The 72089-nt window shown below is 46.9% G+C and overlaps 1 protein-coding gene across 1 annotated transcript; it reads left to right on the plus strand.

Annotated features, from left to right (window-relative positions):
- Positions 1–23929: 23929 nt before the first annotated feature.
- On the plus strand, positions 23930–54609 carry LOC134945558 (NADPH oxidase organizer 1-like). The gene is made up of 8 exons (XM_063934921.1): positions 23930–24023; positions 28066–28146; positions 28339–28414; positions 43469–43649; positions 45289–45479; positions 50138–50251; positions 51393–51510; positions 52350–54609. The coding sequence occupies exons 1-8, from the start codon at positions 23952–23954 to the stop codon at positions 52858–52860; spliced, it is 1344 nt and encodes a 447-aa protein (XP_063790991.1). The 5' UTR covers positions 23930–23951; the 3' UTR covers positions 52861–54609.
- The last annotated feature ends 17480 nt before the right edge of the window (positions 54610–72089 follow it).

Here is a 72089-nt window from a genome sequence, read left to right on the forward strand (position 1 = left end):
ACTTGTACTGTGGATATCTATTAACTGCTTGGATTTGGAGGGGTTCCCCTGCAAGGAAACTGACACAGCTAGCCCACGGGAACATCTTACTGGTACACTATTCTGACTCAGTAATTAAACACACAAATTATTACCAGTATTTACTCTGTCAACTACTACTGTGTACAATCAGTGACTACCCTGCCAAATAGTATTGTGTACAAAAAAAGCTATCAGATATATGGAGTGGACATACCCAACGTGTATATATTGTACATATGTGTTTTTCTACAAATAAGAGGTAGCCACACAATAGTCAAAATGTGGTATGCCCTATAGGATTTTCCCTATATGGAACCAACATATATGGACAATCTCTTCCTACCACAATTCCTCCATCTCTTTTTTTCATAAATTCTTAGCTAATAAATAGCTGAATATATTATCCAGAGTCAATAGACGACAAGGGCTTGCCCTGTACTAAAAAGTTTATACCTGCTGCTTCTGTACAAGAGACAGACATATTGACCTTTCTGATTTGGTCTGGTACTATATTCACAATTTTCGTCTTTTATCTAAATTTAATTTCTGGAGTCTCATTGGTGATTCCGTGAGACCAAACAGGTTCTCACTGTCTAACGCCAACAGCAGATCCACCTGCATTCCTCTTGTACTTCACACTTTCCTTTTTCTCCAAAATTCTGAACTCTCATCAACGATTCTGGTACTAGATACATGTTATCTACTATCAAACCACACTTCAATTGCCCAATCTCATCTGATCTTGGAAGCGATAAAGTGTTGGGCCGGACCAGTATCTGGTGGGGGACCCCCAAGAGAATATCCAGTGTAGTAGGTGTATGGGACTATCAACACGGTCTAACGTTGACAGCAGATTCAACTAAAACTAGCTTTTTCTTATCTTCTTCTATTACAACATTATTTATGCAGACATGGCAGGTTCACTAACGTACCAAGGAGGACTCTCCATTGTGGGACTCTAGTGACATTGTGGGGCGTACCGTGTGTCTATTAACAAGAAATTATTTTCCAGTATTGTTTGAAGATATTATATACGAAATTGGAGGGCGCTCTTGTTCTAGTTCTCAGTTAGAGAGTAATTATTGAATCCTGCTGCATATTTGGCAAGTTAGCCATAAAACCTTTTTAATTTTGGAGAATTTATTCTCGTACAATGTGTTTTGCCTTGCATTAGATGAGCATATGAGTTGATATGGATAGGTAGACTCACTAATTACATGTGACTTTTATATTGACCTAATTCTAAATAAAAGCTAAGTTTTATTCTGTACTTAATATATTTGGATTTTTTTTTTCTTTAATGAGTGCGCCAATAAAGGGTCTTTTTTTTTTCCTATGCTACATTCGAGGGTTTGCCTGGATGTGGATGATTGCTCAGCAGCGGTGGAGGGCGTGGTTGAAGGAAGCAGGGTCAGACTGGGACACAAAGGGCCCACCGGGGCAATGTAATGGTTGGGACCCATGTTTAGGGGTGTGGTAAGTCTCCACAGGGGGTGTGGCCAGCCACCACATTGGTTTGCTTAACCATTAAAGACTGCATGGTCTGGGCCTCTTGATAAATATATATACAGGTTGAGCATCCCTTATCCAAAATGCTTGGGACCAGAGGTATTTTGGATATCGGATTTTTCCGTATTTTGGAATAATTGCATACCATAATGAGATATCATGGTGATGGGACCTAAATCTAAGCACAGAATGCATTTATGTTACATATACACCTTATGCACACAGCCGGAAGGTAATTTTAGCCAATATTTTTTTATAACTTTGTGCATTAAACAAAGTGTGTGTACATTCACACATTTCATTTATGTTTCATATACACCTTATATACACAGCCTAAAGGTCATTTAATACTATATTTTTAATAACTTTGTGTATTAAATAAAGTTTGTGTACATTGAGCCATCAAAAAACAAAGGTTTCACTATCTCACGCTCACTCAAAAAAGTCCGTATTTCGGAATATTACGTATTTCGGAATATTTGGATATGGGATACTCAACCTGTAGTAAATACTGCTAGTGAATGCATGGTAATGTACCAGACTAATAATAGCAATGCACTGTAGAGAATACACCGTAGTCCTGGGCAGTATAATGTAACATATGTCAGAGGTTCCCAAACGTGGTCCACAAGGCACTCCAACGGTCCAGGATGTATTCATGCTTGGCCACAGGTGACTTAATTAGCACCTTAGTCAATTTGATTTAACCATCTGTGCTGAGCCATGGATATTCCTAACTCCTTGACTGTTGGGGTGCCTTGAGGACCGCATTTGGGAACCTCTGACATATGTACAATGTATAGTTCAAGTCTAAAGCCTAGAACCTGATTCCTAGAGAAGTATCCTTATTAACTCCCAGATTAATGGAAAATCAAGTCAAGGTTGAGGAAATGACCTGTGGGTAAAGTCATATAACTGTACACAAATGAATTCCAATAGCGGCCTAAATGGCTCAGAAAAGTACAGACAACTGATATACAGTAACCCTCGTTGCCGAATACTGTGTTCTGAGTATAACACCTGAATGATTAAACTGTTGTGGATGAGACATCCTCCTGACCATTAACACTATAAAGTTGGCCTATTTGGCAGGATTTACAGTTCTCTGGACTTTTTTTTTTTTTTTAATAAGGATAATTGTATAAGATTGTTTTTCCTTTTTATAATGAATTGATACATTTTTAGATACAACCTAGTAAGTGTGCAGTATTGTGATTACATATTTTGGCAGACAAATTTTATTAAACTTGTGTGTTTAACGATTTGTGGTTAGAATTCAGTTCGTACCCTTCCATTCCATCTATCCCCCCTCTGCATTTCATTCTTGTCTTCCTTCAAAGTGGTTCTGTGTGCCAACAGTATATTCATTGTGTATATTATCAAGAATGAGTCTTTCTGACCACGTCTTCCACTAGAAGAGGTACTAGTGTACACTGTGGCAGCATCCCATTTCAATCTACGAGTTTGCGCAGATAGTAAACATTCTATTCTATTGTCAGTGAACTCAGAGCCGTAACTACGTTTGTGCCAGGTGTGCCTGGCACACAGCGCAGTCGCACTGAGGGCGCAACAGCCAGCATTCCATGTCAGCGGCCTGTAATAAGTAAAATTGACTCATTACAAGCTGCCTGTGCTGTGTGCGCTGGAGGAGAAGAAGAGAGGAGCAGCTCCGGCGTCAGGGGAGGACCCGGAGGAGGAGAAGGGAGGGGGACTGGAGCCGCAGCAGTGCTATGAAATTGGTAGCGGCGCCGCTGCAGCTGTCCCTCTCCTTCCGTATTGGCTGGCCGGCGCTGCTGTGAATGCTGGGATGCGCTTCCCTCATCCCAGCATTCACAGCGGCGGCAGCCAGCCAATGTGGAAGGAGAGGGACTGCTGCAGTGGCGCCACCACCAATTACACTGCTCTGCTGCAGCTCCCTCCTCCCCCTCCCTCCTCCTTCTTCTCCCCTGCCCGGGATCTGCCTGACTGCATGTATTGAGGAGCCTGATTTCCTGAGCCAGCGGGGAGAGATGGTAAGTATCTATATGTCTATCTATCTATCTATCCATCTATCTATCTATCTATCTATCTATCTTTCTGTCTCTGTCTGTCTATCTATCTATTCTGTCTGCCGTTATGTGTAAAAAGGGGACGCTGTCTGCCGTAATGTGTAAAAAGGGGGACGCTGTCTGCCGTAATGTGTAAAAAGGGGATGCTGTCTGCCGTAATGTGTAAAAAGGGGGACACTGTCTGCTGTAATGTGTAAAAAGGGGACTCTGTCTGCCGTACTGTGTAAAAAGGGGACGCTGTCTGCTGTAATGTGTAAAAAGGTGGGCGTTGTCTGCCATAATGTGTAAAAAGGGGAACGCTGTCTGCCGTAATGTGTAAAAAGGGGGACACTGTCTGCCGTAATGTGTAAAAAGGGGATGCTGTCTGCCGTAATGTGTAAAAAGGGGACGCTGTCTGCCGTAATGTGTAAAAAGGGGGCGCTGTCTGTCGTAATGTGTAAAAAGGGGACGCTGTCTGCCTTAATGTGTAAAAAGGTGATGCTGTCTGCCGTACTGTGTAAAAAGGGGGACGCTATCTGCCGCAATGTATAAAAAGGGCAATACTGTCTGCCGTAATGTGTAAAAAGGGGACGCTGTCTGCCGTAATGTGTAAAAAGGGGATGCTGTCTGCCGTAATGTGTAAAAAGGGGACGCTGTCTGCCATACTGTGTAAAAAGGGGGCGCTGTCTGCCGTAATATGTAAGAAGGGGACGCTGTCTGCTGCAATGTGTAAAAAGGGGGATGCTATCTGCTGCAATGTGTAAAAATGGCGATACTGTCTGCCGTAATGTGTAAAAAGGGGATGCTGTCTGCCATAATGTGTAAAAAAGGGGACGCTGTCTGCCGTAATGTGTAAACGGTGAACTCTGTCTGCCGTAATGTGTAAAAAGGGGACGCTGTCTGCCGTAATGTGTAAAAAGAGGACGCTGTCTGCCGTAATGTGTAAAAAGGGGACGCTGTCTGCTGTAATGTGTAAAAAGGGGGACGCTGTCTGCTGTAATGTGTAAAAAGGGGACTCTGTCTGCCGTACTGTGAAAAAAGGGGACGCTGTCTGCTGTAATGTGTAAAAAGGTGGATATTGTCTGCCATAATGTGTAAAAAGGGGGACGCTGTCTTCCGTAATGTGTAAAAAGGGGGACACTGTCTGCCGTAATGTGTAAAAAGGGGACGCTGTCTGCCGTAATGTGTAAAAAGGGGACGCTGTCTGCCGTACTGAGTAAAAAGGGGACACTGTCTGCCGTAATGTGTAAAAAGGGGCGCTGTCTGTCGTAATGTGTAAAAAGGGGATGCTGTCTGCCTTAATGTGTAAAAAGGGGATGCTGTCTGCCGTAATGTGTAAAAAGGGGGACGCTATCTGCCGCAATGTATAAAAAGGGCAATACTGTCTGCCGTAATGTGTAAAAAGGGGACGCTGTCTGCCGTAATATGTAAAAAGGGGACGCTGTCTGCCGTAATGTGTAAAAAGGGGACGCTGTCTGCCGTACTGTGTAAAAAAGGGACGCTGTCTGCCGTAATGTGTAAAAAGGGGACGCTGTCTGCCGTAATGTGTAAAAAGGGGATGCTATCTGCCGCAATGTGTAAAAATGGCGATACTGTCTGCTGTAATGTGTAAAAAGGGGATGCTGTCTGCCATAATGTGTAAAAAAGGGGACGCTGTCTGCCGTAATGTGCAAAAGGTGAACTCTGTCTGCCGTAATGTGTAAAAAGGGAACACTGTCTGCCATAATGTGTAAAAAGGGGGACGCTATCTGTCGTAATGTGTAAAAAGGGCGATACTGTCTGCCGTAATGTGTAAAAAGGGGACTGTGTCTGCCGTTATGGGTAAAAAGGGGACGCTGTCTGCCGTAATGTGCAAAAGGTGAACTCTGTCTGCCGTAATGTGTAAAAAGGGGACGCTGTCTGCCGTAATGTGTAAAAAGGGACGCTGTCTGTCGTAATGTGTAAAAAGGGAACACTGTCTGCCGTAATGTGTAAAAAGGGGACCGTGTCTGCCGTTATGGGTAAAAAGGGGACGCTGTCTGCCGTAATGTGCAAAAGGTGAACTCTGTCTGTCGTAATGTGTAAAAAGGCCGATACTGTCTGCCGTAATGTGTAAAAAGGGGACGCTGTCTGCCGTAATGTGCAAAAGGTGAACTCTGTCTGCCGTAATGTGTAAAAAGAGGATGCTGTCTGCCGTAATGTGTAAAAAGGGGATGCTGTCTGCCGTAATGTGTAAAAAGGGACGCTGTCTGCCGTAATGTGTAAAAAGGGGGACTGTCTGCCATAATGTGTAAAAAGGGGGACTGTCTGCCGTAATGTGTAAAAGGGGCTCCACCTGGTGTAGTGGCGCTACTGTGCGGCGTAATTTGAATAATGGAGACTACTGTGCACCGTAGTATGAATTGGTATTATTTTGTGGCCACACCCCTTCCCCATGAAGCCACACCCCTATATATTTTTGTGCGTGCCTACGGCGCACTGCCCCTATTTTACATATGGGGGGCGCCAATCCCATTTCTTGCACACAGGGCTAAAATGCCTAGGTACGGCACTGAGTGAACTGGTGAACTTGAAATTATAAAAATAGGCTTGTGTGTATGTAGGTGGAGATAGGTACTTTTGGAAGGCAAAACTAGTTATGCCTTAGGTAATATTGGCCCACCTGTAGTAAGCCTTAACAAGAGATAAAGTGGAGACGGGTAAAGAGTGATAAATGACCAGCCAATCAGCTCCTAACTGTCATGTCACAGGCTGTGCTTGAAAAATGACAGGAGCTGGTTGGCTGGTGCTTTATCTCTCTCTTTATCCATCTCCACTTTATCTCTTGTTAAGGCTTAATACATTTGGGCCATTGTCCTTAGGTAGATGTGAGTAGCCTGCAATAGCCATTCCAATGGGCTCAAATATAAGTTTGGAGAGCGCAGCAAGCCCACAAGGGGCTCATTTGCGCTCGCCACGCTGTCGGTATGCCGGCGGTCGGGCTCCCGGTGCCGGTATGCTGGTCGCCGGGAGCCCGGCGGCTGGCATACCATACTACACCCGGAAATATGTGTGCTCCATCAGTGACTGTGTTATACCTTCACTGTAGTAGATTTTTTTTTCGATGTTCACCTTTCTTTCTTTCTTTCTTTCTTTCTTTCTTTCTTTCTTTCTTTCTTTCTTTCTTTCTTTCTTTCGTTACCTCTTTTTTCTCATCTTCCATATCTTCTTATCCATTTCTTGTGAAAACATTCAGAAATACCCTTTTGTTTAAATTTTAACACTACCATTTTTTAGATTGTCTTGTTTAAAATATTTTTTTCAAATATAAATATCAACAGAACTGAAGATTTTTTTCTATACCCACAGTTTTCTATGTGAATCTGCTAAAGAGATTAGTAAAATCTTTATTACCTCACATGGAAGTATTTCAACAGCTATCTCACCAGATCCACTACCATAATTATAATTTCTAAAAGATTAATGTACCGGCATCAAAGAGACTGCTGCCTTAATAGGCCGCCAATTATCCCACCAGAATGCTTGGAGTGGCTACCCCGACATTAAAGAGACTGTTCTCGAATCCTGGGTCAAGGTGTCGACTACAGAGTCAAATAATTTAGAAAAAATAAATCCTGCAATAAGAAAATTTAAGAGATTAATCTAGGTTTAGGGATTCAATTAGTCTCCGAGGCCGTCAATGTTTCCTCAGACAGTCTTCTGGACTCAAACAGCAGAGTTTGAGCCATGAGATCTTCAGAAGGTGTTAACATTTCGGGCTACCCCTGATGTCGAGTTGACTCTCCCGTGGAGTTGCTTGACCTGTCTGGCATTGCTCTCTTCGTGTGGATTCATCTGTGTCATGAGTGGCTCTTCTTATTCTAACAGGCATTTCTGTTTCTAAGAAAGAAAAGTTGAAACTATTAGGAAACAGAATTAAAAAATTATAAAATTCCAACATTGAAGGGAAGACCACAAATTGAATCAAGCGGGCGCTAGCACACAATATGATACAAAACAAAAATTAAATTACTTAGAGGCCTGCTTTGCTGGATTGTAACGGGCCTCACCACGGGCACATTTTCTGATGATCTAGGTTCTTCTGGTTGTCCTTGGGCTGATCCTCTGGGAGCTTGTGTTTCTAAATTGTGGGGTGAAAGCTTTCAAAGGGAGAAACTTTCTAAGGGTGTCATCTGTGACTTTTACTGGACTTCTACTGGACGGAAACTGAAAGGAAGCACCATCAATTGCACACAAAAAAACAACACAAACCCCCAAAACTTGGACTGCAGCTACAAATGTTTGTTTACTCCTAATATTCTCCAAACCTCACTTATTTGGAAAACTATACATTCACTTTCTGCACAAACACCTGCATTGCAACTTCTCCTCTGACCCTGCAAACACCTGGACAACAAATGGGTCACTGAGAAGCATATTTAATGAAGTAACACTGACTTGCAGTTTGCCAACACTGTGTAATTTTCCAACTAACATCAGCAAATATTTGATTTACTGTTACCTGTAGATAATAACGACAGTTTAACATTGAATTTATTTCTGCAAACTTCACTGCTCTCTTATTCAGCCACCACTCCTCCTCCTACTCTCATTTTGCTACCACTATTTACCCCATCCACACTATGGCCAGGCTGGCAACATCCCTCATTAATCCTCGTCTTCCTATTCCTTTTTTCTGTCCCCTGTTACCACCTCTATCCCTCTCTCCCAGTCTCCTACATCTCATGCTGTCTCCTCTCCTCTGTCTGCCTCCCTTCCCCTCCTCTTCTGTTTCCCCACTGCAATTCACTTCTGCCCCTTCACACCATTTATACCCCAGCACTCAACCCTGCTCTCTCCCTCCTCTGCCTGTCTCCTCACCTCTCCTCCACCAGTATCATACTGCACTCCCTCCCTGCCTCACTCCTGCAGTCTCCCTTTCTAGCCAAGGCCCCAGCACCATCAATTCACCCTCTTTATCCCTTCCTTCCCCATCAAGCTTACCTCAACGCCATAGCAATCCAGATAATCTCATTCACATCTCTCCAACAAACTCATACCCCCTATCCTGTGCACTCTGGAATGCCAGATCTGTTTGCAACAAATTGACCCCCACTCACGACCTCTTCATATCCAACTCCCTGCACCTCCTGGCCATTACTGAAACCTGGATTACACCCTATGACACCGCTTCTCCTGCTTCTCTCTCGGCTGGGGGCCTTACATTCTCACACACACCCCGACCTGGGGGTCGTCATGGGGGTGGTGTTGGGATCCTCTTACCCTCAAGCTACACCTACCAACTTATACCTCCAGAACCATCTCTTACATTCTCTACATTTGAGGTCCATGCAATTCGCCTCTACCAACCCACTAATCTTCGAGTTGCTGTCATTTACCGTCCACCTGGCATTTCCTCTAAATTCCTCGACAACTTTGCTTCCTGGCTACCTCACTTCCTCTCTTCTGACATTCCCACCATTATCCTAGGTGATTTCAACATCCCTATCGATAACCCCACAAAACCACCTGCCTCTAAACTCCTTAACCTCACATCTTCACTTGGTCTCTCCCAGTGGACCAACTCACCCTCCCATGTGAACAGGAGCTCACTGGATCTGGTTTTCACTCACCGCTGTGTTGTTTCTGATTTCTCAAATTCCCCTTTTCCCCTCTCTGACCACCACTTGCTCTCATTCAACTTATCTATCTCTGCTCCCCCATCTCTCCCTCCTAAGGCTACCATCACTAAGCGTAATATTGAGGCTATTGACACCTCATCCCTATCCTCCCTGTTTGACTCGCTTCTCTCTCCTCTTCTCTCTCTCACATGCCCTGAACAAGCCACATCTCTATACAATGCATCTCTTACTTCAGCCCTTGACTCTGTTGCTCCACCAACCACTATTCACCCTCGCAGATCAACACCTCAACCCTGGCACACCAAATGCACCAGATATCTACAAAAATGCTCACGTACTGCCGAGCGACACTGGAGGAAATCACGCTCTCAAGCAGACTTCCTCCATTTCAAATTCATGCTCTCATCCTACAGTGCTGCCCTTTCCCTTGCTAAACAATCATACTTCAAAATCCTCATCTCTACCCACTCTTCCAACCCCCGGCGCCTCTTTGCCACTGTTAACTCCCTCCTCTGCCCACCACCACCTCCTCTCCCTTCCTCATTGTCTGCTCTTGACTTTGCCACTTACTTCACATCCAAGATTGACTCCATACGTCAGGACATCACATCCCACCAGTCCAGCAACCAGCCACCACCCATCCTTTGCCACCCCTCCCCTACCCTCTTACCAACTCTGACATCTTTCTCCCTAGTATCTGGTGAGGAAGTCATGGCCCTCATACACTCCTCCCCCCCCACAACCTCCCCACTCGACCCTATCCCCTCCCACCTCCTTCGCTACCTCTCCCCTTCTGCCTGTTCCCATCTTGCCCACCTTCTCAATCTCTCCCTCTCATCAGGCACTGTCCCCTCTGCCTTCAAGCATGCTCTTGTCTCCCCTATTCTTAAAAAACCTACCCTTGATCCTAACACTCTCTCCAACTATCGACCGATCTCTCTCCTCCCCTTTGCCTCCAAACTTCTTGAGCGTATTGTCTATAATCGCCTTACTGCCTTTCTTTCCTCTCACTCACTGCTTGACCCATACCAGTCTGGTTTCCGCTCTCTCCACTCCACTGAAACTGCCCTCACAAAAGTCTGCAATGACCTCCATGCCGCCAAATCTAAGGGCCACTACTCTCTGCTTATTCTTCTTGACCTCTCTGCTGCTTTTGACACTGTGGACCACCCTCTTCTTCTGCAAATCCTTCACTCTCTTGGTCTACGTGATACTGCCCTCTCCTGGCTGTCCTCCTACCTCTCCGATCGTTCCTTCTCTGTCTCCTCTCATGATGCTACCTCGCCCCCACTTCCACTAACTGTTGGTGTCCCCCAAGGTTCTGTTCTTGGGCCTCTCCTTTTCTCTCTCTATACGTCCTCTTTAGGTGAACTCATTAGTTCTTTTAATTTCCAGTATCACCTCTATGCTGATGACACTCAAATCTACCTCTCCTCCCCTGATCTCTCCACGGCTCTCCTCACTCGTGCCTCTAACTGTCTTTCTGCTATCTCTTCCTGGATGTCCCAGCGCTTTCTTAAACTCAACATGTCTAAGACTGAGCTGATCATCTTCCCACCCTCCCGCACAACCTCACCTCCCACAATCTCATTATCCATTGATGGCACGACTATCTCCTCTAGCCCCCAAGTACGCTGTCTTGGTGTAATCCTTGACTCCTCCCTCTCCTTCAAACCACACATTCAGCACCTCTCACAAACCTGTCATTTTCATCTCAAAAACATTTCCAGGATCAGACCTTTTCTCACCCAGGATGCCACTAAGATCATTATTCACTCACTGATTATTTCCAGACTGGACTACTGTAATCTCCTCCTAACTGGCCTCCCTGACAATTACCTCTCTCCACTCCAGTCTATCCTCAATGCTGCTGCTCGGCTCATCTTCCTCACCAAACGCACTACATCCACCTCCCCTCTCCTACTAGCCCTTCACTGGCTTCCCTTCCCCTTCAGAATCCAATTCAAACTTCTCACTCTCACTTACAAAGCTCTCACCCAATCCTCTCCCATTTACATCTCTGACCTTATCTCCCTTTACTCTCCCACCCGTCCTCTTCGCTCTGCTAATGCACGCCGCCTCTCCTGTCTCCTGATTACTTCCTCCCACTCCTATCTCCAAGATTTTTCACGTGCTGCTCCCTTCCTTTGGAATTCTTTACCTCTCCCCCTCAGACTCTCCACCTCTCTACAAAACTTCAAACGGTCTCTCAAGACCCATTTCTTTACCAAACCCAGCCAAATCTCATCCTAACCCCCTGTTCCATGCTCTCTATGTACCCCATCTGTGTCACCCCTGTCTGTCTACCCCTACCCCTAGAATGTAAGCTCTCACGAGTAGGGCCCTCTTCCCTCACGTGCTCACCCTTTTCTTCTTTAATAATTCTCAACTGCCCAAATCACAGTTTTTGGGCCACCTGGAACTTATCTCTGTCATTTACTGGTGTTATGCATAGTTACCCTGTACTTGTCCAAAATTGATTTCAACTGTAAGTCACTGTTTTGATTATGTGCATATGTACTCTGTAATTGGGCGCTGCGGAACCCTTGTGGCGCCATATAAATAAATGATAATAATAATAATAATAATAATAAATTAAAAAAACAAAAATATTTAAACCATTTTATACTTTCAGAAGAACATTTGAGAGTTTAAAAAATATTTGGATTTTATTATCTCTTGTTCTTGTCGGTGGAGGTATCATGGCTGTCAGTTGTGCCCTACAATCCAACAACCATCGTACGATTCATTCTTTGCTTAATCTTCTCCTCCCAGGGAAGCCAGTTGATAACTACAGGTGATACTCCGCCAGTCCAATGCTGATGTTGGCTCTTCTTTGTGAATCAGAGGCAGTCATTGTACCGCTTCTTGCACATGTCAGCCTCATGGGTTCCTGAGATGGCTTTGATGTTTTTGGCGATCTCCTTCCAGATCTGAGTCTTGTCCTTTGGAGGAAGTCTTCACCGCTCTGACTCAAAAAAGATTTTCTTAATGTCGATGGACTCTGTCTATCATGACACTGTTTTCTGCATTGCCTCTCTGGTTGCCTTGGCACATTGCCTTTGAGCCGGATCCTCTTCTCCATCGGAAGCTTGATCAACTGTCCTTCCCTTAAGCACAAATAAAATACATTAATACAATAAAATTATTGCAAGTACCTGGGTGAGTGTGTGAGTGTACCTGGGTATGTGTGCAAGCACCTGGGTGAGTGTGTGAGTGTACCTGGGTATGTGTGCAAGTACCTGGGTATGTATGTGAGTGTACCTGGGTGTGTGTGAGTGTACCTGGGTATGTGTGCAAGTACCTGGGTGAGTGTGTGAGTGTACCTGGGTATGTGTGCAAGTACCTGGGTATGTATGTGAGTGTACCTGGGTGTGTGTGAGTGTACCTGGTTATGTGTGCGAGCACCTGGGTGTACCAGGGTTATGTGTGAGTGAGTTGAAAGGGAGGCTGTGGCCATGCCTGTGTAGTCCCATCCCTTGGGTGTTGCTGAGGTTCCACCACTGAGGTATGATCCCTCTGTTCTGGCTCTGGCCGCCACTCCTTTTCCATATTGAGGAAGTCTTCTGAGGAGTGGAGCAACCAGGGTGTGCGTGGTAATTTTTCCTGAGACTTTGTACCTGTATGAAAAACTTATAAAGAGAAAGGAAAAAAATAAGAAAAAATAGGTATTACACTGGAGTCTTCATATACTGGCTACAGCAGAGATAGGGGCCCCTAAGGGTACATGGGTGGCTATGCAGTCACATGGTAAGGTGCCTGAGGAGGAAAAGGGCCCCTAGGCATACATGTGGGACCATGCGGTCACCTGGTAAGGTTCCTGGGGGGATAGGGGACCTTAAGGGTACTTTGGGGGCCATGGGTGGCCATGTGGTCACCTGGTAAGGTGCCTGGCATGGGAAAGGGCCCATAGGAGTACATGGGAGGCCATGTAGTCCCCTAGTAAGGTGTCTGGAGGGGAGGGGACCATAGGGGTACATGGGTGGCCATGAGATCACCTGGTAAGGTGCCTGGAGGGGATAGGGGCCCCTAGGGGTACATGGGTGGCCATGTGGTCACCTGGTATGGTGTCTGGGGGGGAGCCACTAGGTGTACATGGGTGGTCATCTGGTAAGGTGCCTGGGGGTAAGTGGCCCCTAGGGGTACATGGGGGCCATGCAGTCAACTAATAAGATGTCTGGGGTGAAAGGGGATGCATGGGGGGCCTTGGGGTCACCTGGTAAGGTACATATGACTGGGGTAGCCATACTAAAGGAATGGGTGCAATGGTACTCAAAGGGGAAAGAAATGGCCCTCTGCTGCTGGTATCCCCCTGCTCCTGCTGCTTCAAAATCACTGTGTGAAGCCACAAACAACAAATCCAAATTGACCAATCCCTTGCACAACCACCTCTACACAAGTGCAGGTAGATCAAAATGGTGCCTGGACCACACCTGATCACCATTATATAGCACAATATAACGTCGAGAATGAGATAAGTCACTTCCCCCTACTTGCGGGATTGGTCACTTTTCGTGAGAAGATGCTGGAAGATCACTGCTAATTGGATAGCTGCAATAAACCGAAAGCAAAACTAGTAGTTTTCTCATGATGAGTGTGATACCCTGGGAGTCAGGACCTGCAATAATGCTGGCATTATCGCGGATAATAAGATAGCCCCCAAGTCTTCTACTGTCCCCTCTCCAAACAAAAAAATATTGTCAATATAGCGATGGCAGGTGGCCAGGTTTTCCCCGAAATTCATGGCCCGTCTACGCACGTAGATCTTCCCAGTGGTTTATGTATACATTTGCATAATTTGGTGACAAACCTGATTCCCAGCGCTGTCCCTATGCACTGAAAATCAAATTTATTCCTATAGTCAAAAAATTATATTTTAGGTATGACTGAGTATCTTTCACTAGAAGCTGTAAGTGCTGTGTGTCCCACCTGTGACATGGCCGTTAGGAGCTGATTGGCTGGCTCTTTTTCTCTCTTCACTTTATCACTCTGCAAGGATTAGTACGGTTGTCCCCAAGTAACTAAGTACATGAAATAACGCATTGGATATGTACATATTATGATAGCTCCAGTATATTTATTTATGATAGTGTAAACCAACATTGGCTGCCTAATTACACAGCCCAACAAAAACAAAAAAGTTGCTGAGTTAAAAATGAAAGTAGTTTTTCAAATTGGCTCTAGACTAGAGGATACCCTCAATTAATAGAGAACTTAGCCATCATGCTTTCATACAAGAATCTACTGGAACATTCCAGAAGGGGTGACATGCGAATATTCTACTGGAACATTCTAGAAGGTGAGCCATGCGAATATTCTACTGGAACATTCTAGAAGGTGAGACATGCAAATATTCTACTGGAACATTCTAGAAGGTGAGACATGCGAATATTCTACTGTAGGTGTTCACTCCGCATTCATTCTAGAATATCTCCTCTGTATATAAGTGATTGGCCACTGACAGTTGGCAGTTGAGATGTTTGTGTTGCCTTTTGTATTTTTCCTGTTTCTTGTCTGTGTATCTCAAACACTGTAGCAAAACCGATGTCATATTCGGAAACAGCATCATAAAGTAACCCCAAAATCATTCTAATATGATTGCCAATAAAGTGATTGTTGATCCATGTTATCAAATACATTTTCTGAGAAAAACTTTTCTCCGCAAAATCCACAAATTTATTTCTAGACTGTGCAACAATAACCAAATGTTGTTGATTGTGGCCTATTTGCCATTGATTTTGCTAATATCCTAGGTATGAGGCAAAAGGCGGGATGTACTAAGGCTAAAATGGGTACAACGCTCCTAAAAAATTAAATTTTGGGGGGTTTGGCTGCATTCCCCATATGCACCTAGCCCCGGAAAGTGATACTTTACAAAGCTTGTACCTGACAGGCAATGTTGTCCTTTGCGATTTTAATCGCATTTGTACATGCACACCGCCATTACTAATGCCGATATGCAAGCGATAAGTGGCGGGATGTATCGCATACAAAATGCGTTGTGTAGTACATCCTACCCAAAATCCATGTAAACAAGTATAAATACCCACCACCAAAAAATGCATCTCCATCTAAATCCCCAAGGCCCTTCAATATGCAAAGGAGTAACCACAACACATGGCCTCAATTCACATTACTTTAAAAGACGTGAACATTGCAGACCAAAGTAAAAACAAAGGCACAAAAATGGAACAAATAATTTATTTATTTTGTTTAAACTAGGCAACTCTGGGCTAATCGGCTAGTAATTGATAATAAAAGGAATAATTTGAAATTACGTCTATGGGGGGTATCCTATTATTCGTGTTAACCCATTTTAGTGCGAAAACTGGACTTTTACCACAAATCTAAAAAAAAAAAAAAAAACACCCGATTAGCTGTGAAAAGTTTTCACCCAATAATTTTACTGCAAATTTCACTTCACCTACTCTAATCAGGGGAAAGTTTGGGAAAATCCATAGTTTAAGATAAAAATACAGGTTGAGTATCCCATATCCAAATATTCCCAAATACGGAATATTCCGAAATACGGACTTTTTTGAGTGAGAGTGAGATAGTGAAACCTTTGTTTTTTGATGGCTCAATGTACACAAACTTTGTTTAATACACAAAGTTATTAAAAATATTGTATTAAATGACTTTCAGGCTGTGTGTATAAGGTGTATATGAAACATAAATGAATTGTGTGAATGTAGACACACTTTGTTTAATGCACAAAGTTATAAAAAATATTGGCTAAAATTACCTTCAGGCTGTGTGTATAAGGTGTATATGTAACATAAATGCATTCTGTGCTTAGATTTAGGTCCCATCACCATGATATCTCATTATGGTATGCAATTATTCCAAAATACGGAAAAATCCCATATCCAAAATACTTCTGGTCCCAAGCATTTTGGATAAGGGAGACTCAACCTGTATCAGAATTTGGTTCAGAACCCCTGGGACACTAACCCCTAATGACTAATTAGGCACTTAGAAGTTTTTAATTATTTTTAATTAGCAATGACATGTCAGTTTTGGGGTGAAAAAGTGCAAAGTGATGGAATTTGGGGTTCAAGGTATAGGATAGGTATATTTGGGTGCTTTATGAGTGGGACAAGTGTTTTCAGTCTTGCAGGTAGGAGTAGTCAGTCTGTTTACACTTTTTTTTGAAGTCCCATAAAATGACCCAAATAAATATTTATACCCATTTTTATGTACCCCAAATTCAATTTTAGCACTTATTTTGCTGAAGAAAATTGTTTAGATATTTTTCAATTAAAATGCATTTAACAGCCATTTGACCCAATTTAAGTACTCCAAATATATTTAATATGACCTATAATACACTTCTATACTGTTGTCCTATGTTAGTTTCGCATTTTTTGAGGTACAGGCTGATTTCTCAATTTTCACCCTGATTTTTTCACTTATGGTTTTTTATTTTTTCGCCCAAGTCCCGTTTTCTCACGTTTGGAATAGGATAGGGTGACAAATGGGAGCGTGCATATCTGCGAAAAGCCGATTTCAAGGCTAATTGGATAGCACCCTATGTGGTAATATGTGGGCAGTTCTCCTCACACATAGCAGTAGATTCTTATTAAGAAAGGAGCTTAAACTTTCAGCCCAAAATAATTAAATTCAGTCTTGAGAAAGGTCAGTTGCTGAGTGAAACGCGTTGACTGTCTAGAATTGAAACAATGCAGCAATGTCCCCTGCAGAGAGGGTTGCATTATAAACAGCAAGAAGAGCATAGCCAAATACCAGGAACAGTGTTCCCATAAGAAACAGGTACTTATATAGTGAGTTATCCACCTTATTCTGGTATGAGCAGGGCCGGATTAACAATGGGGCGGATGGAGCTGCAGCTCCAAGCCCCCATTGAAAATATGCCCAGAGAGTTCCCTGCAGTGTGGCCAGTGCTGACAGGAAAAAATATATTTCCTGTCATCACACGCAGCAGCTCACTCACCTCCAGCTGCCCATTTACCCCACCACGGCGCTAAACCTGCCTTTCCTATTCCTTGCCAGTATCAATGTGAGGCTCCGCCACTGGGTCCGCCCAAAGCTCTGCCCCCATTCGACCCGAGGCTCCGCCCCTTACCAATCCAAAATGCATGCTTATATTGTATAAGCTGTATAAGCAAGCATTTTGGATTGGTAGGGGGTGGAGCCTCGGGTCGAATGGGGGCAGGGCTTCGGAAGACCTGGGGGCAGAGCCTCACATCGATACTGGCAAGGAAAGGCAGGTTTAGTGCCGTGGTGGGGTGAATGGGCAGCCGGCTGCAGCAATGTGTCTAGCTGCTTCATGGTCCAGGAGCTGCGCTGCCGCCCCCGCCACCTCCCAGTGCTCACCAGCCCCGCATCGCCTGCACACTCCCTCCCCGCTGGTCTCCTCCTCTTGAGAGCCTCTTTCCAGCGTCTGGGCGGCTGACTTTCCACCCCCAATGTGTCAGTGTACTGTCCCCCCTCTCCCTCCAATGTGTCAGTGTACTGTCCCCGCACCTCTCCCTTCTATGTGTCAGTGTACTGCCCCCCCCCAATGTGTCAGTGTACTGTCCCCCCTCTCCCTCCAATGTGTCAGTGTACTGTCCCCCCACCTCTCCCTCCAATGTGTCAGTGTACTGCCCCCCCTCTCCCTCCAATGTGTCAGTGTACTGTCCCCTCCAATGTGTCAGTGTACTGTCCCCTCCAATGTGTCAGTGTACTGTCCCCTCCAATGTGTCAGTGTACTGCCCCCCCCCCCAATGTGTCAGTGTACTGTCTCCCCTCTCCCTCCAATGTGTCAGTGTACTGTCCCCCTCTCCCTCCAATGTGTCTGTGTACTGTCCCCTCCAATGTGTCAGTGTACTGTCCCCTCCAATGTGTCAGTGTACTGTCCCCCCACCTCTCCCTCCAATGTGTCAGTGTACTGCCCCCCTCTCCCTCCAATGTGTCTGTGTACTGTCCCCTCCAATGTGTCAGTGTACTGCCCCCTCCAATGTGTCAGTGTACTGCCCCCCCCAATGTGTCAGTGTACTGTCCCCCCTCTCCCTCCAATGTGTCAGTGTACTGCCCCCCCTCTCCCTCCAATGTGTCAGTGTGCTGCCCCCCCTCTCCCTCCAATGTGTCAGTGTACTGTCCCCTCCAATGTGTCAGTGTACTGCCCCCTCCAATGTGTCAGTGTACTGCCCCCCCCCCAATGTGTCAGTGTACTGTCCCCCCTCTCCCTCCAATGTGTCAGTGTACTGTCCCCCCCACCTCTCCCTCCAATGTGTCAGTGTACTGTCCCCCCCACCTCTCCCTCCAATGTGTCAGTGTACTGCCCCCTCCAATGTGTCAGTGTACTGTCCCCTCCAATGTGTCAGTGTACTGCCCCCTCCAATGTGTCAGTGTACTGCCCCCCCCCAATGTGTCAGTGTACTGTCCCCCCACCTCTCCCTCCAATGTGTCAGTGTACTGCCCCCCCTCTCCCTCCAATGTGTCTGTGTACTGTCCCCTCCAATGTGTCAGTGTACTGCCCCCTCCAATGTGTCAGTGTACTGCCCCCCCCAATGTGTCAGTGTACTGTCCCCCCTCTCCCTCCAATGTGTCAGTGTACTGTCCCCCCCACCTCTCCCTCCAATGTGTCAGTGTACTGTCCCCCCCACCTCTCCCTCCAATGTGTCAGTGTACTGTCCCCTCCAGTGTGTCAGTGTACTGCCCCCTCCAATGTGTCAGTGTACTGTCCCCCCCACCTCTCCCTCCAATGTGTCAGTGTACTGCCCCCCCAATGTGTCAGTGTACTGTCCCCGCTCTCCCTCCAGTGTGTCAGTGTACTGCCCCCCCAATGTGTCGGTGTACTATCCCCCCTCTCCCTCCAATGTGTCAGTGTACTGTCCCCTCCAATGTGTCAGTGTACTGCCCCCTCCAATGTGTCAGTGTACTGCCCCCCCCCAATGTGTCAGTGTACTGTCCCCCCTCTCCCTCCAATGTGTCAGTGTACTGTCCCCCCCACCTCTCCCTCCAATGTGTCAGTGTACTGTCCCCCCCACCTCTCCCTCCAATGTGTCAGTGTACTGTCCCCCCTCTCCCTCCAATGTGTCAGTGTACTGCCCCCCCAATGTGTCAGTGTACTATCCCCCCTCTCCCTCCAATGTGTCAGTGTACTGTCCCCCCCACCTCTCCCTCCAATGTATCAGTGTACTGTCCCCCCCACCTCTCCCTCCAATGTGTCAGTGTACTATCCCCCTCTCCCTCCAATGTGTCAGTGTACTGTCCCCCCCCTCTCCCTCCAATGTGTCAGTGTACTGCCCCCCCTCTCCCTCCAATGTGTCAGTGTACTGTCCCCTCCAATGTGTCAGTGTACTGCCCCCCCCCCCAATGTGTCAGTGTACTGTCCCCCCTCTCCCTCCAATGTGTCAGTGTACTGTCCCCCCTCTCCCTCCAATGTGTCAGTGTACTGTCCCCCCCCACCTCTCCCTCCAATGTGTCAATGTACTGTCCCCCCCACCACTCCCTCCAATGTGTCAGTGTACTACTCCCCCAATGTGTCAGTGTACTGCCCCCCCTCTCCCTCCAATGTGTCAGTGTACTGTCCCCCCCACCTCTCCGTCCAATGTGTCAGTGTACTGCCCCCCCAATGTGTCAGTGTACTGCCCCCCCCCCCGATGTGTCAGTGTACTGTCCCCCCTCTCCCTCCAATGTGTCAGTGTACTGTCCCCCCTCTCCCTCCAATGTGTCAGTGTACTGTCCCCCCCACCTCTCCCTCCAATGTGTCAGTGTACTGCCCCCCCAATGTGTCAGTGTACTGCCCCCCCCAATGTGTCAGTGTACTGTCCACCCTCTCCCTCCAATGTGTCAGTGTACTGTCCCCCCTCTCCCTCCAATGTGTCAGTGTACTGTCCCCCCTCTCCCTCCAATGTGTCAGTGTACTGTCCCCCCACCTCTCCCTCCAATGTGTCAGTGTACTGCCCCCCCACCTCTCCCTCCAATGTGTCAGTGTATTGCCCCCCCAATGTGTCAGTGTACTGCCCCCCCAATGTGTCAGTGTACTGTTCCTCCCCCCCGTCCCCATCCCGTCCCATGTGTCTTGAATAGTGCCGATTCAATTAAATAAAGCCAATTGAAGCAGCTAATCACTTGATATCGTCCAGGTATCAATTTAAACAAGGCAAACCACTGCAATTGTGCCTCTCCAGAGAAAGTAACACTCCTAGCTGATGCAGCGACAAGCAGCTTCATTACTAATGCCGGTTCCCGATGCCTCTTGACCCCGCCGCGCTACTGTAGTGACAGCTCCACAGAAGCGCCGGGTCCCACCGTTCCTCCTGCCCGCTGCATACGGGTGATTGGACCAGCGGATCCAGCACTGGATCCGTTGTCCAATCACATCTGCCTCGCTGACAGGGGCGGGTTTCCCCTGTCAACGAGGCACTTGTTTAAGTGCCGCTTTCCCCTCTGGTTTTAATGGGCTGTTACAGCCCAGTGCTTGCCCCCCCCCCCCCTTCCCCCTCCCCGCTTTAACCTGTTCTTATTGATAACAGGAGGCACTGTTATCAGTGCCTCCCAAACAACTTTACAGCATTAAAATGGTTAGGATAATATAAAGAAATTACTTATGACACAGAATATGTGTCATAAGTGTCTTCTTTATATTATTTGAATCATTATGACAGGGGAGGCTCTGCCTCCCCTGACTGCACGTCCCTGCTCAAAAGCACTTGGTTAAACTGTGTAAAATGGCTAAACCAGTCTAAACTATTGGCCATGCTGCCAAAACAGCAGTTTGGGCGCTCCAACAGCCAGTTGTTCACAGATTTCTGCTCACCACCTCAAGAGACTGCGAGCAGAAATCATGCAGTCATGGCAAAACAATTGAATAGTTCCGATGAGCGCATAAAGTGACTCTCTACTTTCTCTCTCTCTCTCTCGCTGGATAAATAGATAATAATAATAATAATAATTTTATTTATATAGCGCTCTTTCTCCAATAGGACTCAAGGCGCTTAACAGATACACAGCATAATATAGTACAGAAAAATAATGAAGTACATTTTTCATAAAATACAGAAGCATGAAGATACTAAAAGAGACACTATGGAAATGCTTGAGTAAACAGGAAAGTCTTGAGTCTACTTTTGAAGGATTCTATAGTTGGGGCCTCTCGCACTGTGCTGGGAAGTGAGTTCCATAGAGTCGGAGCCGCATGACTAAAAGCTCGACCCCCAGATGAATTACGGTAGATTCTAGGTACTGCTAAAAGTCCTTCATCTACAGATCGCAGTAATCGAGTGGGGCAGTATGGGATCAGAAGCTGTTTCAGGTACCTTGGGCCTTGGTCATGTAATGCTTTGAAACTCAGTAAGCCAATCTTGAAGAGGATTCGCCATCTTACAGGCAGCCAGTGAAGGGAGTAGAGGATGGGTGTTATGTGGCTGGAACGGGGCTGGTTGGTTAACAGCCTGGCAGCTGTGTTTTGCACCAGCTGTAAGCGTTGCAATTCTTTTGCTGGTAGACCAAGGTAGAGGGCATTACAGTAGTCTAATCGAGATGATACAAATGCATGTGTGACTTTTGGCATATCATCTGAGGGAATTAGGTGCTTGATTCTGGCTATGTTCCTCAGGTGAAAGAATGAGGATTTGATTGTGGCTGATATCTGATGTTTAAGTGTCAAGCCATCATCCAGGACAACGCCAAGATTCCGCACATGATCACTGGTCTGTAATTCTGAATCCCCGAGTGTAAGTCCAGTTGGTTGGCTATATGTATAGAGAGAAAGATATGTAGATAGAGTTTTGTATTTTTCAAACACGCATATACCCACGCATATATATATATTTAAATACAGCACTGGTCACGCACCCATATCCATAGCCCCCATCACAGCCCCACACACCCTGCGGAAGCACACAACAGGCCCTTCAAAAATTTCAGCTCCAGGCCCATTAAGACCTTAATCTGGCACTGGGTATGAGTACTTGCCTCCCATGGGGAAAATTGTTTTTAAGTACAGTGTACGTCTTTCTGAATGTGCCGTATCCTGTATGCAGTACATTATTTTTATATTTTGCCCTTTAAATAAAAAATGCAATACACTAGAAGAGCAGTATGTTCCCTCATATTCAGGCTGTGTTTGAAAAATGACAGAATCTGAATAGTTGTTACTTTATCTCATACTTGCCTACCCGACCCTCTCCATGAGGGAGAAAATACTCTGTTCCTGGACTTTCCTGGTAATGTATGATTGCCATCACCTATGGTGAGCTAGTTAATTGATAAGAAAGGTGTTTCACCACAGGTGATGGCAATCATACATTACCAGGAAAGTCCAGGAACAGAGCATTTTCTCCCTCATGGAGAGGGTCAGGTAGGCAAGTATGCTTTATCTCTCTCCAAGCCTTGATACATTTCCACCCAAGTTCCATAACTACATAACCAAAGGGCACTGGCATTGAACTTTTCTGGATTTAAGTAAATGTATTTTTTATTTTTTTTAAATTTACTTTTTTATTATTATATGATTAAATTCAGAAAATAAATAATAATTGTGCATTGATAGGCAGAAGTGTGGTTGATAAATACACAACAGAGCACAGGTTCTCAAACTCGGTCCTCAGGACCCCACACGGTGCATGTTTTGCTGGTCTCCTCACAGAATCACAAGTGAACTAATTTGTTCCACCTGTGGACCTTTTAAAATGTGTCAGTGAGTAATTAATACACCTGTGCACCTGCTGGGTTACCTGCAAAACATGCACTGTGTGGGGTCCTGAGGACCGAGTTTGAGAACTTGTGCAATAGAGGACTAAAATGTCTCTGTGTCTCTGCACCGCCATCTGCTGGCCACAATTGGTACTTTGCAGCCAAGCCTCAGGTGTGCCATTTAGTGTAGTAATAATAATTATTATAATAATAATAATAATAATAATAATTAATTTTATTTATATAGTGCTTTTTCTCCAACAGGACTCAAGGCGCTTTACAGACATCAAAAACAATGCACATAATACAGAGGATTTGAGTAATACAGCAATAGATAAGCCACACAGACATAATAAAAGAAAACCTTATGCACACAGAAAGCATAATGCAGGATTGGTGTAGGCATTTTGGGTAATAACTTCCAAGGGTTGTGTATTCCACCCTCACAAGGTACCAAGTACGGCAGCCATCTTGGGTGCTCAGCGTAGGATTACCCAGGGTAAAATAGTCTACCCCTAGAAGAGATGACACAAAATGGAGGTGATTTTAAAGTCCTAAAGTTCAGAGTAGGGTTCCGACAAAACTACCAGGTCCATGTATTTTTCATCCCATCCACAAGTGTACCGGCAGCCATGTTGGGCGCACTTCGAAGGTTACACTGTGGGAGGTGAGCCATACAAGGGCCAAGTGCATATATGGTATATCATAGCCAGATGATATTCAGACACAATTCATGTCCTGCCTATAAAATGATCCCTTTAATATTGTTACAGAATTATATAGAAATTAAGATTGAAATGATCTGTAAATCTAATTAGGTATTTAAGGAAATAAATGATAATTCAGACTTTCGCCTCTGCTATGCTAGGAATGTCCCCTGGTAGTGGCTTATATTTGTCACCACAGAATTCTATCAGCTGTGTGTGTAGCTGTGCAGCAGGAAGGGCAGAGAGCAATCATGTTTCCTTTTATCTGCTTCTAAAAGGGACCACAAACTGTTCCAGCACTCAAAGTGAAAATAAGAAGAATAGCTGAGTCCTGATTGGCCAGTGCAGTGGAAGCCACGCCCCCAGCCTTACAGATAATTAGCTGGCAGAACAGCTTCCCTGCAGCATTAATGGGAGAGGGCAGAAGCATTCCCACAGACATGGGGCACAGCAGAAGGCGGCATCCTGTGGAGGCTGAAGCCATTGGATTAATGCAGAATGGCAACCATAAGGTGAGACTGAGTATCTCCAGCTGGATGGTGCCATCTCCTGTATTCATTTATTAATTGCATGTAGCCAGTTCTGCACATCAGCCTGGATTAGAATTGAAGTCTGTCTCGCATCTGTTTTCCAATATTGCATATTACCAACCAGCAGCTGCTGTGTTTCTTCCGGCGGTGCTCCGGGGTGCGCAGTACCGGCAGCTGGTTGGGGCTTTTTTTTTAGGTGTAAATTTGAATTCTTAGAATTATTTGCAGAAACGGGGGAATCGGTGAAATCATTTCAGAAATGAATACGATAAATATCAGTACAATTATCTATAACGTCGAAACTGCTGTAAATCTTGTGGGTTAGTTGTACTAAGCCGTGGAGAGAGATAAAGTACCAGACAATCAGCTCCTGTCATTTTCAAACCAGCTTGTATCATGGCAGGCGCTGATTGGCTGGTACTTTATCTCTCTCCACTGTATCAATATCCAAGACTTACGGGGGACATGTACTAAGCAGTGATAAGAGCGGAGAAGTGAGCCAGTGGAGAAGTGGCTCGTGGCAACCAATCAGCTGCTCTGTGTTCTTTTATAGTATGCAAATTATAAATGTTACTTCATTGCTGATTGGTTGCCATGGGCAACTTCTCCACTGGCTCACTTCTCCACTTTTATCACTGCTTAGTACATCTCACCAAAATGTTAAGTAACACATGGGATAAAATCCTGGAACCATGTGTTAATGCGGCTTAGTTGGCTGGTTATTGGGGATTATGCTTCCTGTGCCTGATGCACCCTAATCGTAATTCACGTACCGGCCGAATCCATTACCGCTACTCATAGGATACCCCTAAGTATTTTTTGTTATTCTTTGTTATTTTTAGGTTGATTCATTGTTGCTACATGTGTTTTATTGGTTCGAAAATGTTTTTACTTTTATATTAATTATTATACATATTTACTAGAGGGTTATTTATTGGCAAATATTATCCATATTTATGAGATTGAAGAGATTAACACTCTCTACCTGTAACCTGTTTGTATTATAATAACTATATGCTGGGAGTGAAGGGTTGAACACCCCAGTAAGTGTATAAAGTGACACTATAGTCTAACTAAACTATTATTTTACTATTGGATGATCTGTTATTTGATATCTCAGGAAAATTAGTAATTACCAGATCTCCTATATTTAAACCTTGTTTGTAAGCACCTCCCTGAAATTAGAGCCCTCAGTTATATAGGGTTTCCATGATATTTGGGGATTATCATACATGTATTATATATTTAGGGGGGTATGGGACTCAGGGTCGACAGTGTCTAGGTCAACACCCATTGGTCAACAGTGACTAGGTCAACACTAGAAATAGGTCGACACAGCTATTAGGTCGACCTGAACAAGGTCGACGTGAGTTTTTCATGGTTTTTTTGGTGTCGTTTTCTTCGTAAAGTGACCGGGAACCCCAATTATTGCACCGTGTCCCCTCACATGACTCGCTTTGCTCACCATGCTGCGGGCAAGGTTACCGTTCCCAATCATAGTCCACGTGGATCGTAAAGTATGAAAAAGTTTTTTCTAAAAAAGAAAAAAATGTGAAAAACTCATGTCGACCTTTTTGCATGTCGACCTTGTTCAGGTCGACCTGATGGCCATGTCGATCTATTTCTAGCGTCGACCTAGCCACTGTCGACCAATGGGTGTCGACATAATGGGAGTCGACCTAAGTGGTGTCGACCCAGAGTCCAGATACTATTTAGGGTTGGGGGGTGTCATTATTATAACACTAGAGGGGTGGTTAGCCATTGCCGCCACCCCCCGAGGGTTAACTGTAGCTGACACCCCCATAGGATTAGCCACACCCGCCACCGCTGGAGGGTTAGGGCAGGGTTGGAGGGTAGAAATACTTATCCCATCTGCAGTCGGGATCTTCATTCTCGGGATGCTGCGGTCGGTCATGTGACTCTGATGGAGCTATACAAATAAAAATATGCTAATAACAGATGTGACAGCCTTTCACAATGCAGCTATTAGTCTTGCTGTCGGCACGTATAACAAATTACTGATACGGAAGAAGTTCAAAAAGTTCTACACAAAATTAGCCCAAAATAAATTAAGATCCATATTGGGATTTGTCTGACATTGATGATGGAAAATAAGTCTCTGCACAAACTATGGGGGTCATTCCGAGTTGATTGCACGCTGCCGATTTTCGCTGCGGTGCGATCAGGTCTCTACTGCGCATGCGTATGCACCGCAATGAGCAGGCACTTCGTACGGGTACAATGCGGATCGTTGCTGAGCTATGGATTTAACGAAGAATCCATTCGCACAGCCGATCGCAAAGAGATTGACAGAAAGAGGGCGTTTATGGGTGTCAACTGACCGTTTTCTGGGAGTGGTAGGTAAAACGCAAGCGTGTCCGGGCTATGAAGGGCGGGTGTGTGACATCAATTCCGGCACCAAAAAGACTGAAGTGATCGCAAGGGCTGAGTAAGTCCAGAGCTACTCTGAAACTGCACAAAATGTTTTTGCAGAGCTCGGCTGCACAGGCATTCGCACACTTGCAAAGTGAAAAAAATCTCCCCTGTGGGCGGCAACTATACGTTTGCACGGCTGCTAAAAACAGCTAGCGTGCGATCAACTCGGAATGACCCCCTATATCAGGTGTAACCGCGTGAGCGGCACAAGGACGACCCACACTCATTACTGATGTGCTGGACATTTGAGAGATGATATTTTAGTGATGCAGCGCAGCTCGGGAATAGGGAAAAAGGGGATCACACGTAGAGAACGATTAACAAGATTTGTGGTCATAAAATCCTATTTATTTCATTTAGCACTATGAGGGTCATTCCGAGTTGATCGTAGCTGTGCTAAATTTAGCACAGCTACGATCATCTTCCCTGACATGCGGGGGGACACCCAGCACAGGGCTAGTCCGCTCCGCATGTCAGTGCCGGTCGCCATCCCTCGCACAAATACAAAAACATCGCACAGCGGCGATGATTTTGTATTTCTGGAGTAACTCCCGGCCAGCGCAGCTCCTGCAGCTGGCCGGGAGTTGTTCGTCACTCCCGCTGGCCGCAGCGGCTGCGTGAGACGTCACGCAGCCGCCGCGGCCCGCCCCCCCCCCCCCCAACGGTCCGGCCATGCCTGCATTGGCCAGACCACGCCCCCTAAACGGCGGCTTAACGCCGCCGTCCAGCCCCCTCGCGCTCAGCAACCACCTCTGTCTCAGAGGCGATCGCTAGGTAACGACGACTGCCATGCGCCGGCGCACTGCGGCAACGGTGCATGTGCAGTTCCGACCCGATCGCTGCGATGCGACAAACTGCAGCGAGTGATCGGATCGGAATGACCCCCCTATATCATTATATGTTATTGATCTGTAATCGTTCTGCAGTAGAAATGACAGAACGAGAATTGATGTCATACACTGGGATGGTTTCTTTCTTAGGGATACAGTCATTAGGTCGACAGTCATTAGGCCAACCACTATTGGTCGACACGCATTAGGTCGACATGATCAATAGGTCAATGTGGGAAGCGGTCGACATGAGTTTTTCACTTTTTTGTCTTTTTTTTTTTTTTTTTTTTACTTTTTCATACTTTACGATCCATGTGGACTACAATTGGGAACGGTAACCTGTGCTGAGAAGCATGACAGTGCACTAATTGGGGTTCCCGGTAACTTTACGATGAAAACAACACAAAAAACAGTCAAAAAAACTCATGTCGACCTTTTTCCATGTTGACCTAGTAGTGGTCGACCTAATGACTGTCGACCTAAGTGTGGTCGACGTAATGACCCATACCCCTTTCTTAAAATCCTGAGAGCCCTATTTTAATTGTCCCATAGTTAATAGTTCCATACACCTGGGATGATACCTGCACCGGGGTTATTAAACCTTATCAAAAAACAATTTTCTTTTAGCAATGGAGTAATATTGTACTTATTTATTCTGAATGTCAGTCAATTTACTAACTGGTGAAAACTACAGTAGGTATTTATGTGGGGTTTGTGTTTCTCTGTTATCCCTACATTGATGCTGTCTTGTTTCCCAGATGTACATGTTTTCGGTCGTGTGGTCTGACCATAACAAGGTCCTTATCTACAGAACCTTTGGCGAGTTTAAGAAGTTACAGGTAAGATTGTCTATCGGAAAGTCCACGTACGATGGTCCAGCATTGAATCCATCCTATAAAATCGGCGTGCGATTACAGTGAGGCTTCCATCCCTGAATCAGACCCTTAGTTCTGCACTAGCTTTGCAGACTCAATGAGCCTCGATAACAATCTGTCCTGAGACTGACGTAAAGATTTGTCTCCTGTACACAGACAGGTCTAAAGAAGAAATTCCCATTGGAAGCCGGGTCCTTGAATAAATCGGAAAGAACTCTGCCCAAACTGAGAGGTGAGAACACTTACAGATGGGGATGCCATGGATCATGTTCTATGGTTGTATTTAATTCCATCCTGACATTGGGGTATATGTAATAGTGACTGACTTTGCCGGAGGTGCGGGATGTCGGCCGAGAATGGCTCCTTGAATTACATGTGCAGAGAGAGTTAGATTTGGGTGGGTTATTTTGTTTCTGTGCAGGGTAAATACTGGCTGCTTTATTTTTACAATGCAATTTAGATTTCAGTTTGAACACACCCCACCCAAATCTAACTCCCCTCGAAGACTGCAACGCCGACAGGGGTGAGTTGGGGCTGTTCTCCTCTACCCCATGCTTCCCACAGCCAAACCCTAACCTCCCCCTTAGTGCCTGACCCTAACTATCCCCAGAGGTACCTATACCTAGCTACCCCCCCCCCCCTCCCCGCAGCCCAAACCTAACCCTACCCCGCAGCCCAACCCTACTCTCCCTGGTTAGTAGCTAAACTAACCCAGGCACTATACTTACTAATATCGGGATGCCGGCTGTCAGGATTTCCGGTGCCGACATTCTGACGGGTGTTGGGATACCAGCGTCGGTATTCCGACAGGAGGGATCCCGACAACCGGCAAATTAACCAGATCCCCTGCATGTAGCAGTGTTTTACTAAGTAACTGCATTTATGTCCAGTGTAGAATAATGTACAATATCATTTACTAAATGACTACAAGATATCCTGGTGTCGATTGAGGTGCAGCCAAATCAATACAGGATGCGGCACAATAAAATGAACATATTACACAATATTCTTGTGTAGTCTGGGAAGGAAGTTAGATAAAATAAAATGCAAAGACACATTAAATGACTGAAGAAAAGTTAATGTTTATTGAAAATCAACGGCCTAGACTAAGCTCTTCTTTATCAGGTCAGTGCTTAATGGCTGAAACGAAACTCCCAGTAGCTGCACGGTGTATGGCGGTGAGCATTCCAGTGTAAATATTACTGAGCAGGAGAGACCGTTCCACCTACAATTCCACATAGGTTTTGGTTACCCTACATTTTTTTACATTTATGCTTTTCCCATCATCAGCGTAAACTTTCTCCTTTTTTTTCTCCTACAATTGTTTGTCATTCTTGTCTAAAATGAATCATGTACGTGCTAGAATATTACTTATTTCTCTAACGTCCTAAGTGGATGCTGGGGACTCCGTAAGGACCATGGGGAATAGCGGCTCCGCAGGAGACTGGGCACAAAAGTAAAGCTTTAGAACTACCTGGTGTGCACTGGCTCCTCCCCCTATGACCCTCCTCCAAGCCTCAGTTAGATTTTTGTGCCCGAACGAGAAGGGTGCACACTAGGTGGCTCTCCTGAGCTGCTTAGTGAAAAGTTTAGTTTTAGGTTTTTTATTTTCAGTGAGACCTGCTGGCAACAGGCTCACTGCATCGAGGGACTAAAGGGAGAAGAAGCGAACTCACCTGCGTGCAGAGTGGATTGGGCTTCTTAGGCTACTGGACATTAGCTCCAGAGGGACGATCACAGGCCCAGCCATGGATGGGTCCCAGAGCCGCGCCGCCGGCCCCCTTACAGAGCCAGAAGACAGAAGAGGTCCGGAAAATCGGCGGCAGAAGACGTCCTGTCTTCAACAAGGTAGCGCACAGCACTGCAGCTGTGCGCCATTGCTCTCAGCACACTTCACACTCCGGTCACTGAGGGTGCAGGGCGCTGGGGGGGGGGGCGCCCTGAGACGCAATAAAACACCTTGGATGGCAAAAAATGCATCACATATAGCTCCTGGGCTATATGGATGAATTTAACCCCTGCCAGAATACACAGAAAAATGGGAGATAAGGCCGCCGAGAAGGGGGCGGAGCCTATCTCCTCAGCACACTGGCGCCATTTTCCCTCACAGCTCCGTTGGAGGGAAGCTCCCTGGCTCTCCCCTGCAGTCACTACACTACAGAAAGGGTTAAAAAAGAGAAGGGGGGCACTAATTACTAGGGATGAGCGGGTTCGGTTCCTCGGAATCCGAACCCGCCCGAACTTCATGTTTTTTTACACGGGGCCGAGCGACTCGGATCTTCCCGCCTTGATCGGTTAACCCGAGCGCGCCCGAACGTCATCATCCCGCTGTCGGATTCTCGCGAGGCTCGGATTCTATCGCGAGACTCGGATTCTATATAAGGAGCCGCGCGTCGCCGCCATTTTCACACGTGCATTGAGATTCATAGGGAGAGGACGTGGCGTCCTCTCCGTTTATAGAGAAGAGAGTGAGACAGTAGAGAGAGACACAGTAGTAATTTTGGGGAGCATTAGGAGGAGTACTAGTTACTTGCTGAAGTGATAGATAGTGTGACTGTATATTATCTGACTTGTGGGGGAGACACTGACAGTGGGGAGCAGTTAGAGTCTGAGAGCAGGACTCAGGAGTACATATAACGTACAGTGCACACTTTTGCTGCCAGAGTGCCACACTGCCATTGTGACCACACTGACCACCAGTATAATATATATTGTGATTGTCTGCTTAGGAGTACTACTTGCAAGTTGCTGATAGTGTGACCAGTGACCTGACCACCAGTCACCACCAGTTTAATATATATATATATATATATATATATATAATTGTATATAATATATATATAATATTGTATACCACCTACCCGTGGTTTTTTTTTTTTCTTTCTTCTTTATACATACTACTGTAGTAGCTTACTGTAGCAGTCTGCGGTGCTGCTGAGCTGACTGTGTCCAGCAGGTCCGTCATCAGTCATTACATAATAAATATATATACCTGTCCGGCTGCAGTACTAGTGATATTATATATATATATATATATATATATATATATTGATTTCATCTCATTATCATCCAGTCTATATTAGCAGCAGACACAGTACGGTAGTCCACGGCTGTAGCTACCTCTGTGTCGGCAGTCGCTCGTCCATCCATAATTGTATACCACCTACCCGTGTTTTTTTTTTCTTTTCTTTCTTCTTTATACATACTACTATAGTAGCTTACTGTAGCAGTCTGCGGTGCTGCTGAGCTGACAGTGTCCAGCAGGTCCGTCATCAGTCATTACATAATAAATATATATACCTGTCCGGCTGCAGTACTAGTGATATTATATATATATATATTGATTTCATCTCATTATCATCCAGTCTATATTAGCAGCAGACACAGTACGGTAGTCCACGGCTGTAGCTACCTCTGTGTCGGCAGTCGCTCGTCCATCCATAAGTATACTAGTATCCATCCATCTCCATTGTTTACCTGAGGTGCCTTTTAGTTGTGCCTATTAAAATATGGAGAACAAAAATGTTGAGGTTCCAAAATTAGGGAAAGATCAAGATCCACTTCCACCTCGTGCTGAAGCTGCTGCCACTAGTCATGGCCGAGACGATGAAATGCCAGCAACGTCGTCTGCCAAGGCCGATGCCCAATGTCATAGTACAGAGCATGTAAAATCCAAAACACCAAATATCAGTAAAAAAAGGACTCCAAAATCTAAAATAAAATTGTCGGAGGAGAAGCGTAAACTTGCCAATATGCCATTTACCACACGGAGTGGCAAGGAACGGCTGAGGCCCTGGCCTATGTTCATGGCTAGTGGTTCAGCTTCACATGAGGATGGAAGCATTCAGCCTCTCGCTAGAAAATTGAAAAGACTCAAGCTGGCAAAAGCACCGCAAAGAACTGTGCGTTCTTCGAAATCCCAAATCCACAAGGAGAGTCCAATTGTGTCGGTTGCGATGCCTGACCTTCCCAACACTGGACGTGAAGAGCATGCGCCTTCCACCATTTGCACGCCCCCTGCAAGTGCTGGAAGGAGCACCCGCAGTCCAGTTCCTGATAGTCAGATTGAAGATGTCAGTGTTGAAGTACACCAGGATGAGGAGGATATGGGTGTTGCTGGTGCTGGGGAGGAAATTGACAAGGAGGATTCTGATGGTGAGGTGGTTTGTTTAAGTCAGGCACCCGGGGAGACACCTGTTGTCCGTGGGAGGAATAGGGCCGTTGACATGCCTGGTGAAAATACCAAAAAAATCAGCTCTTCGGTGTGGAAGTATTTCACCAGAAATGCGGACAACATTTGTCAAGCCGTGTGTTGCCTTTGTCAAGCTGTAATAAGTAGGGGTAAGGACGTTAACCACCTCGGAACATCCTCCCTTATACGTCACCTGCAGCGCATTCATAATAAGTCAGTGACAAGTTCAAAAACTTTGGGCGACAGCGGAAGCAGTCCACTGACCAGTAAATCCCTTCCTCTTGTAACCAAGCTCACGCAAACCACCCCACCAACTCCCTCAGTGTCAATTTCCTCCTTCCCCAGGAATGCCAATAGTCCTGCATGCCATGTCACTGGCAATTCTGACGAGTCCTCTCCTGCCTGGGATTCCTCCGATGCATCCTTGCGTGTAACGCCTACTGCTGCTGGCGCTGCTGTTGTTGCTGCTGGGAGTCGATGGTCATCCCAGAGGGGAAGTCGTAAGCCCACTTTTACTACTTCCACCAAGCAATTGACTGTCCAACAGTCCTTTGCGAGGAAGATGAAATATCACAGCAGTCATCCTGTTGCAAAGCGGATAACTGAGGCCCTGACAACTATGTTGGTGTTAGACGTGCGTCCGGTATCCGCCGTTAGTTCACAGGGAACTAGACAATTTATTGAGGCAGTGTGCCCCCGTTACCAAATACCATCTAGGTTCCACTTCTCTAGGCAGGCGATACCGAGAATGTACACGGACGTCAGAAAAAGACTCACCAGTGTCCTAAAAAATGCAGTTGTACCCAATGTCCACTTAACCACGGACATGTGGACAAGTGGAGCAGGGCAGGGTCAGGACTATATGACTGTGACAGCCCACTGGGTAGATGTATGGACTCCCGCCGCAAGAACAGCAGCGGCGGCACCAGTAGCAGCATCTCGCAAACGCCAACTCTTTCCTAGGCAGGCTACGCTTTGTATCACCGGTTTCCAGAATACGCACACAGCTGAAAACCTCTTACGGCAACTGAGGAAGATCATCGCGGAATGGCTTACCCCAATTGGACTCTCCTGTGGATTTGTGGCATCGGACAACGCCAGCAATATTGTGTGTGCATTAAATATGGGCAAATTCCAGCACGTCCCATGTTTTGCACATACCTTGAATTTGGTGGTGCAGAATTTTTTAAAAAACGACAGGGGCGTGCAAGAGATGCTGTCGGTGGCCAGAAGAATTGCGGGACACTTTCGGCGTACAGGCACCACGTACAGAAGACTGGAGCACCACCAAAAACGCCTGAACCTGCCCTGCCATCATCTGAAGCAAGAAGTGGTAATGAGGTGGAATTCAACCCTCTATATGCTTCAGAGGTTGGAGGAGCAGCAAAAGGCCATTCAAGCCTATACAATTGAGCACGATATAGGAGGTGGAATGTACCTGTCTCAAGCGCAGTGGAGAATGATTTCAACGTTGTGCAAGGTTCTGCAACCTTTTGAACTTGCCACACGTGAAGTCAGTTCAGACACTGCCAGCCTGAGTCAGGTCATTCCCCTCATCAGGCTTTTGCAGAAGAAGCTGGAGGCATTGAAGGAGGAGCTAAAAGGGAGCGATTCCGCTAGGCATGTGGGACTTGTGGATGGAGCCCTTAATTCGCTTAACAAGGATTCACGGGTGGTCAATCTGTTGAAATCAGAGCACTACATTTTGGCCACCGTGCTCGATCCTAGATTTAAAACCTACCTTGGATCTCTCTTTCCGGCAGACACAAGTCTGCTGGGGTTCAAAGACCTGCTGGTGAGAAAATTGTCAAGTCAAGCGGAACGCGACCTGTCAACATCTCCTCCTTCACATTCTCCCGCAACTGGGGGTGCGAGGAAAAGGCTCAGAATTCCGAGCCCACCCGCTGGCGGTGATGCAGGGCAGTCTGGAGCGACTGCTGATGCTGACATCTGGTCCGGACTGAAGGACCTGACAACGATTACGGACATGTCGTCTACTGTCACTGCATATGATTCTCTCACCATTGAAAGAATGGTGGAGGATTATATGAGTGACCGCATCCAAGTAGGCACGTCAGACAGTCCGTACTTATACTGGCAGGAAAAAGAGGCAATTTGGAGGCCCTTGCACAAACTGGCTTTATTCTACCTAAGTTGCCCTCCCACAAGTGTGTACTCCGAAAGAGTGTTTAGTGCCGCCGCTCACCTTGTCAGCAATCTGCGTACGAGGTTACTTCCAGAAAATGTGGAGAAGATGATGTTCATTAAAATGAATTATAATCAATTCCTCCGTGGAGACATTGACCAGCAGCAATTGCCTCCACAAAGTACACAGGGAGCTGAGATGGTGGATTCCAGTGGGGACGAATTGATAATCTGTGAGGAGCGGGATGTACACGGTGATATATCGGAGGATGATGATGAGGTGGACATCTTGCCTCTGTAGAGCCAGTTTGTGCAAGGAGAGATTAATTGCTTCTTTTTCGGTGGGGGTCCAAACCAACCCGTCATTTCAGTCACAGTCGTGTGGCAGACCCTGTCACTGAAATGATGGGTTGGTTAAAGTGTGCATGTCCTGTTTATACAACATAAGGGTGAGTGGGAGGGCCCAAGGACAATTCCATCTTGCACCTCTTTTTTCTTTCATTTTTATTTGCGTCATGTGCTGTTTGGGGAGTGTTTTTTGGAAGGGCCATCCTGCGTGACACTGCAGTGCCACTCCTAGATGGGCCAGGTGTTTGTGTCGGCCACTAGGGTCGCTTATCTTACTCACACAGCTACCTCATTGCGCCTCTTTTTTTCTTCTTTGCGTCATGTGCTGTTTGGGGAGTGTTTTTTGGAAGGGCCATCCTGCGTGACACTGCAGTGCCACTCCTAGATGGGCCAGGTGTTTGTGTCGGCCACTAGGGTCGCTTAGCTTACTCACACAGCTACCTCATTGCGCCTCTTTTTTTCTTCTTTGCGTCATGTGCTGTTTGGGGAGTGTTTTTTGGAAGGGCCATCCTGCGTGACACTGCAGTGCCACTCCTAGATGGGCCAGGTGTTTGTGTCGGCCACTAGGGTCGCTTATCTTACTCACACAGCTACCTCATTGCGCCTCTTTTTTTCTTCTTTGCGTCATGTGCTGTTTGGGGAGTGTTTTTTGGAAGGGCCATCCTGCGTGACACTGCAGTGCCACTCCTAGATGGGCCAGGTGTTTGTGTCGGCCACTAGGGTCGCTTAGCTTACTCACACAGCTACCTCATTGCGCCTCTTTTTTTCTTCTTTGCGTCATGTGCTGTTTGGGGAGTGTTTTTTGGAAGGGCCATCCTGCGTGACACTGCAGTGCCACTCCTAGATGGGCAAGGTGTTTGTGTCGGCCACTAGGGTCGCTTAGCTTACTCACACAGCTACCTCATTGCGCCTCTTTTTTTCTTCTTTGCGTCATGTGCTGTTTGGGGAGTGTTTTTTGGAAGGGCCATCCTGCGTGACACTGCAGTGCCACTCCTAGATGGGCCAGGTGTTTGTGTCGGCCACTAGGGTCGCTTAGCTTAGTCATCCAGCGACCTCGGTGCAAATTTTAGGACTAAAAATAATATTGTGAGGTGTGAGGTATTCAGAATAGACTGAAAATGAGTGGAAATTATGGTTTTTGAGGTTAATAATACTTTGGGTTCAAAATGACCCCCAAATTCTATGATTTAAGCTGTTTTTTAGGGTTTTTTGAAAAAAAACACCCGAATCCAAAACACACCCGAATCCGACAAAAAAAATTCGGTGAGGTTTTGCCAAAACGCGGTCGAACCCAAAACACGGCCGCGGAACCGAACCCAAAACCAAAACACAAAACCCGAAAAATTTCAAGTGCACATCCCTACTAATTACGCGCAGTATTAAAGATACAGCAGCTATAAGGGGAAAAACACTTATATAAGGTTATCCCTGTATATATATAGCGCTCTGGTGTGTGCTGGCAAACTCTCCCTCTGTCTCCCCAAAGGGCTAGTGGGGTCCTGTCCTCTATCAGAGCATTCCCTGTGTGTGTGCTGTATGTCGGTACGTTTGTGTCGACATGTATGAAGAGAAAAATGATGTGGAGACGGATGAACTGTTGGAAGGAATTACGTAACAGTGTCAGCTCTGTATAAAAGACAGTGGTTGACATGAGACAGCCGGCTACTCAGCTTGTGCCTGTCCAGACGTCTCATAGGCCGTCAGGGGCTCTAAAGCGCCCGTTACCTCAGATGGCAGATATAGACGCCGACACGGATACTGACTCCAGTGTCGACGGTGAAGAGACAAATATGACTTCCAGTAGGGCCACACGTTACATGATTGAGGCAATGAAAAATGTTTTACACATTTCTGATAATACGAGTACCACCAAAAAGGGGTATTATGTTCGGTGAGGAAAAACTACCTGTAGTTTTCCTGAATCTGAGAAATTAAATGAGGTGTGTGATGATGCGTGGTTTTCCCCCGATAACAACTGATAATTTCTAAAATGTTATTGGCATTATATCCTTTCCCGCCAGAGGTTAGGGTGCGTTGGGAAACACCCCCTAGGGTGGATAAAGCGCTCACACGCTTGTAAGAAAAGGGCTCTACCCTCTCCTGAGATGGCCGCCCTTAAGGATCCTGCTGATAGAAAGCAGGAGGGCATCCTAAAAGGTATTTACACACATACTGGTGTTATACTGCGACCAGCAATCGCCTCAGCCTGGATGTGCAGTGCTGGGTTGGCGTGGTCGGATTCCCTGACTGAAAATATTGATACCCTAGATAGGGACAGTATATTATTGCCTATAGAGCATTTAAAAGATGCATTTCTATATATGCGTGATGCACAGCGGAATATTTGCCGACTGGCATCAAGTCTAAGTGCGTTGTCCATTTCTACCAGTAGAGGGTTATGGACACGACAGTGGTCAGGTGATGCGGATTCCAAACGGCATTTGGAAGTATTGCCTTATTAAGGGGAGGAGTTATTTGGGGTCGGTCTTTCAGACCTGGTGGCCACGGCAACAGCTGGGAAATCCACGTTTGTACCCCAGGTCGCCTCTCAACATGAGAAGACGCCGTATTATCAGGCGCAGTCTTTTCGTGGGCAAGCGGGCAAAAGGTTCCTCATTTCTGCCCCGTGACAGAGGGAGAGGAAAAAGGCTGCAGAAATCAGCCAGTTCCCAGGAACAGAAACCCTCTCCCGCCTCTGCCAAGCCCTCAGTATGACGCTGGGGCTTTACAAGCAGAATCAGGCACGGTGGGGGCCCGTCTCAATGAATTTCAGCGCGAAGTGGGCTCACTCGCAAGTAGACCCCTGGATCCTTCAGGTGATATCTCAGGGGTACAAATTGGAATTCGAGACGTCTCCCCCTCGCCGTTTCCTAAAGTCGGCTTTACCGATGTCTCCTTCTGACAGGGAGACAGTTTTGGAAGCCATTCACAAGCTTTATTCCCAGCAGGTGATAATCAAGGTACCCCTCCTGCAACAGGGAACGGGGTATTATTCCACACTGTTGTGGTACCGAAGCCGGACGGCTCGGTGAGACCGATTCTAAATCTAAAATCTTTGAACACTTACATACAGAGGTTCAAATTCAAGATTGAGTCACTCAGAGCAGTGATTGCGAACCTGGAAGAAGAGGACTACATGATGTCTCGGTACATCAAGGATGCTTACCTTTATGTCCCAATTTACCCTTCTCACCAAGGGTACCTCAGGTTTATGGTACAGAACTGTCACTATCAGTTTCAGACGCTGCCGTATGGATGGTCCACGGCACCCCGGGTCTTTACCAAGGTAATGGCCGAAATGATGATACTCCTTCAAAGGAAGGGAATTTTAGTTATCCCTTACTTGGACGATTCCCTGATAAGGGTAAGATCCAGGGAACAGTTGGAGGTCGGTGTAGCACTATCTCAGGTAGTGTTGTGGCAGCACGATTGGATTCTCAATATTCCAAAATCGCAGCTGATTCCGACGACTCGTCTTCTGTTCTTAGGGATGATCCTGGACACAGTTCAGAAAAAGGTGTTTCTCCCGGAGGAGAAAGTCAGGGAGTTATCCGAGCTAGTCGGGAACCTCCTATAACCGAGCCAAGTCTCAGTACATCAATGAGATGGTTCTGGAAAAAATGGTGGCTTCCTATGAAGCAATCCCATGCGGCAGATTCCACGCAAGAACTTTCCAGTGGGACCTGCTGGACAAATGGTCTGGGTCGCATCTTCAGATGCATCAGCGGATAACCCTGTCACCAAGCACAAGGGTGTCTCTCCTGTGGTGGTTGCAGAGTGCTCATCTTCTAGAGGGCCGCACATTCAGGACTGGGTCCTGGTGACCACGGATGCCAGCCTGCGAGGCTGGGGAGCAGTCACACAGGGAAGGAATTTCCAGAGCTTATGGTCAAGCCTGGAGACATCACTTCACATAAATATCCTGAAGCTAAGGGCCATTTACAATGCTCTAAGCTCAGCAGGACCTCTGCTTCAAGGTCACCCGGAGTTGATCCATTCGGACAACATCACGGCAGTCACCCACGTAAACAGACAGGGTGACACAAGAAGCAGAAGGGCAATGGCAGAAGCTGCAAGGATTATTCGCTGGGCGGAAAATCATGTGATAGCACTGTCAGCAGTATTCATTCCGGGAGTGTACAACTGGGAAGCAGACTTCCTCAGCAGACACGACCTCCACCCGGGAGAGTGGGGACTTCACCCAGAAGTCTTCCACGTGTTTATAAAACTCGACAAATATTGCGCCAGGTCAAGGGACCCTCAGGCAATAGCTGTAGACGCTCTGGTAACACAGTGGGTGTACCAGTCAGTGTATGTGTTCCCTCCTCTGCCTCTCATAACCAAGGTACTGAGAATTATAAGATGGAGAGGAGTAAGCACTATATTCGTGGCTCCAGATTGGCCAAGAAGGACTTGGTAACCGGAACTTCAAGAGATGCTCACGGAGGATCCGTGGCCTCTACCTCTAAGAAGGGACCTGCTCCAGCAGGGACCCTGTCTGTTCCAAGACTTACCGCGGCTGCGTTTAACGGCAGGGCGGTTGAACGCCGGATCCTGAAGGAAAAAGACATTACGGATGAAGTCATCCCTATCCTGATCAAAGCCAGGAAAGATATAACCGCAAAACATTATCACCGCATTTGGCGGAAATATGTTGCGTGGTGCGAGGCCAGTAAGGCCCCGACGGAGGAATTTTCAACTAGGTCGATTCCTACATTTCCTGCAAACAGGAGTGTCTATGGGCCTGAAATGGGTGTCCATTAAGGTTCAAATTTCGGCCCTGTCAATTTTCTTCCAAAAAGAACTAGCTTCAGTCCCTGAAGTTCAGACGTTTGTGAAAGGGGTACTGTATATACAGCCTCCTTTTGTGCCTCCAGTGGCACCTCGGGATCTAAATGTAGTTTTTGGGTTCCAAAAGTCACATTGGTTTGAACCACTTAAATATGTGGAGTTAAAATATCTCACATGGAAAGTGGTCATGCTGTTGGCCCTGGCCTGGGCCAGGTGCGTGTCAGAATTGGCGGTTTTATCCTGTAAAAGCCCTCATCTGATTTTCCATTCGGACAGGGCGGAATTGAGGACTTGTCCTCAGTTTCTCCCTAAGGTGGTTTTCAGCGTTTCACCTGAATCAACCTATTGTGGTGCCTGCGGCTACTAGGGACTTGGAGGACTCCAAGTTGCTAGACGTTGTCAGAGCCCTGGAAATATAGGTTTCCAGGACGGCTGGAGTCAGAAAATCTGACTCGTTGTTTATTCTGTATGCACCCAACAAGCTGGGTGCTCCTGCTTCTGAGCAGACTATTGCTCGTTGGATTTGTAGTACAATTCAGCTTGCACATTCTGTGGCAGGCCTGCCACAGCCAAAATCTGTAAAAGCCCATTCCACAAGGAAGGTGGGCTCATCTTGGGCGGCTGCCCGAGGGGTCTCGGCTTTACAACTTTGCCGAGCAGCTACTTGGTCAGGAGCAAATACGTTTGTAAAATTCTACAAATTTGATACCCTGGCTGAGGAGGACCGGGAGTTCTCTCATTGGTGCTGCAGAGTCATCCGCACTCTCCCGCCCGTTTGGGAGCTTTGGTATAATCCCCATGGTCCTTACGGAGTCCCCAGCATCCACTTAGGACGTTAGAGAAAATAAGAATTTACTTACCGATAATTCTATTTCTCGTAGTCCGTAGTGGATGCTGGGCGCCCATCCCAAGTGCGGATTGTCTGCAATACTGGTACATAGTTATTGTTACCAAAAAATCGGGTTATTGCTGTAGTGAGCCATCTTTTCTAGAGGCTCCTCTGTTATCATGCTGTTAACTGGGTTTAGATCACAAGTTATATGGTGTGATTGGTGTGGCTGGTATGAGTCTTACCCGGGATTCAAAATCCTTCCTTATTGTGTACGCTCGTCCGGGCACAGTATCCTAACTGAGGCTTGGAGGAGGGTCATAGGGGGAGGAGCCAGTGCACACCAGGTAGTTCTAAAGCTTTACTTTTGTGCCCAGTCTCCTGCGGAGACGCTATTCCCCTTGGTCCTTACGGAGTCCCCAGCATCCACTACGGACTACGAGAAATAGAATTATCGGTAAGTAAATTCTTATTTTACCAATTGCCTTTGCATGCACGTACAGGTGCATGGTTGCAAAAGGAGTTGCATTGGAACTATAGCGCAACTCCCCAATAGCAGCGCCAAGTAAGATGTACAGTAGGAGGAGGATGGTTGGCGGGCCTGCGTTTTGCCCAGTATGACCATTTATATGATTTACTCTATGTAAGAGCCTGCTGACAAAATACTGTATGGAAGGTAGAGCGGAATGGGTTCACAAGAAGAAGAAAAAAGCCTAGAAATCAATATATGATCATCAAAGAACAAGCTGCGTTGGTTTGAGTTCTCTTGTGTTATGTAAATGCTGTATGTTTATGTACATACGGTATGCAGTCCTTATGTCCTCATTGGTAATGTCGACACCTGAATGTCAGCACGGTCAAAATGTTGACAGTGAAAAAATGCTGACATGAACATAATGATAACATTGTCATAATAGCAACATTGGGAGTGTCATCAGGCACAGTGTCGACAGTTCATGTAAGGGTCAGGCTGCGGTTAGGGTAAGGCAAGAGTCAGGGCTCAAATACCTAGAAAATACCATGTCGACATGCCGACTATTGACATTTAGTATCCACATATGGCCATGTAAACATTATGATCATGTCAACATTGCAAATGTTGACGTGTGTTACATATCGACACACCTCCTATGTCGATATTCTGAATGTTGAAATTCAGACCATGGGGTAAATTTACTAAAGTGGGAGATTTTTAGAACTGGTGATGTTGCCCATGGCAACCAATCAGATTCTACTTACCATTTATCTAGCTGCTTCTAGCAGATAATAGATATAATCTGATTGGTTGCTATGGGCAACATCACCAGTTCTAAAAATCTCCCACCTTAGTAAATTTACCCCCATGTCATCCTTCAAGTGTTGACATTCAGAATGTCGGCAGTTTGTACCACACCCGTACATGATGTGACCTTAGGAGACTAGAAAAAATATGCTTTTTTTTTATTCCAAAGATTCATGGAACAGGAGCACTATCTGATATTCCCGTATGGTGTATCACTCAGTACACAAAATGTATATTATAGTAGGTATAGGTGGGGGGCAGACCACGAATGGGGCCCCAAAATCTGTTGTTTTTTTATGGGGAGGTGGGGTACGTTATTGTCTGGAACTAAATCCTCTTAGTAACAGCCTGTTTTGTGTTACCACAGAACAATAGCACACAGGCCTCTTGTTTCCCAGACTAAAACAGCTCACACACCACTGCTCTAAGAGACAGCTGAGACTAGTGAGCTGAATCATAGCAATTAGCTCAGTGTAATAACAAACAAATAATTATTATCAGTTATTTATATAGCGCACACATATTCCGCAGCGTTTACAGAGAATATTTTGCCATTCACATCAGTCCCTGCCCCAGTGGAGCTTACAATCTATATTCCCTACCACATGTACACGCAGACACATTCACACTACGGTTAATTTTGTTTGGAGCCAATTATCCTACCGGTATATTTTTGGATTGTTGGTGGAAACCGGAGTACCTGGAGGAAACCCATGCAAACGTGGGGAGAATATACAAACTCCACACAGTGGGAATTAAACCCATGACCTCAGTGCTGTAAGGCAGTAATGCTAACCATTACACCATCCGTACTGCCCACATATTAGTCAGTAGTCTATTTTCTTTTAGCCACATGTAACAGTTCTTACCGAGGAGTATAGCTATCTTAGATTTGCCATTTCTAATGTATACACCAGGAGTTCTCAAACTGTGTGCCGTGGCTCCCTGGGGTGCCTCAGGACACTTGCAGGGGTGCCTTGGATTGGTGGTCCAGAAACAATTCACATTATTTGTGGTCAATGAAAAAGCAGTGTTTGTGGCTTCCAAACATAGAACATGTGGACAAACAGAAGCAAATCCTGTCCCTCACCACATAACTGAACCTAAGGATGACATATAACACAATTTACTTAATTAAGAAAAATTTCTCAGTAAGAAACTTGTGGCCTAGGGGTGCCGTGAAAAAATTCTGCTATTCACGGGCGCCGTGATCTAAAAAAGTTTGGGAACCACTGGGATACACTGATTTGGCATGTATTTATACAATTTTATGGAGTTCGGATAATGGTTTAAAAGTGTAGTTGCAATGATCAAACACCACCACTAGATGTCACTGTTTTCCATCAGTAGTTTCCACAGTGAGCCACTTGCCCTACAGTAGAAGAGTATCAGCATTTTTTCACGGCACCCTTAGGCCAAATTTTTTAATTGAGATATTAAGTCATTAAATTAAGTAAATTGTGCTTACTGTACCTGTCATTCTTAGGGTGTGGACAGGGTTGCGCTTATGTGCATATTATGGTTGGCAGTCACGAGCACTGGTTTTGCCTGTCACATTAACCATAAAAAATGTAACTTGGTCTTGGACCACCAAGCACCCTGTGATCTGGCACCCGGTTTGGGAACCACTGCATTAGCCCTGCTTGAGAAGCCTGATTCTTTTCCATCGAGTATCAACTTTTTTTATTTTTATTTCCAGCTGCTCCTAGAACACTTGTAAAGAAAAAGAACACCAGGAAGTCACTAGAAACACTTAGGAAGCTGGAGACCTATTCACAAACATTGCTGAAGCTGGATGCCAATATCTCGCAGTGTGATTTAGTGGTGCAGTTTTTCACTCTGCAAAACCACGACCTCAACCCACCGATCGCAGAAGACAGGTGATGTTCTGACCAGGCCTCTCATCCTAAATAATTGTTGCGTTAGAGGCAGTGGTGCAAGAAGAAATATTTTCTTAGTGGTACTGAGTGCCGACAAATGGGCGTGGTCATGTGTTGTGATGGGGCGTGGCCACATGCTGCTAGTGGGAGTGGCTACATGACACTAGCAGCGTGGCCACATGACACAGCCCCTTTTTTTGGGAACCTGGAGGCAAGGCTAAAAATATATAGTAATGCCTCCAGTATAATAGAAATATATAGTGATACCTCCAGTATAATAGAAATATATAGTAATGCCCCCAATTTAATAACAATATATAGTAATGCCTTCTATAACAGAAAAATACAGCCACTGTCACACACCCAGTAACTCTAACAAAGTGGGAGGAGCCGTCATGCTGCCAAGCACCATGGTCTTGTTGCTTTGTGGCACATTATAATTGTGGTAATAGCAAAGTGTGTGGCAGGTGGTACTGCGTATCCGCTGCCAAATTCTTAAGGGTACTCCATACCCGAGTGTACCCGCATACTTGCACCGCTGGTTAGAGGAAGTGTTGCGGCACCACCAGATCTTCTGGGTTATTCCCAAACGGGGATGCTAGAACCTGCTGTATATCCTTTTCCAAACCTGTGTTGTTCAGTTGGTACACCAACGTGAATATCATCATTTCTCCAAGTGTTTCGTACATACTGTAAATCTAGAACATGTTCGCGGTCATTGAACTGATGAAATTTAGTTTGAATTCTTGGCTTGAAATTTCTAAGCATCTCTACAATCAAAAATACTTGACTGGTGCCATTGACCACCCATTGGGTGAGATGTATTAATGAACGCATTTATTAAGCGTAGATCATTGCAAACTTGCCGACATTTAATTCCACCAGAATCCTGCATTTAAATCTTGCCGGGACAGCTCTGCGATATCCAGCTGTCCTGGCGAGGTCTTCAGTTCCAGGTTTCTGAGACGACCGAAGTAATGCGCAGCCATCGGGCTTTGCATGCACTAAAGGCCACTATCACAGAGTGATACTTTGGATCCCTCTCCGTCCCATTCTGTGGGCTGGAGAGGGACCCTCAACGATCTGGGTCATGTTTCCCGGAGCATGATACATAACTGCCATATTGTAGCCTATGGGGACTTCTGTGCAGAGGGAACACAGCAAAAATCTCAGGGGATTCACTACGATCTGCCGGCGGCCGGCCTCCCGGCGACCAGCATACCGGCGCCGGGAGGCCGGCCGCCGGCTTACCGACAGTGTGGCGAGCGCAAATGAGCCCCTTGCGGGCTTGCTGCGCTCGCCACGCTACGGGCACGGTGGCACGCTACGCGCGCCACACTATTTTATCCTCCCTCCAGGGGGGTCGTGGACCCCCACGAGGGAGAATAAGTGTCGGTATGCCGGCTGTCGGGCTCCCGGCGCCGGTATGCTGGTCGCAGGGAGCCCGACCGCCGGCATACTGAAGACCACCCATCTCGGGTGATACTAAAGTGATGCAGAAACCTTTTTTGGGGGATATTTTACTGCAAATTCCCTTTCTTGCCCATTGCTGTTGTTTCCTAACAATGTATCTGCTTAGTGTTTGCTTTTCCTGGTGAAGTCATCAGATTAAGTCTGTGTTCTGTACCTTCGCCTCCAGTCTTTTCATCGTGCCATCTGAGAAGAAAGAGGAAAGCCGCATTGCCCCAGCTTATCTCCCTGATATATCCCTACCTATGATCTCACACAGTTACCTCTGTATGGCAGACTATGAAACAGTTGATCTGAGGAACAGGACGTTTAGGGTGAAGCGTCACGAGCTCCTGGACGTTCTGATAAAGGAAAGCACTGGTAAGTGACACTGTGAGGCAGGGCCGTAACTAGGTGTGGGCGGAAGGGGCACCGCACATAGCGCTGCAGGATAGGGGGCGCTGTTGGCGGCACTTGTCAGTTATCTGTTTTAGGTACTTTCACTTGCAGCTTCCCCCCTTTTTGAAGCCCAGCATCTCCTGACCGCCCTGTCTCATTCCCTGACCCCTTCTGTCGCTAATACCTATACATCATTCATAAAATCAACTTGAGATTTATTTTTTGTTCAGTCACACTGCCCTTCATTACATTTCGAGGCGCTGATATACCCAGGATTTGAACCCATTGCCTGTGGCATTGCAGTCAGACAATCTACTCATTGAGCTATCTGCCCTTACATAAAAAGATAGATACTTCTAAGCTACAGAATTCTAACTATTTGAAGCTCACCTTGTACTTTGTGAAAAAAATGATCAGCATTGCGGCTCTATGTAGTGCAGGCCTGGCCAACCTGTGGCTCTCCAGCTGTTGTAAAACTACAAGTCCCATCATGCCTTGCCACAGTTTTGCTATTAGGGAATGCTAAAACTGTGGCAGGGCATGCTGGGATGTGTAGTTTCACAACATCTGGAGAGCCACAGGTTGGCCAGGCCTGATGTAGTGTGTGGCTGCAAGAGATTGGATGTGTGGCTGCACACTACATAGATCTGCTCAACTGCAATACTGATTATGTTTTTACAAAGTACCAATAGCTTCAGGTTATATGTTTGAATCCTGGGCATGGCAGTATATTGAAATTTGTTATTTAATAAAGGGTATTGTAACTGAATAAGTTAGTGTAAGTGCATGAATGTGGTATAAAGAGGATTTGTGCTCTAATCCATTTTCTTGCACTGGTCTAGAAATGTGTGTGTGTTATTTACATATAATTTAACATATTATATATAAAATGTGGGAAGAGACATCATAGCAGAGGCTTTCTCTGGGATCAATATTGTCATGTCCCTTCTCCACAAGGCAGTGGCGGATCTAGACTTAACTTTTAGGGGGGGGCGGTTTAAGAATTATGACTCCTCCCCCTAATCATAGCCCCTCCCACTTAGTAATGCCCTTCACGTTTGCTTCTAAATTTCCTATTGTTGCCATTACTAATAAAATGTTGCCAGTTAGTGGAGAGAACCCTGCGCACTGGTGATACAGACTGGCGAATCGCCATTCCTTCCATCAGGGGTGGTAGAGGCCAAGACAGTAGGGCAATTTAAACATGCATGGGATAGACATAAGGATCTCCTTACAAAGAAATAAGGATCAGATAAGGTTAGAGATAAAAAATAATGTAAAAAAAAAAAAAGGGGGCAGACTAGATGGGCCAAGTGGTTCTTATCTGCCGACAAATTCTGTTTCTACAGCACACAGAATGAGCCGAAATTCACATTACAGCACACTGTATGAGCTGAAATTCACATTGTAGCACACAGTATGATCCAAAATTCACATTATAGCACACTGAATGAGCCGAAATTCACATTGTAGCACACAGTATGATTCAAAATTCACATTATAGCACACTGTATGAGCCGAAATTCACATTATAGCACGCTGAATGAGCCAAAATTCACGTTATAGCATGTAGAATGAGCCAAAATTCACGTTATAGCACGCAGAATGAGCCGAAATTCACATCATAGCACACTGAATGAGCCGAAATGCACATCATAGCACACTGAATGAGCCGAAATGCACATCATAGCACGCAGAATGAGCCGAAATGCACATTATAGCACACTGAATGAGCCAAAATTCACGTTATAGCATGCAGAATGAGCCAAAATTCACGTTATAGCACACTGAATGAGCCGAAATTCACATTATAGCACGCAGAATGAGCCAAAATTCACGTTATAGCACACTGAATGAGCCGAAATTCACATTATAGCACGCAGAATGAGCCAAAATTCACGTTATAGCACACTGAATGAGCCGAAATTCACATTATAGCACGCAGAATGAGCCGAAATGCACATCATAGCACACTGAATGAGCCGAAATGCACATCATAGCACACTGAATGAGCCAAAATTCACGTTATAGCACGCAGAATGAGCCAAAATTCACGTTATAGCACACTGAATGAGCCGAAATTCACATTATAGCACGCAGAATGAGCCAAAATTCACATTATAGCACAATGTATGAGCCGAAATTCACATTACAGTACACTGAATGAGCCAAAATAATGCAGGGACACATACACTTTAGTTAGGAGAAGAGGGGGGAGACATGGAACACAGGCACTTTAGCTAGGAGCAGAGGGGGGAGACATGGAACACAGAGGGGGCACACACACACTTACTTAAAGTTTGGAGGGTAGGAGACATGGCTGGCAGACAGTGACACCTGCTGCAGCCAGCAGCATGAGGAGTCGGATGGAGGCCGGGTGCCGCCGCGGCATTGGGAACGAGGTGGAGAGCGGGCAGCGCGGCGCGGGACGGGGAGAGAGAGCGTCCTGACGCGCGTACAGGAAGGAGGGGGCGTGGTCAGAACAGAGGCCGCTCAGCCGCTGTATGCGTGTGAGGACGCTCTCTCTCTCTCCCCTTCCCCCGCCGCGCTGCACTGCTCTCCACCTCGTTCCCAACACCGCGGCGGGGCCCGGCCTCCATCCCGGTGCCGGTATGTGTAGGGAGGGCGTTCGCCCTAATCGCCCCCCGCTAAATCCGCCACTGCCACAAGGCATGCACCCTGTGTCTCTATTGGAAAAATGGGGGGGGGGGGGGGGGGGCAAATTTTCTCTTTGGCACAGGGCACCAAAAAGTCTAGTTACGGCTCTGCTGAGTGGCATCACACGCTGCCGGGTTAGCACACCAGCTGACTGACTGGTACAAAAGGCTGGGCGAGTTTGGGTGAATTTGCATACTCTGGTGATGTACGGGGTACTTTGTTAATTGTACTGCATGAGATCGTCAGGACTATGGGGGGTAATTCTGAGATGATCGCAGCAGGAACTTTGTTAGCAGTTGGGCAAAACCATGTGCACTGCAGGGGGGGCAGATATAACATGTACAGAGAGAGTTAGATTTTGGTGGGTTATATTGTTTCTGTGCAGGGTAAATACTGGCTGCTTTATTTTTACACTGCAAATTGGATTGCAGATTGAACTCACCACACCCAAATCTATCTCTCTCTGCACATGTTATATCTGCCCCCCTGCAGTGCACATGGTTTTGCCCAACTGCTAACAAACTTCCTGCTGCGATCAACTCGGAATTACCCCCCATAGTCCTGACGATCAAACATGTTTCTGCGTGAATATCGGCATTACATACATCTCTGAATCAGGCCCACAGATAATATCCCCATGGCTGTATTCTCAAGAGGTCCCAGTAATATCACAAAGGGGGTTATTTCATAAGGGTGTGGATTAATAGAACGACAATGTATAGGTCGACACTATATGGTCGACATACACAAAAGGTCAACAGATGAAAGGCCAACAGTCCTTAAGGTCGACGGGTTGAAAATGCTGACATGTAAATGGTTGACACACAAATGGTCGACACCTGTTTTGTTTTTCTGTCCCAAATGTAGTATCTTTCCTCCTATCTGATCACCATCATTACAAACTTCTACCCTCGCCACGTTTCGGGGGCTTGGTGGTTTGCTCCACTTCACTCGCCACAGGTTACTATTCCCAATAGATGTTCACGTGGATAGTAAACAAAGCAGATGTTGAAAAAAAGGGTGTCAATCATTTAAAACAGGTGTCGACCATTTCCGTGTCGACCTTTTTTTACCTGCCGACCTTTAGTACCTGTCTACCTAATGCATGTCCACCATATAGTGTCGATCTAATGCCTGTCGACCTATACATTGTCGATGTATCATCCGGATACCATTTAATAAATATTAAGGAATCTGAAAACTTAGTTACATTTTTTTATATACAGTAGCACCAGGATTAATGTTCTTATAAAAGTCTGCTATGAAATGAATATACCAGCGGTTCCCAAACTTTCTTGAATCCCGGCACCCTAGGCTATCAGCATTTTTTTCACGGCACCCCTAGGATAAAAGTTTTCTATTGAGAAATTTGGAAAACAATTTGAAGTAAGTCAGTTATGTGATGTGTACAGGTGTGGTTCTGATTGTCTACATGCCTGGCAGCCACCAGCACTGGTTTTGCCCATCATTTTGACCATAAATAATTAGATTTTGTCCTGGACCACCAACCCGCGGCACCCCAGGGTGCCTAGGCACAGAGGGGCAGATTTATTAAGCTTGGTGAAGTGATAAAGTGGAAGGTGGTAAAGGGCCAGCCAATCAGATCCTAACTGCCTTGTCACAGGCTGGGTTTGAAAAATGAGTTAGGATCTGATTGGCTGGTCCTTTATCACCTTCCACTTTATCACTTCACCGAGCTTGTTAGACCTAAGTCAAGAAGGAAATGTAACACAAAAATGGTTATATAAGGATATAAAGACTAATAATCCTTGAGATATGATAAGGCACCATTTCCACTCCCCTGTATTACAAAATATGTTGCAATCTCATCCCTGGTTCCTTGGAAATATTATTGCTCCAAACGGCTCCTTCCGTTTGTGTACGTGACAGGTAAACATTTATTTCTGCCAAACTCCAGCAAGTTCTGTAGTTGTATAATCATTGCACTGTGTGTGTTTCTCTCCCCCGTACCTGTACGGCAGGCTGGTGGCTGGTGGAGAACCACGAGCAACAGTTGGCCTGGTTTCCGGCTCCGTACCTGCAGGATCACAGGAGTACTGAGGAGCGTGGCAGTGATGAGGAATGCCAAGACGAGGGTATGAACTCTGCTGAGACTTTATATGTATATGTACAGCGGAATTACAATTAACTTGTCACCTAATGTATCAGAGACATTACATGAGCCACTCAGTGTCCTGTTGTCTGTACAATGTTGCTTTGTACTTTTATCTGCTGCGGTCTGTGTTCAGGCGTGTAGTTACACTGTGACATTGGGGCAGATGTATTAAGCCTGGAGAAGGGATAAAGAAGTAATGAAGCAGTGATAAGTGAAAAGTGATAACGCACCAGCCAATCATAATGGATTTGAAAAATGACAGGAGCTGCGGCCATTTTCACGGAGTTATGCGCATGCGCAGTAGAGAAATCTCTGGGAAAATGGCCACCGCGCCATTTTCCCGGAGATCTGTGCATGCGCAGTAGAGTCTGAGCCCTCTAGTGTTCAGACTCTACAGAGCTTCTGCAGAGAGGAGGGGGCAGCACACGGGCCTCCTCCTCTCTTAAAGTGCCCCTGAATAGAAGTCACATTTTTGGAGACCGAAAACCCAGTCACCAGTGGAGCGTATGCCCAGCTAATTCAGGCCAACTGTTGCTTCCTATGAAATGTCCTATGCTTAATAAGAATGATGGGAATCCATTACTAATAAAGGAGAGGAACAATATTTCCATACCTTACTTATTTAACTCAATTAGGCCATGAGGGGTATTTTCCTTAATGGAACCCACCCTGCCTAGCTGCTATAGTTGGTTAGATACACTGTTTCTATGTGTGTATCTACCTGGGTGTTCTGCTATGGTTACATTCATGGATGGAACAATGCATCACCGTGCCCCTTAGGAGCTTGGTAATGTTGCTTTAGCCTCTAGTGCCCGCTGATGTGTTCTGAAAAGAGCAGAGAGGATACCCCTCCGGAGAATGAGTGGTCACTTCTGCCACTGCGCATGTGCCACTCAGAAGAGGTTGGGGGTCAGGGGCTTTGGGCGTGACGTTACCCCTCATGGTATTTCCACCACAGTTTCTGTTACCCGGGAAGGCAATCCCTCTCACTGCTAAGATGTAGGCCCCTGTCGCCTCCACTTCCCTTTCTCCAGTGATGCAAGTACAGACATTCCACCAAATGCTCTATAATGACAGTTCTGGCCTCAGTAGTTGTACTGACTCAGTGTCACTTCTACCAGGTACATTGTGCGTAGTAATTAAAAGCTACGAATCGCAGAACATTGATGAAATTTCTGTCACCATCGGGGTTGTGGTGGAAGTGTTGAAGAAATCGGACTGTGGATGGTGGCTGATCAGGTGAGGACCTGTTGGGCCTGACACAACTCGCTGCTCCCAGGAGTAGGTGGCCTTGTTGGAGAGTTACGTGGGAGGTTTGGAAGATTTGTTGCACACTAGAGATAAATTGATTTTCCTGAAACCGTTATTATATGGCAAATACATTTATTTTTGTTGGGTTAGTGGTCACCTAAGTGCCCTTCCCTGTCCATGCAAATAACAACTAGTCATCGATTTCCAACCATTCTGTAACATGATTTCTGCAGTGATACCCTGATATATTAATAGAAATTTGGGGCCATGGAGAGACTCTTCGACGTGTTATTGTAACTCTATGGGGGTAGAGCTGAAATAATGGTGAAGATCACTTATGTGTTGAGGGTTGGGGGATATGAATGTCTTGGGTCTATACAGCTAACTTTTGTTTTTCGTACAATGTTCAAATGTTCTACATAAAGACTTACTGTCAGTGCAGCTGCATGGTGGGACCTTAAATCTGAAGTGCATTATTATAAAGAGCTGGCTGCGAATGGTGATAGCACTCTTTGGAGAACACTAACACCCATAGCCAGCCTGCTGGCTTAGTGAGGTTGCCATTTTCGGGTTCCCTGATTGCAGGACAGTGTACAAAGTGCTTCACCAATTCCTCCTGTAATAACAAAATCCTGCAACGTCATCCCAGTGATGTAACCGTACTTCACCCAGAAGAGGAAGCCCCATATGCAGAGCATGGTTGCACACAATGGCGGTGTGGACGTTAGTTAGGAAGGATAGGAGTCACAAAAATAAGAAGTGCTATAAAATTGGGTATATCATATCGAATTGCCTCCAATGTTTGTCTGCTTTTGTTTTTGCCACAGCTACAACAGAACGACTGGTTACATCCCATCTCTCTACCTGAAACCATATACAAACCTGTGTGAGAAGATCCAGAATATCCTCAACAGGAAACAACATGTGTCTACCCCCAGTCTGCATGAAGGGAAATGCTATAGAGATGCTTATTCTTTTCTACATCACAGACAATCCTTAAATGACCAGAGAAAGAAGGGAAACCTCTCAGGGAACAGAGAGAGGTCCCAGTCACTGGGGGCTGCATCACTCTGCTCTGAAGCCAGGTCTGACCGGTATTCAGACATAGACAGCACAACAGGAAGCAGCAGTGGCTTAAACTCCACCTACAGTGAGAGCTCTTCATTGGCCAACTCCAGCCCACCACTATCAGCAAAGACATCTTTGTCCGATATGCCCAAAGTTCCTCCGAGACCCAACCCTGATGAGATCTTACGGAAGTGCAGCACAGTCACCAAGAAGAAAGTGCAAAGATCTCTAGCGGGTGTTGGGACATTAGACCCCTTTTCACCTCTGTAGGTCATAAACTATTGGGATGGAAAGATGAGATTGGCGCTGTTCCATCTTCTGTCCTGCAGAGAACTGACTCAGATGATGTGAAACATTTCATTCTCCTCTGATGCCCCAAAATTAATGAAGAGTACTCACAGGATGGAGGATCAGGTGGTTATTAGGTGTGGACTATTCTCGTACACTGAACTTAATGGTTCTGGGTTTTTTTCTTTTACACCCTGACAGAGAGGTGAGGTTCCCACACCGCATAGACACGGGGATTGACAACAGACAAAATAATTCTGTTATCCTATAATAAAAATCCCACCTCTCCTCTCGAATATAAACAACTCAGGAGTTAGTTCCTGGGATCAAGCCTAATATATTTCTACATAGGCTTATCGACACCACCAAAACGGTCAATACCTGGTCTCAGTTTATCCTGTATTTGCAGGGCATCATGTGGAGCTGAGTACATCCTGTATTTATAGGGCACCACACTCCATCTGTAAGTCATTAGTTATTTTGGCAAAGTTTGCCTGAAATGTTTGTACATAGTGGTAACGCTATTAGTTGTAGTAGAATTTTATCTACCAAAAATGTTAGGTGAGACAAGGCCTGATTATGAATCTCACGTAATGCTGATGTTCAAAGAGTTAAGCTATTTTTTTGCTACTGCATATGCATGAAAATCCCTAAAAGCTCATATAGGACACATGTGTTCCATGGTGTGTATACACACAGGCGCAGCTGCAATTGAAACGCAATACAGAAGTGTATTGGAAATCTATTGGGCGCTCCTATGTCTTATGAGGGGGACCTTGGACTGCACACCCTAATTCCATTAATAATGAGAAGTGCTATCATGCTGAGCCTTTTAGTGCCACACAGGAAAAAAAGAAAATGCAGATGCACACTCTAAAGCAGGGGTGGCCAGACTTTTGGAGTCGGTGATCTACTTTGAAAGCTACAAAGCTTTTGTGATCTACCTAGGTGGGATAATAGCGCGCGCCCAAAAAAAGGGGGCATGGCATAACAAAAAAGTGGGCGTGGTATAACAAAAAAAGGGACGTAGCCTTGCTGCACAGAGTGTAATGACTGTCTCGCATGAAATAACACATTGGCCCCCACAGGTAAAAACCTTAAACACATATGCCCCCACAGTGCCAGATACACATATGCCCCACAGTGCCAGTTATGACCCCACAGTGCCAGATATGCCCCCACAGTGCCAGATATACCCCCACAGTGCCAGATACAGTTATGCCCCCACAGTGCCATGGGCAAACAGTGCTAGATATGCCCCCACAATGCCAGATACAGATATGCCCCCACAGTGTCATGTGCCCACAGTGCCAGATATGCCCCCACAGTGCCAGATATTCCCCCACAGTGCCACATATGACCCCACAGTGCCGGAATCAGATATGACCCCACAGTGCTAGATATGACCCCACAGTGCCAGAATCAGATATGACCCCACAGTGCCATGTGCCCACAGTGCTAGATATGCCCCCACAGTGCCACATATGACCCCACAGTGCCAGATACAGATATGACCCCACAGTGCCATGTGCCCACAGTGCTAGATATGCCCCCACAGTGCCACATATGACCCCACAGTGCCAGATACAGATATGCCCCCACTGTGGCATGTGCCCACACTGCCAAATATGCCCCCATAGTGCTGCTTACCGTTTTGCTGCTGTGTGGAGAGCGCAGCGCGCACCTCTCCTGCCTGCTGCCCTGCCTCCCAGTCTGGTCTCCGGCAGTGACGGCTGCTTGTATATCTTAAATCAGACACCAGTCCGCGAGCTCTGATTGGCTAATGAACCGGCACCTGATTTGAGCTATACACTCCGCCGTCACTGCCAGAGACCAGACTGAGGGGCAGGGCAGCAGGCAGGAGAGGCGCGCACTGCGCTCTCCTCGGCTCGTGTAGATGGGCGGCGGATCGCGATTGACTGATCGCATGTCCGCGATCGACTGTTTGGCCACCCCTGCTCTAAAGTACTAAGCACTGCTAATCAGAATAATTATAATAAATTCTGCAATCTAACATAGAGCAAAATTGAGGTGCATAGCATATTTTTTGGCCGCCAGCCACCGACCGGGTGACTTCATCTGGTGGGTCCCTAACACCAAGGTTCAAGTCCAGGGCACGGGACCCCACCAAGTCAGTTCCTGGTTGGTGGCTGGGAGGTGGATTTTCAGACACACGTAGATGCACCGTCTTATGTGCATTGTTATGGTAGTGTTGCTGAACTGGTTGCAAACTCGGGCACTTAATCGCTACTTTTATGGAGATTCTGCCCTTAAAGTGGGTCTGGTGCATGATGGTGATGTCTAAAGATGCACCAAGTAGGATTTCAGCATCTAAAGTGCACGTCTCAGCGCTTGCACTGTCAGACACACGGTTGTACACTAGAGGAAAGGCTGATACCAGCATTAACATAAAGTCCCAGACGCGACTACGCCAAAAGACGCTAAGATGTTTCAGCAGCGTGTGACTCAGAATCAGCCCTAAGTAGTGGATAGTAATAGTATACCCTTGTAGGGTGTGTCTTCATAGGTATGAAGAGTATAATGTTGTGGCATTTCTATTGTATTTTCAGTGGGGCTTTTGTGAAAATAGGCAAAAAGTTCTAGATCTGATGAGCATGTCTGCTGTCAATGCGGCTTCCCTACAGACATGTTTGTAATTTGTATATGGTGGCCTGCACGCTATAGACAGTGATAGCACCACCATCAATGTAGACTGTTCTGCTGTCCAAAACGTCACTTTCGCATTTCAATTGTCTTACTCTCAATGCACAGTCTCTGCCACAGAACGGGAAACAATACAAAGAACAGGGAACCAGTGTTATCTGTTGTGTCCCATAAACAGGAGTGTTTTCTACCATACATTATACTGTGTGATTTAATACTCTGGCGTACGGAGGGGCGCAGGTCACATTGATATGAATGTATTGGAGTATTCCAGAGATGTGTACAAATCTGATAAAGATAAAGCTTCCTATTAACTCTGATTACTGTATATTCCAATAAAGACAATGTATCACAATACTTGGTTTTCTTACGTCCTTGTCTGACATAAAACTATCATTTTGTTCCGCTGTGTGAAGCGCCTGTGGGACTGATGGTGAGCTGAGCTTTCACCAGTCGTTGTGTTGCCGTTACTGTGAGTAGACGCAGAATGGCACAGAAACCCACATACGCCTGTCCAAGCTGCCTCATTTGCTGGTTCTGGTGCAAATATGTGCCGATGATAATGATGGACGCCAACACCAAAATGTTTCTGATTGGAAAGGCAGCGAAGACGTAAGTGCTCATGCATATATTGCGGCCGCATCTCCACTTTTTGAGCTTACTGCAACTGATTTGTAAAGCACAGTGGGGGTAATTCAGACTGCATCGCTGCAGCGGCAGCGATCGCAGTCTGAATTACTTTGTGAAGTGCGCACGTGCAGTGGCCGCACTGCGCGTACGCACCCCAGGAGCCCAGTGAAATGCTATCAGCTGTCAATCAGGCAGAGGCGGTCGCGGGGTGGGAGGGGGCGTGACAATGACGTTAGAACGCCATTGGCGGGGCTCGGTCTGGACAAGGGAGGCATGTCCGGACCATTGGGGGGGGCGGCTTGCGGCAGCTGTGTGACGTCACACGCAGCCACTGCAACCCGGAATGCGGCAGTCAGCTCCCTGCCAGAGCGCAGAAGCTGTGCAGGTAGGGAGCTACTCATCAGGTACAAAAGCATCACCGCCGTGGGGGTGGTAAATGGCCGTTTTCTGGGAGTGGCAGGAAAAATGCAGGCGTTCCCAAGTGTTTTCAGGGCGGGTGTGTGACGTCAGCTCCGGCCTCGATCAGCCTGTACTCATCGCACTGTAGGAGTAAGTCCTGGGCTATGCACAGACTGGAAAAATCATTAGATGGTGAGCGAGTGAGTTGCGAACAGATTTGCAGCTGGCCGTCGTTTGCAAAGCTTTTCGCATGGCGTATGCAGACTTGCATGGAGCGGACTCCCATGTCGGCTTAGCCGACAATGAGCAATTTTCTGTTTCCTTTTGTTTTATGCATATCTATAAATAGGGAAAATAACATTAAAGGCTAGGCAAAAATAAAAAAAAGTAAATAAGTAAAAAAACAAACCATAAATTCTATGCTAGTAACTATACAATGTGGTACTACTATTGCCGACATTGACGTTTGAAGCATTAATCTGCCTTCATTGCAGTTTTAATGTTTCAAACTTTGTATTGACTGAGTGGCTCTTTGGGGTCATATCCTTCCTGTGCTGGTGAAAGGTGATGATGTCCGCTTACTGTGCACTGATTTGTATGCAGGTGGATGAAGCCGAGTTATTTGGGTGTGGTATGCAAGGTCAACAGTAACTAGGTCGACAGTAACTAGGTTGACCACTATTGGTTGACAGTAACTAGGTCGACAGGGTCTCTAGATCGACAGGTCAAAAGGTCGACACAAGTTTTTTATGTTTTTTTGGTGGCGTTTTCTTGGTACAGTGACTGGGAACCACAATTAATGCACCGTGTCCCCTCGTATGGCTCACGGTTTCGGGCAGGTTACTATTCCCAATCGTAGTCCGCGTTTATCATCAAGTATGAAAAAGGTCAAAAAAGGGGAAAAAAATTGAAAAACTCATGTCGACCTTTTGACCTGTCGACCTAGAACATGTCGACCTAGAGACCTTGTTGACCTAGTTACTGTCGACCAATAGTGGTCGGCCTAGTTACTGTCGACCTAGTTACTGTCGACCTAGAGACCAGATCCCGAGTTATTTATGAGAAATCTTTATATTATCTATAAACATTAGTTCTCGATAAACAAGAGATATTTAGCTGAGGGTTTAGTAACTAGGTACTGTACAGATGGTTCTGCCAGGGTATGGATCACTGGGTCGACCCTAATTAGGTCGACCACTAATGGTCAACATGGTAAAAAGTTGCCGTGGGCATTAGGTCGACATGTGAAAGGTTGACATGTACAAAAGGTCGACACCTGAAAAGGTCAACATGACAAATGGTCGACACAAAAAGTTCAACATGACAAAAGGTCTACAAAAAAAAAAAGGTCAACACAGGTTGTTGTGTTTTTTTGTGTCGTTTTCTTTGTAAGAGTACAGGGAACTCCAATTACTGTTATTCACAATCGTAGTACACGTGGATGGTAAGCTATGGAAAAGGTTGATTAAAAAAAGCTGTGTCGACCATATGTGTGTCAACCATTTCAACATGTTGACCTTTTGTACCTGTCGACTTTTTGCACTGTTGATCTTTTACATGTCGACCTAATGCCCATGTTGACTTTTGACCATCTCGACCTTTTCCATGTCGACCATTAGTGGTCGACCTATTGACTGTCGATCTAATTAAGGCCCTAGAGCCCGGATACCGTTCTGCCAGACATGACGTGTTGCACTCAGAAATAATCAGCTGTGTTATAGCTAAGGTAAATGAATGCCATGCTAATGATGATATTGATGCTTTTTGAGCAAGGCTTGGCAAATGGCTTTTGCATAAAGACACTGCTAAATTTGAGAAGCAATTACTAGATAAAAATACGAAAGGGCCCATTTATACTTAGGGCCTATTTATTTTCAAAGATTGTACTAGATTTTATGTGTGATACGCCGCATAAAACCCCCCCAAAAAAACTCAACTAAAGAATAATGAAAAGCAAATTACAAGTTGCTCAGTTCTCCATGAAAAGCAGAAGATGTAAAACATTTTGATTGTATGTGAGGTCCTTGACATTTCCCAAGAAGTCTTTACAATTCCTTGAACAGCATTCCAAGCCTCTTATTCATCAGCCTCCCAGTCTCCATTCTTTTATTTTGTTTTTAACTCATTGTTACTTTTTAAATGTCTGGTCCAACAAAAATGTCTCTCTTCAATTTCGCATCTAGGCTGTGATGGAGCAGCAAAATAATTAAAACTATTGATAGTTGAGGTCAGTGCTGTAACTAGGCATTTTAGCGCTGTGTGCAAGACACGACATTGCCCCCCCCATGTAAGACAGGGACAGTGCGCGCCGTAGGCGCGTGAAAAATATATAGGGGCGTAGCTTCATGGGGAAGGGGCGTGGCCACAAAATAATAGCAATTCATACTACGGTGCACAGTAGTCTCCATTATTCAAATTACACTGCACAGTAGCGCCACTACACCAGGTAGAGCCCCTTTTATACATTACAGCAGACAGCGTCTCCCTTTTTACACATTACAGCAGACAGTCCCCCTTTTTACTCATTACGGCAGACAGCGTCCCCTTTTTACACATTACGGCAGACAGTGTCGCCTTTTTTACACATTACGGCAGACAGCGTCCCCCTTTTTTACACATTACAGCAGACAGCGTTCCCCTTTTTACACATTACGGCAGACAGCGTCGCCTTTTTACACATTACGGCAGACAGTGTCCCCATTTTGACACAGTACGGCAGACAGTGTCCCCCTCTATACACATTACGGCAGACAGCGTCCCCTTTTTACACATTACGGCAGACGGTGTCCCCCTTTCTACACATTGCAGCAGCCAGCGTCCCCCTTTTTACGCATTGCGGCAGCCAGTCCCCCTTTTTACACATTGCAGCAGCCGGGCCCCCTTTTTACACATTGCGGCAGCCGGGCCCCCTTTTTACGCATTGCGGCAGCCAGTCCCCCTTTTTACACATTGCGGCAGCCGGGCCCCCTTTTTACATATTACGGCAGACGGTGTCCCCCTTTTTACACATTGCGGCAGCCAGTCCCCCTTTTTACACATTATGGCAGACGGTGTCCCCGAGAGAGAGAGAGAGAGAGAGAGAGAGAGAAAGAGAGAGATATATACTTACCATCTCCCCGCTGACAGGCTCCTCGTACTGGCAGCTCCCTTGGTGCAGGCATCGGACAAGGAGGAGGAGGGACAGGGACTGGAGCCGCAGCAGCGCTATTTCATTGGTAGTAAGCGCCGCTGCAGCTGTCCCCTCTCCTTCCGTATTGGCTGCCCGGCGCCGCTGTGGATGCTGGGATGGATTAACCGCATCCCAGCATCCACAGCAGCGCCGGGCAGCCAATACGGAAGGAGAGGGGACAGCTGCAGCGGCGTTTACTACCAATTAAATAGCGCTGCTGCGGCTCCAGTCCCCCTTCCTCCTCCTCCTTCTCTGCTGCCCGGCGCTGCTCTCTCCTCCACAGCGCGGCGGCGCACGGCGCACACAGCAGAGGCGGCATGTAATGAGTCAATTTGACACATTACATGCCGCTGGCCGTGCACCCTCAGGGCAACTGCGCTGTGTGCCAGGCCCACCTGGCACACACGTAGTTACGGCCCTGGTTGAGGTGAGGTTGCAAAGGCAGAATACCCCATATGCACATATTAAGTCCTAGAACCATTAGAATAACCTGATTAAGGTAGACAGGGATATGAGCCCAGCCTAGCATCTTCTCTGACCATATATGGACATCCCATTTTATGTCTCTTCAAGCATAACCCATTTTCTACTTTTTAAGTGGTTCCACTAGTCCAGTGGTTCCCAAACATTCTTGAATCACAGCACCCTAGACCATCAGCATTTTTTTAATGGCACTCCTAGGTCAAAAGTAGATTATTGATAAATTCTGCACAAATAATAATAACTAGGTGCTTCATCGCGCCCTACGGGCGCTCTTCACACCGTCGCAAGGGGCTACGCCCCCTTAACCCTTGCATGCCTTTCTGAAGTTCAATATTTGTATTATATGGAGTATTACCTGCATTCCTTTGTTAGTGGTTAAATATTGCACAATGAAAGGGCGTGCGATGGTGAAGGAGGCGCAGCCCCTTGCGATGGCGTAAACAGCACCTGCAGGGCACGATGTACAGAATGTAGTGGGTGCGGGGGGGACTGCGGATGGTGTCTGTAGATGCTGCGGGTGGAGGGGGGGTGGAAGTGGGGGTGGGGCCCGGATGGGGAAGGGTCGGGAGGTGCTGCGGGTGGGGGAGGGGCAGAGGAGTGGGGGATGCAGATGGGGGAGGGGTCCGGAGGCACGGCAAGTGGGGGAGGGGCAGGGGTGCCACGGGTGGGAGAGGGGCAGGTGTGGGGATGTTGTGGATGGGTGAAGGGTTCTGGAGGTGCTGTGGGATGGGAAGGGGCGGGAGTGCCGGGGTTGGGGTAGGGGTCCGCAGGCGCCATGGGTAGGGGAGGGGCAGGTACGGGTGGTGCGGCGGATGGGGAAGGAGGTCCGGAGGTGCTGCAGGTGGTGGAGGGGCAGGTGCAGGGGTGCCATTGGTAGGGGAGGGGTGGGTGAGGGGGGACCGCGGATGAAGGAGGGTGTCTGCAGATGCTGCGGGTGGAGGGGGGCAGGTGTGGGGGGAGACATATAAGGGGGGTGAATGGTGGAGGGGGCCTGGAGGTGCTGTGGGTGGTGAAGGGGCGGAGGAGTGGGAGCTGCGGGTGGTGTAGGGGGTCTGGAGGCACAGCGTGTGGGGGAGGGGTGGAGTGCCGCATGTGGTGGAGGGGAAGGTGCGGAGGTGTGGTGCATTGGGGAAAGGTCTGGAGGCGCTGCGGGTACTGTACCTGCCAAAAAGGTAGTTGGAGGGTATGCAGTAACAGGGCCAGAACAGGGGTGACAGGGTCAGAACAGGGTTGACGGGGCCAGGACAGGAGTGACGGGGCCAGGACAGGGGTGACGGGGCCAGGACAGAAATGACAGGGACAGGATAGGGGAGACAGGGCCAGGGTAGGGCCGGCAGGACCAGGACAGGGGTGACAGGGCCAGTATAGGGTTGTCAGGGCAAGCACAGGGGTGACAGGGCCAGGATAGGGGTAACAGGGCCAGCATAAGGGTGACAGGGCCAGGATAAGGGTGAAAGGGCCAGGATAAGGGTGGCAGGGCAAGGCCAGGGGTGAAAGGGACATGACAGAACACAGGGCACGGGAGAGATTGGTATTAGGGACAAAACAGTGGTGACAGACAGATGTGTCTTACTGGAGTCACTGCTGCTGGCTGCTGCTGCTCCACTCCAACCTGTTGGGATCTGCTGCTGGTGGAGACTTGGCATGGCTGACTCTCTTAGGCTGGAGTCCTGCTTCCTCTGCCCGTCCGCATCTCTCCCCCCCTCCTCAGTCACACACCGCAGACCTCGCGCAGCTGCCGGGCACTGTGGTAAGGGGAGACTGGGAGTGACTGGTTAGCCCCCAGGAGATGCTGCGGCTGGAGGGAGGAGGGGGTCATAGCATGCACGTGGCGCGGACCTTGCGGCTGCTGGGCACTGTGGTAAGGGGAGACTGGGAGTGACTGGTTAGCTCCCAGGAGATTCTGCGGCTGGAGGGAGGAGGGGGTCGGAGCCTGCAAATAGCTCGGACTTCTGCAGCGCTACCCGCCGGCTAAATTGTGTGAAGGAGCTGGGCGCACCTCACTGCGGGTGGCAGCGCTGCAGCTAGCGGTGGGGTTGCCGGGGCTGGAGATAACAGAGGCAGTACGTAAAGTGCACAGCGGCTGGTGCCCCACAAAACTGCAGCTAAGAAGCGTGGAGTGTGCCAGAAAGTGACGCTCCTCCACGCCAGAGAGACCCTGCTGAGTATGCTGATGTGGGGGGTCAAGCACACAGTGAGCCGGTGCCCGTCTGTCTGTACGGCATACCCCCTCACACACCCCCATACCTCCCAAATGTCCCGGTTTTCGCGGGACAGTCCCATTTTTTGGGGTCTGTCCCGCTGTCCCACCCGCGGGTCGCAGTGTCCCGCGGTGGTGGGGGGGGGGGGGGGGCAGTTGGAAAGCTCCTGTACTCGCTGCTCTGCTTAGCAGAGCAGTGGTGAATAGTGGAGACAGAGGGAGAGGGGGCATCAGGGGGTACGGATTAAGGGGGGGTTCCAGCAGCAGAGCCGGATTAAGGGGGGGGGGCAGGGGGTACGTACCGTTGACCCCACAGTTTTAGGGGGCCCCTCGGCTCGAGTAGCTCTGTCCCAGCTCAGAAGCTCCCCCGTCCTGCCAGCAACAACGGCAGCATTGTGCTACAGTCAGCACACGCTGCTGCGTATTGGCAGGTCTGTGGTGTTGCAGGGAGGCAGCAGTCTCCCTGCTTTTTTCTGCCTGTGCGGGTATGTAGGGGGGAGCGACCACCTCCTCTGGATTTAGCCCTAGCTGAGGGGCCAAAATTCCATAAAAAAAGAAATCCCTGAATTTGCATAAGGGGCGTGGCCTCTCGGGCCGCGATTAGGCCACGCCCCCAACCCCACAGCAGGCACAGCAATGAGATAGGGCTCCCCTGTCTCAAGTGCCCTGGGCCCCCCGGACTCATAATCAGCCCCTGGGGGCATGCCAGCAGCTCACAGAGCGCTGGGCATGCCCCCTCACTGATGAAAACGGGGGCCCTCACGTGAAGCCACGCCCCCTTTTCGCTGAGTGTGTGTCCCTCCTTCTGCCTGAAGAAAGCTCCTGAAGAAAGCTGGGAGGTATGCACCCCTGCCTGTGCCATGCCTATCTGCTTCTGCTCCTAGTCTCCTATAGATTTGGCCAGATCTGTGACTCATTTGACTAACTCCGCCCAGTGTTGTGACTCCGCCCAGCGTTAGCAAATGAGTCACAAAGTCACAGATCTGGGCTATTATATAGGAGATTTAAGTAAATTGTGCTTACCTTTGCCCTTAGGTTCACTTATGTGGTGATGGACATTGTTGCAATCCTCTTTGTCCACATATTTTCTGATTGGCAGCCACCAACATTGGTTTTGCCTATCACACTTACCATAAATAATTTGATTTGGTACTGGACCACCAACCTGTGGCACCCCTGCAAGAGCCCCAAGGCACTCAGTGTGGGAACCATTGCAATAGTCTATGATCTAGGCTTTAAACTATGGGCTGGCTATAAAAGTAACATAATTAAACTAAGAGCGCCTAAAGAATTTTCACTTGCCTCTAGGTTGGACAAATCCCATGTGATCTCAGTAGATGTAGGGCCTAATTCAGACCTGATCGCAAAAGCAAACCCATGTGCAGTGCAGGTGGGGCAGATATAACGTGCAGAGAGAGTTAGATTTGGGTGGGTTCAGGGGCGTATCTACCCATTGGCCAGGATGGCACTTGCCAGGGGCGCCAGCCGAGGAGGGGCGCCACCCGATGGTGCCATCCGCGGACAGCAGGTAGATACACTTTGTAGAGGCAGCACTATTGTCCCCCTTCCCTTGGCATTTCCTCACCCGCCCGAGAACAACCACGGCAGGCAGCAGCGGCAGCCATGGTAATTGGCGCCGGGGTCCAGCATGGCATCACATTACAATAAAGAAAACTCTGCATAAACTACAGCTCCCAGCAGCCCTTGCTGCTGGAGCTCACAGAAGCAAGGACAGCTTGGAGCTGTAGTTTATGCAGAGTTTTCTTTATTGTGATACGGTGCGGTGCCGGACACAGTGGCTTCTGCTGCTGCCTGCCATGGTTGTTGCCGGGGCGGGTGAGGAACTGCCAGGGTGGGTTGGGGCGGATTGGGACGCCGGAATACCAGGCTACTTTCCGCTGAGCCGGACCCCACTGAACCAGCCACCCTCAGTATCAACCGCGGACTGCTGTCACACAGTTACAGCACCGCGGATGCGCTTGGTGAGCAGTGGTGATCATGAAGCCAAGGCTGAGGTACGTTGCCTTGCCTTTGCGGCCGTATTGCACATCATTTATTGTGTGCTAACCAGGCTGAGTGGCGGCAGTAGCAGCAGCGTCGCTGCAAAGTCTATATGGCCACAGCACAGCCGCACAGCCTAGCCCCGTACATTTCCAGAGACAGTTCCGAGTGAGCCGTCCAATAGCTTATCCTTCCTCCCTGCTTGCATGATTGATGGCAGTGGCAGCCAATCAGATGGCACCAAATCCAGTTCCGTCACTTTCTCATGACTGATGGCTGCGCCAACCAATCAGCAGCTAGGAGCATCCAATAGATGGAGGTGTGGAGCAGCCACCAATCTCAGGGCCTTGGCTGTCTGTATTTGCACACTGGAATCAGCTCTCTGCTGCTGCACGGACATTTGCATTGATATTCAGTGAATGACAGATATTTGGAGCCAGGGGCACCTTCCCTAATTGAAATATGGGCCCGGGGGGGGGGTGGGGGGTGCCAGTCCCTTATTTTGCCAGGGGTGCTCGGATCCCTAAATACACCCCTGCGTGGCTTATAGTGTTTCTGTGCAGGGTAAATACTGGCAGCTTTATTTTTTCACTGCAATTTAGATTTCAGTTTGAACATAAACCACCCAAATCTATCTCTCTCTGCACATGTTACATTTGCCCCAACTGCACTGCCCATGGTTTTGCTCATTAGAGAAAAATGTTACCATCATCTCATCCGGTTTCTATACAGTGAGACGAGCAGGGTCAGCACAAGGCTACACAAACACACTCAACATATTTTATAAAATAAGGACCGGTCTTTAGTCCACCAATAATAAATAGGGAATAAATGTGTTTTAAAATTAACTAAAATATATGAAATGAAAACACTGAATAAGCCAAAAATAATACATTATAGAAAATATGCAAATAATGCTGAATTATATCAATCCCGGTGGCCATTGTTTTTGGTTTCGGGTTTTTTAATCTCCAATTTATTTCGTTTTTATAAATGAGAGCATCTTGGTGGCCATCTTTGGTAATAATTTTTTATATTATGTTTCTTAATTCATTTCTTCACAGTCTTCTCCCTCATCGCTGGCTTCTGTTCTCTCTTCTGCTTCATGATGTTGTCAGCATTGGCTTTGTGGTGTTCGTGTGCTTTTCACCATGAAAGAAACCATGAGAAGTGCACAATAGCAGAAAACATAGAATATTCTATATTTAGTTACAGGAACTCTGGAAAAACAGGTATGGCTTCATTATGTTTAATAAAATAAGGCACTGTTCTAATATCAATTAAAATAATGAATTAAAATAGTGCCCCTTTAGGCACACAGGGCAGACGTGCCTGAGGAGAGCTCCTGCTGCATTTGTTAAATAACCTGCTTTCCTGGGGTGCCTGTGCGAGTGAGAGCTGCAGGGCCGGGGTCAGGTTTACCCGTCCCTGCAGGTTGCGGCCCACTCCCTTCACTGAACCGGGACCTCAATTACTACCTCATTGCCGTCACTTGGGAGATGCGGAGGTCCGTGGCAGAAACTTCCCTCCTCGCCTGCTGCGGGTCCTACCTTGAGCCCGGGAGCGGTTCCCGCGGCTCCAGGTTGGTGTGGGAAGGGGATTGCGCAGCATATGGAGGTGAGCGATACAGACTGCCTGACCGCCCTCTCCGGAGCTTACAAGCAGCGGCCATCTTGGGCAGCTTGGAAGAGGTGAGGTGCTGCGGTGCAGTGGCTCCCATAGTTTAGCCGCTCGGCAGCCTTTTTTAACCCTCGAGCTGCCCCACACTTCTCAGAGCATTATGTCAGCCCTTAGTATGGCTATCATAAGAGCCACTCTCTGCTGTATTTGTAGGGGTGGTCACTGGAGGCTAATCATTGCACTGCTGCTTTCCCCCTGCACCCCGTTTCCCATGTGCTACTGTTCACACTGATACTGTGCATAAATCATTGTGCATGCTCTGACTCCTCTAGCCCACAGCCCGTTGGGAAGGGGCACTGCAAATCGGACCTAAGTTCAAAGGGGCCGCCTTCCACGCAGCCGGGTAGTACCCTGCAGCACCTAGCTCACTGGCTGGATTGGGATTTGTGACAGCAGCTACCACGCAGCTGCTTCCTGATGTGTACTGCAGACTGGAGGGTGCCTCCTTTTTTTAATTTAATGTGATCTCTTTCTGGAGCTTGTCCCTGTTATACGGACTGGCACCCCCGTTAGCTTAATCAGTCCCTACTACCCTAACGGACCCATCGTTTCCTATGCTATAAGGGGACAACCACCACTACAGGCTTCAGCCCTCGGAGCCCACATGTGAATTTCTCCTGTCTGCTATGCCTCGCCACTGACAGGGGGCTATGTCCCTCGACCCCTTCTATGACTGCTGGTGCTGAATAACAAAATTAACCTACCTTTCACGCTTTTCTAATGGGCAAGGGCAGAAAGAGTTCGCAAGGGAAGACCTCCCGATCATGCTATCCCCACAAGATCTAATCCCCGCTCTTTTCTCTCTGTCATGCAAATTGCAGGTTCTCCTCCCCACACTCTGGAGATTGAACCACCTCCCTCACCCACAATGGCCCATTCTCCTCTTTCTGGTGACTTTCAGGCTCAAATGTCCCAATTACGCAGTGAAATTGGAGAAGTTTTAAAACATGTTCGCTCTCTACCCTAAAGTATGACATGCATGCGCTTAAATCTCGCTTGCAGGACTCACTTCAGACCCAAATCGCCTCAGTTCAATCAGATATTAAACACCTGGGTCCAGAGTGGTCATTTTAGAGGAGGAGAAGGAGTCCGTAGATTACCAAATTTCACATCTTCATGAAGTTATCTCTCAACAGGCGTCAGATATGAAAGCTATCCAAAACAAGCTGGAAGATTTAAACTATAGAGGACGTCGTAACAACATACGGATCCATCTTCCTGAATTAGTCCCCCCAACAGGCCTCGTTGACGAACTCAACAAAATATTTGGAGAACTTTTGAGTCTTGATCCTAATGACCTTATCAAATTTGAACGAGCTCACAGATCACTCTGACCTAAAGGTTCTGCTTCTGATCAACTGTAGGTGATCAACTGTGATGTCATCTGTAGGCTCCACTACTTCTCACAAAGGGAGGAGATTCTCCGCAAGGTTCGAGAGTTGGAGGGAGTAAAATTCAATGGAGTCCGGATCCAGATATTCCAAGATCTCTCGTGGAGAACGCTTCAACAGAGGAGATTGGTGAAACCTTTAACAGAAGCACTACGCAAAGCGAATTTAAAATATAGATGGGGCTTCCTGTTCTCTTTACAAGTCACACATGCTGGCAAGTTTATGTCTCTTCAATCCCCTGCCGACCTTCCTTCCTTCTGTTCTGCATTGGGATTGGAAGCCATCACCCTTGCTGATTGGCAAGCATTCAACTTGCCTGCCCCTCCTACTTCTGCTAAAAAAAGAACGAGATGGCAACTAGTTCTACATACTAAGAAGATGTCCACCAGTGAGGATTCATCTCGGGCACGAGACCCCCCTTGAAGGACCTTGACTTGTTTTTTTATTTCTATATAAGGGTTTAGTCGCCCTCTTTCGGTTTTCACCGCATGTAGTTCTATAAGTTCATCGAATTTATGATCTAGCCTCTGAGATACCACCGACGATATGTTTGTTCTTTATGTATTTCTTATGGTGTTTACTTCTTGCATGATTTCCTTGCTAATATAGTGATGTCCACCTGGGTCCACCGCTTAACGGCGACTTTATTTTTAGTGGACTCCGCCATAAAGTTCCTTTGGACTTTAGTTTGTCTCTCTGGTCAGTGTGATTGGTTAGGTTCCTCATGCCCTCGACAGATAATTCTATTTTTGGTAAATTCATGAGGGCACTGTCTGTTTATATATATTTTGATTATTGTTCACGATATTTACTTTTTATTTATTTTTATCTACTCAGCTGCCAATTTGGTGGGTGTCGAGGCACGTGTTCCCCTAGTGTGCCCCCTACCGCCATTTTTTTTATCTCCGAGACATGGGACCCTTCATGGCTGCCTTTTTGTCCGGAGGCGTTTTTTTCTTCGCCTCACTTTCAAGGCGTCACCATTTCCTTTTCAGTTTTATTTTCTTGTATTTCTTTGTATCTTCTGACTCTGCCTTTTTTCCACTTTTCCCCTCTGTTTTTCTCTTCTTTTCTTTGTACTGTTCTCCTGATCCGATCTATATTGCTGTTTATGTTTGCCGACAATATTCCCATATGGCTCCTGCACTCCGTTTAATTTTGATTATTGCAAGGGGTCTCAACATCCCCGAGAGACGGTCTCTATGAGCCCTATTGCAAAACTCAATTAGAGGAAACCTTAGCTATGTACATAGAAACCAACATTTCCCCTGAGGTATTGAGCCTTATCATTTGGGAAGCCCACAAGTGTGTAGTGCATGGCAAATGTATACAATTGGGGTCCTATTTTTTTTTTATTTTTTTATTCAACAATTTTTATTAGATTTTTTATAGAAATACAAGAACAGGGAAAACCTTCATGATACAGACATACCAAAAACCGGAGAGAAACCGGTATAGTTACAATAATCCATCGTAAGGTGCTTTTAAGCCACATCAGTGAAACCACAGATACATAGGGGTAAATTTACTAAGATTCGTGTTTTCCCGTTTGAGGTCAAAGTTCAATCACGAATGACATCGAAAGTGTAAATATGCAACTTTTTGAATTTTTTACGACTAATTTACTAAGCTGCCGTATTTTGCCTTTTCGGGTTTTCCGATGTCGATGTCATTCGTTTTTTTTTTCTGTTTTTTACGGCAGTGATTAGCAAAACACTGCCGACTTTTTCAAAATGAATCTCGGCCGGATCTGTGTGATCCGTGCTGGGGTTCATTTTTTTTTTTTTTTAAATTAAACAGTGTAAAATCAAAAAAAAATTGCGTGGGGTCCCCCCTCCTAAGCATAACCAGCCTCGGGCTCTTTGAGCCGATCCTGGTTGCAGAAATATGGGGGGGAAAATGACAGGGGTTCCCCCATATTTAAGCAACCAGCATCGGGCTCTGCGCCTGGTCCTGGTTCCAAAAATACGGGGGACAAAAAGAGTAGGGGTCCCCCGTATTTTTAAAACCAGCACCGGGCTCCACTAGCTGGACAGATAATGCCACAGCCGGGGGTCACTTTTATATAGTGCCCTGCGGCCGTGGCATCAAATATCCAACTAGTCACCCCTGGCCGGGGTACCCTGGGGGAGTGGGGACCCCTTCAATCAAGGGGTCCCCCCCCAGCCACCCAAGGGCCAGGGGTGAAGCCCGAGGCTGTCCCCCCCATCCAATTGGCTGCGGATGGGGGGCTGATAGCCTTTTGTGAAAATGACAAGATATTGTTTTTAGTAGCAGTACTACAAGACCCAGCAAGCCTCCCCCGCATGCTGGTACTTGGAGAACCACAAGTACCAGCATGCGGCGGAAAAACGGGCCCGCTGGTACCTGTAGTACTATTACTAAAAAAATACCCAAAAAAAGACAAGACACACACACTGTGAAAGTAAAGATTTATTACATACATGCACACAAACATACATACATACATACTTACCTTATGTTCACACGCAGGTCGGTCCTCTTCTCCAGTAGAATCCAAGGGGTACCTGTTGAATAAATTCTACTCACCAGATCCAGGGTCCCAGGGTCCTCGGGGCAACCATTTGTAATCCAGGTACTTGAATAAAATAACAAAACGGATACCCGAGCCACGAACTGAAAGGGGCCCCATGTTTTCACATGGGACTCCTTTCCCCGAATGCCAGAAACCCACTCTGACTTCTGTCTAAGTGGGTTTCTTCAGCCAATCAGGGAGCGCCACGTTGTAGCACTCTCCTGATCGGCTGTGTGCTCCTGTACTGAGTGACAGGCGGCACACGGCAGTGTTACAATGTAGCGCCTATGCGCTCCATTGTAACCAATGGTGGGAACTTTCTGCCCTGCGGTTGACCTAAAGTGACGTCACCGCTGAGCAGAAAGTTCCCACCATTGGTTACAATGGAGCGCATAGGCGCTACATTGTAACACTGCCGTGTGCCGCCTGTCACTCAGTACAGGAGCACACAGCCGATCAGGAGAGTGCTACAACGTGGCGCTCCCTGATTGGCTGAAGAAACCCACTTAGACAGAAGTCAGAGTGGGTTTCTGGCATTCGGGGAAAGGAGTCCCATGTGAAAACATGGGGCCCCTTTCAGTTCGTGGCTCGGGTATCCGTTTTGTTATTTTATTCAAGTACCTGGATTACAAATGGTTGCCCCGAGGACCCTGGGACCCTGGATCTGGTGAGTAGAATTTATTCAACAGGTACCCCTTGGATTCTACTGGAGAAGAGGACCGACCTGCGTGTGAACATAAGGTAAGTATGTATGTATGTTTGTGTGCATGTATGTAATAAATCTTTACTTTCACGGTGTGTGTGTCTTGTCTTTTTTTGGGTATTTTTTTTAGTAATAGTACTACAGGTACCAGTGGGCCCGTTTTTCCGCCGCTTGCTGGTACTTGTGGTTTTCCAAGTACCAGCATGCGGGGGAGGCTTGCTGGGCCTTGTAGTACTGCTACTAAAAACAATATCTTTTCATTTTCAAAAAAGGCTATCAGCCCCCCATCCGCAGCCAATTGGATGGGGGGGACAGCCTCGGGCTTCACCCCTGGCCCTTGGGTGGCTGGGGGGGGGACCCCTTGATTGAAGGGGTCCCCACTCCCCCAGGGTACCCCGGCCAGGGGTGACTAGTTGGATTTTTGATGCCACGGCCGCAGGGCACTATATAAAAGTGACCCCCGGCTGTGGCATTATCTGTCCAGCTAGTGGAGCCCGGTGCTGGTTTTAAAAATACGGGGGACCCCTACTCTTTTTGTCCCCCGTATTTTTGGAACCAGGACCAGGCGCAGAGCCCGATGCTGGTTGCTTAAATATGGGGGAACCCCTGTCCATTTTTTCCCCATATTTCTGCAACCAGGATCGGCTCAAAGAGCCCGAGGCTGGTTATGCTTAGGAGGGGGGACCCCACGCAATTTTTTTGGAGAAAATAATCACTTTCCCACCCCTTCCCACTGATATACATGCACGGATCTCATGGATCCGTGCATGCCTATCCAATCACGGAAAAAAAAGCAGGTCTGTTTTTTTTAAGCACTTTTTTACGAGTTGTAATTTTTCACGGCAGTGTTTTTTTTTTTTTTTGCTTTGCACTTCTTAGTAAATTACCGAGATTCATACTTAAACAGCCGCGTTTTGACCGATGGTGTATTCATTTGTATTTTTTTTGTTGGACTTCCATAAAATTACGAATGCCCTCATCACTGCCGTGATTATTGCTTAGTAAATTACCGAGATGACACTTTGATGAAAAAACGGCATCTCGGTCAAAATCGGGACCTTAGTAAATTTACCCCATAGTCGGTACTTGTAAGAGGTAAAGGATAAACAATCTTAACCTACATGAGGTCTAGGAAATGATGAAGGCATTACCGACGTGCGTCTTAGCATAAGAAATCACCATATACCTAAGGCTAAGCATACAATTCTACCTGAGGATTCACAGGACATCAGTATACCCGAGAGGTCAATAAAGAAGACAGACAGGAGGGGGGGGGGGGGGGGGGGGGGGAAACAAATGGGGAAAACAATACAAGTATAATCATATCATGAATGAGTAGCGGCCAAAGAAGTCCA

The sequence above is a fragment of the Pseudophryne corroboree genome, chromosome 7 (assembly GCF_028390025.1).
Source record: "Pseudophryne corroboree isolate aPseCor3 chromosome 7, aPseCor3.hap2, whole genome shotgun sequence".
Lineage (NCBI taxonomy): Eukaryota > Metazoa > Chordata > Amphibia > Anura > Myobatrachidae > Pseudophryne > Pseudophryne corroboree.

Coding starts and splice junctions, on each gene's coding strand:
- LOC134945558 (XM_063934921.1), top strand. CDS start 23,952: ATGGGGCACAGCAGAAGGCGGCATCCTGTGGAGGCTGAAGCCATTGGA. Junction 24,024..28,065: donor TGCAGAATGGCAACCATAAG/GTGAGACTGAGT, acceptor CTTGTTTCCCAG/ATGTACATGTTTTCGGTCGT. Junction 43,650..45,288: donor CCACCGATCGCAGAAGACAG/GTGATGTTCTGA, acceptor CTTCGCCTCCAG/TCTTTTCATCGTGCCATCTG.